This window comes from Phoenix dactylifera, chromosome 4, assembly GCF_051530095.1.
Source record: "Phoenix dactylifera cultivar Ajwa chromosome 4, Ajwa_hap1_PhDact_Kaust_v1.1, whole genome shotgun sequence".
In the NCBI taxonomy this organism is placed as follows: domain Eukaryota; kingdom Viridiplantae; phylum Streptophyta; class Magnoliopsida; order Arecales; family Arecaceae; genus Phoenix; species Phoenix dactylifera.
The window spans coordinates 52690829-52762917 of record NC_143193.1 but is presented as its reverse complement, the minus strand read 5'-3'; the positions used below and the strand labels follow the sequence as shown (position 1 = coordinate 52762917).

Here is a 72089-nt window from a genome sequence, read left to right as displayed (position 1 = left end):
GGGTCTACCAATATAACAATTTAGAATCTTTTATAATAATAAACTTTCTAAGTTACATTTTTTCTAAAAAAAACTATATTCTACCCTATATACACCATCTGACAGTGCACAATGCCAATCATAGGTGCTCATTTTTTGGATCAATCATCAAGACAAGCACTTGATGAATGAATAATAATAATCAAGACAAGTACTTGATCAATCATCAAGACAAGTACCTATGATTGGCGTGATGCGTCCCCATGATGCATAGGATATAGGATATAATTTCTCCTTCGATAATTCTTATAAATAATAATAATAATAATAATAATATTAATAATAATTTAGAATCTCAAATTGTGCTCGGTGGTCAAGCGTTCACACCCTCGCATTATGGTACGCCATGACATTCATTGAACCGATGCTCTTCAATCCACAAAGTCCGTCATGCGAGTCTACCAAAGGTAAAAATCTACAATCTTAGATGGTGATCGGCGGTCACAGTCATTATACCACGCCACGGCATTGAACCAATACTTCGTCGATCGCAAAATAGCAACCACAAAAGAGAAAGCAAGTCAACGGTGATAGGAAAGGTCCATCATAATAGAGACACAAGAATACACTCAAGATGATGGAGAAATAAGAAAGAGGCAAAAATAATTTTGGAGAAAATGTATCGTACCCAAAATGGGTCATCCGAGTCGACTATATGATACGACACATAATTTCTAAAGTAAAGCTCCAGAAATCATGTAAGTCCTAAATTAAATAATATCCAAATAATATCAAAAATTTAAAATAATAATTAATAATCATTTCAATCCAATAAACATCTGGGTGCTATTTCGTCCACCAGAGCTGGCTCTCTATTTCTCCCCATCCTTCTGTACCATCCAGCTCGATACCTGTAAAAAAGGGAACATAAAAGCAGCGAAGGTAGAAATTATACCAACAACAATAGCCACTGGCACGATGAAAATCGTGGCGCTAAACTTTTGCTTTGTAGTAATGACGGGAGCTGCGGCAGGGCTTCTTTCTGCATGGCTAGTATCAGGCCTTCCTCCGGCGCCCAGGTTAACCAGCTATTTCTAGGTGGAGCGAAGACGAAAGCTTGATTTCTAGGCCGTACACTCCACCTTAAGGGACAATAAGGGCTCGTTTGGTTCGCGGGAAGTATTTTCCCTCCTAGGAATATGATTCCTGGGAATCAGATTCCTAGGAAGAGAATACCTAGTAAGTACTTTTGGCATGTTTGGTTAACCATGGAAAAGTGACAAATTTCCAAAGTGTTTATGTTTGGTTGACCATCCACTTTCCTAGGAAAGTTATGTATAATTCCTATTATGCCCTTAATAAAAATTATGTCTTTAATGCCTCTTTAATGCTTCTTTAATGCTGAAGGGTCCTTTTGGGAAAAAAATAAAAAAGGAGTGATTCCCACCTCATGGGAAAGTAACTTTCCCATGTTTGTCATGGGAAAGACTTTCCCATGAAATGTGGGAATCATATTCCCATGGGAATACAACTTTCCCATCTCTCTCCTTTGAAAACTCCAACCAAACAAGAGGCATTTCATTACTTTCCCGTTGACCACACTTTCCCCCCTCCTTTTCCTGCGAACCAAACGAGCCTTTAGGGCTCGTTTGGTTCGCGGGAAGCATTTTTCCTCCTAGGAATATGATTTCTACGAAGAAGATTCCTGAAAAGAGAATGCCTAGAAATGTACTTTTGGCATGTTTGGTTAAACATGGAAAAGTGATAGATTTCCAAAGTGCTTATGTTTGGTTAATCATCCACTTTCCAAGAAAAGTTATGTGTAATTCCTATTATACCCTTAATAAAAATTAGGTCTTTAATGCATCTTTAATGCTGAAGGGCCTTTTTGGGAAAAAATAAAGATGGAGTGATTCCCGCCTCATGGAAAAGTAATTTTTCCATGTTTCTCATGGGAATGACTTTTCCATAAAATGTGGGAATCATATTCCCATGGGAATACAACTTTCTTATCTCTCTCCTTTGAAAATTTCAACCAAATAAGAGGGATCTCATTACTTTCCCGTTGATCATACTTGCCCCCTTCTTTTCCTGCGAACCAAACGAGCCCTAATAAAAAGAACATAGTAAGGAGCAGCTTTCCCGAAACTCACGTCGCCCCCACAAAGACGAGAAACTATACCCTTCGACCGCGTGGCTGTGCACGACACCAATCGATGCGCTCATCTCGCATTGCCGTGAGTCACGGGGTGCCATGGGAGTATCACTCTGGAATAGCATTTATCTTTTATTAAAATCTAATAAGCAAAATATCGATCAGGAATAACTCATATTGTCGCATAGCTCCATTGATTCAAATGAGAGTCCAGCTGAAGCGTGAGAGACGGGAAATGCAGTTGCTTTCTAGATGCAGGAATTCCATGCCATCAAATTAATGCAGCTTCAATTAGCATATAAACATAACATCACGAGCAATTGCCTGCCTGAGACGCAGTCAAGAAGATCAGGCAGATTCCTTCGCTGGTGGGGGCAATGCGATATTAGACCAACATTTCAAGAGATATTAGACCAGCTAATACAGATTATAATACTGCTGAGTGGGGGCACAGCCTCAGACCATCGTTTCTCAAAATAAAGAACGTCTGGGCTCACCAGAGTGAATCACGGGGTCGTTGTGTTTACTTTGTGTCAACCCGAAGACTCTGTCATTATCGATGCCAAGTCATTAGCAGTTCCGCTGCGTTTACTTGGGGTCAACCCATTGGATCTCTCATTTTTGTTGCTGAGACATTACCAGTTCCTGTCTTTCCTCTCCATTACTTGCAATCAGTCCACAAAACAATTTATAGAGCACAGGATCTTCGCAACCCCTTGCTATCCTTTCTTGGTCATTTTCTCTAATGGCTCCAGCAACATCCTACATCCTGTTCCTCTCAATCTTCTCATTAGCGTTTGCACTGGAAGCAGCTCAACCAAGGCAGTCCAACATAAGCTTAGAGACCTCCCTCCATCCCACCATCAACCCTACGTCATGGCTCTCACCAAATGGACGCTTTGCCTTCGGATTCTACCCAGAAGGTACGGGCTTCTCCATTGGAACATGGCTCGTGGCATCTCCTGAAAACAACACTGTTATATGGACAGCAGACCGAGATGAGCCACCGGTGACCAAAGATGCTGCATTAAAGCTAACCAATAACGGGCTCGAGCTGCTCCTACCACAATCTGAAGCCAGAGTAATCTCCCAGATTTCCACAAACACCGATGCTTCCTCTGCTTCCATGCTCGATTCTGGGAACCTTGTCATCTACGACTCCAACTTTAATGTCGTATGGCAAACCTTTGATCATCCAACTGACACAATCATGGCAGATCAGATGCCGCTCGCTGGAAATGAGCTCGTTTCCAGAATATCAGAAAGCAACCACTCGAGGGGGAGGTTTCAGCTCAGCATGCAGGATGATGGGAACCTCGTTCTGTATCCTGTGGCATCATCAGATAGTCAAGTGGATGCTTACTGGGCCTCCGGAACAAATGGAATGGGCTTCCAAAGCTTAACTCTCGATCGTCACGGTCGGCTGTACCTGTTCAACGGCAATGCCACAGACAATCTAACGGACAGTCTTCCGAAGGCGACGGCACTGGTGTATCGTGCAACGCTTGGTGTGGATGGGATCTTCCGGTTAGTTTCTCACGATCTCGAGTCAAACGCAGAACGTGTTTTGGAGGAATTCCCCAAAGTCGCAGATCCGTGCGAGGTCAAGGGAACCTGTGGCGTGAACAGCTACTGCACTTCCGCAAAAGGACGGGTGGTATGCTCGTGTCCGCCTGGTTTTGATTATCTCGATACTAAGAGCACATCGAGCGGATGCAGTAGAAACATCACGACCATTGGTTGCTCCTTGAATGATGATAACACGACATACATGTCCCCTCTGGAGAATGCAACATGGACGAGCGATTCCTATGCTGCATCATGGTCTGTGACAAGCAAGGAAGAATGCAGTGATGCATGTTTGAAAGATTGCAATTGTGCTGCCGCTCTGCTTCAAGACGGTACGTGCAGCAAACAGGCGCTTCCGATGAGATATGGGAGGACAGACAGCACTGCCACAACATTCATCAAGCTGGTTAACCTGAGCGCTGGAGGAAGGCCGGATAGCAGCCATGGAGATAGAGGCCCGGCTGCAGCTCCCGTTACTGCTACAAAGCAAAAGTTTAGCGCCACGATTTTATTCGTGTCCGTGGCTATTGCTGCTGGTATAGTTTCTACCTTGGCTGCTTTTATATTCTTTTTTTACAGGCATCGAGCTGGAAGGTACAGAAGGATGGGGAGAAATAGAGAGCCAGCTCTGGTGGACGAAATAGCACCCAGATGTTTTTCCTACCATGAGCTGAGGGAAGCGACCCAGGGTTCCAAGGAAGAGGTCGGCAAGGGTGCCTTCGGAACTGTCTTTAAGGGGACCTTGCCTAGCGGTGAAAGAGCCATTGCTGTAAAAAAACTTGAGAAGGTGGTGGATGAGGGAGAAAGGGAGTTCCGAAGAGAGATGAGGACAATCGGAAGAACTCACCATAAGAACTTGGTGAGACTGCTCGGCTTCTGTGATGAAGGTGCTAACAGGCTCCTAGTCTATGAATACATGAGCAATGGATCGCTTGCAGACCTTATCTTTAAGGCTGACAGGCACCCAGATTGGGATGAGCGCGTGAGGATTGCGTTGGATATCGCTAAAGGGATCCATTATCTGCATGAGGATTGCGAAACCCGTATCATACATTGCGACATAAAACCTGAAAATATACTGATGGACGATAATTGGACAGCGAAGATATCAGATTTTGGGTTAGCAAAGTTGTTGATGCCGAGTCAGACAAGAACATTCACAGGCATTAGAGGGACAAGGGGGTACCTTGCACCAGAATGGCACAAGAATGCGCCGATATCGGTGAAGGCAGATGTTTACAGCTTTGGCATCGTATTGCTCGAAATCGTATGCTGCAGGAGAAATATGGAATTGGAAGCTGAAGAAGATGCAATTATTCTTCTGGACTGGGTGCATGACTGCTTTATGAATGGAGAGTTGGAGATGCTTGTGCCTGATGAAGTGGATACGACAGAGTTGAATAGGCTTGTGAAAGTGGGGCTCTGGTGCATTCAGTCAGAACCAGGTTCTCGTCCTAGCATGAAGAATGTGGTGATGATGCTGGAAGGGAACGTCGGCATACCCCTTCCCCCACCACCTGGATTTAGTTCCTGACCTGCAAGTGTACCCAAGCCTGTCCAAATTAAGTGTCCCCAAATAGCTATGGTGATTTGTCCATTCAAAAAAGATAGGTATGGTGATTTCTATTTCGAATAAAACAAGTTGCACTCTTTGCATTTTTATGCGAGTATATCTGTCATTTTGTATGTTTTTGAATTTATGGGAACCTAATGATGCAGTATGCAATCTTTGTATTTCCAATAACCATCTTGCTTTATGTAAAAGATGAATAGTCGTTTCCATGTAAATCACCTTTCAAGCACTTTACAATCTTATTCTTTTCATGGAAGATTTTCTAAGACACAGCATGTGTGAAGTGTGATTATGCAAGGCCTCTCTTCATTATGAGACTCTCCGTAGTTTCCTGAAATTTTCATTGTCGTCTCCTGATCAGGATCGTGTCCTGCGAGGCCCCAAAGGTAGATCATAGATAACCACTATCCTTCCTCATCAATTGAAGCCATCCTCAAGTGAGATGGGCTTTAGTGCATCAATTAGTGCTCGATAGAAACTCCTCCATTGGGTTATTTTTGAATGGTTATTCTCTTCCAGAGTTCCTGGTAGAAAAATACCAAGCTGAAAAATATTAGTCTGGGGACCTTGTGGGAGACTGCTTAGATGCTTGACTGCTTTGCTTTTTCTTATCAAGAACACTATCATACCACTAGCTTAGTAGTTTTAGAGACAAGTTTGAGAGGCCTGGAATGAAATGGCACATTTGTGTTGTGAAGCCAGTATAGAATATTCCATCTAGTTAGTGGACATGGTAGGCACGAGGCTGCCGAGACTGGTGTTAGGCACCATTTGGCAGAGCTTTTGGAGGGCCAGAAAGCATTTTTAGATGGAATAAAGGTGTTTGGTAAAAAAAAATAGGAAAGCTGTTTTAGGCTAAAACAAAGCTCCATTTTGGAGCTTTTCCGAAAAACACTTTTAAGCCCCGTCAGGAAGCTGTTTTGAATTATAATTTTTTTCTTTTTGCACCAAAATACGAATGATAAAATATAATAATTATAGAAAATAATAATATTAATATATAATGATAATAAATATAATATTTTGTACCTTTATTATTATATGATATTGTAAATATAATATTATATTACATTATATCATAATATATTGATATATTATGTTATATAATATCAAATTATGTTATATTATTATGCTATAGTATATAATATTATATTACATCATAATAATATTATACTATATTATATATTTATGTATTAATATATATTATATTTTATTGTGCTCTGTTGTATAATACTATGCAATATCTTTTATGGTCATTTTGTCATATTCTCAATTTGTTTACCAAACACATATTAAGATCTCACAATACGTTAGAAATGTAATTACCAAATAGCAAATAGCTTTTTATAAAAGCTCTACTTCAAAAAGCTGTACTTTCGAAAGCTCTATTGCCAATAGCTCTGCCAAATGGGGCCTTAATACGGCTTTAAAGGGCCTATTCATTCAACTTACATGGACCTAATACAAGCCAAATTGTTGGATAAATGGCTTCACAATAATCTTTAGCAGCTCCCGTGCTAACCAAAGTGGCTAATGATCATTTATCAAGGTGTTCAAAGCCTTGTCCTTCCCTAAATGGAGGACACCTTATGCAAAAAGAGCAAAAAAAAAAAAATACAAACCCCTTTGCTGCTGGTTAAATGAGAAAAGACCTTGCAAGGGTAGAATCAATGGGCATATACCGGACATGTCATTGATGCAGATAAACGTAAAAGAGTTGATTCAGGGCATGTATGTCTAAATAAATTATTCGGCAAAACATATAGATGTGGAAAAAGCTAAGTAGCGAGCAAATCTTTCAAAAGATTTTTAAAATTTTTGAGATTCCATGAAACCCATTATTCCTAAAAAAATATCTTCTACATAAAAATATTGTCCAAAAATAATGGGATCGAAACTTTCATTGCCTATTGGTGATCCTCGTAACTTCTTTCATGTAACAACTTAAGACCTCACCTAAAAAGGCTAGCTGGATGGTATTATTTGGGTTTCTTGATCTTGTATAAGTATCCAAAATCTCCTCAGCAAATAACCGATCCCCCGTTCAAGCCCTGCCGTCTACGTTAGACTAAAGGTACAAATCCATTCAAATCTAATCACAAGCACCGCGATCGGCCCTGACCATGAATCTGTGCTGCAGTGTCCCCTAGTCGACATAGGCTATGAGTCAAGTTCGCTCTAATGCCATTTGTAACAACCCACGATCTCATCTAAAAAGACTAACTAGAAGATATTATTTGAGTTCCTTCATCTTGTATAAGTATCCAAAATTTTCACGGCAAATAGCCGATGTAGAGCTAAAAATATGCTCGTACAGTCCTCACATTACATGCAACTATCTTGCTTTCACAAATTTGTCAACACGGATCACAAGAAAAACTTAACATCCAAACAAGTCCTAAAATGATTTTGAGGTCGCGCTGATGTTCACATTGTCATCGGTTTTTTATTTCTCCCATTTAACATAACATAATAAAAGTCAATGGACTTAAAATAAAGTAATAATATTTGTTTTCTTTTAGGCAGTATTGTATCAATGCCATCAGGATCCTGGATCTTTCCGATGTGAGAAGGATCCGACCAATATACCACGCGGTCCATAAAACAGCATCGTCTGGTTCTTTATCCACCATTTTATTTCAAAAAATTAAAAAAAAATTCATGTAACATGAAAATTTAATTTATTTATTCACTGTGTGCAGAAAGTTATTAATTAAGTATTAAATATAAAATAATAAAATTATAAAAAAAATTTATAAGGTTTTAACAGATAGATTATTTCAACACCATATCCAGGAATCTCGTAACCTATCCTTTTCCAGTACTTTTCAAGTTTCTGCAATTTGTTTTTCTAACGATATTTTTTGAAAAAAGAAAAAAGTCAAAGTCAGCTGCTTGAAATGATATGATGCAGGACAAGAGATGGAGGTTAAAGAATGGCTGATAGCCAGGCATGTTCTAGAGACAAACCACCCTCTGCTAACCTGATGGAATGAAGGGCCTGCCCGGACCTACAAGGCATGGCATACCGAACCGGATTAGACTAGTTCGGCATGCCTGCTTTTTGGACCAATTCAAGCACTTCACTGAATCAAAAAAAAAAAAAAGGCTCCATTCTACTATAGGTCGTGAGACTAGAGTTGAACTGCCCTCGCCCCTTTAGCTAGTGTTCAGTAGAGGTTTCAGAGATTATCTATGACACCTATTAGACAATAATACCTGAACTTCCCTTGGGAGAGATTTCCTTTCCTTATTCTTAGGTTCCCTCTCCCTTAAGGTCGAGTTGGTTACAGAGCTATCTCTTATTCTTGCTTGTTTCCTTCCTCCCTTAAGGTCGATCAAGTTGGTTACATGTGTGCTATTAATAGGGTTCTTTCTCCAGAGAAAATCGTGTTAAAAAGCTCTTCTTCTCGATGAAGAATATCCCCTTCTATTTTGGTAACAAAAGTGGATTATATCACATTTTTGTTAACGACTTTTAGCATATAGTGATGATCTAAGTGTGCCAATGAATAGCTTTATAACACTAAACCTCCGAATCAAGAAATGTTACAACCTCCAAATAGTTGATTTGATGTTTCCTAAACTCTAGGTAGTAAACACTCGAACCTACCTACGAACCTCCTGGTTGCCAGGATTGTAAAGTTTGGGTGTCCTCGAACTTCCATAAGTGGGTTGTCACAAGCGGTATAAACTAATGTCGCATTTAGGTATTTTAAGATTCTTAGTACTCCTCTGATAACGGACCGGATTATCGATAATAAATGAACATGCAAACAAGGACAACTACAGGCCTAGCATCAACTGTGATGACTCTGAATAGGGATATCAAACATAATATCGCACCTCATGACTTCTCAGTGCCTTAAAAATACCAACAAAACCTATGTTCCTCGTGGAACAGACATGGAAATTGATCTCTATTTTTCGTTCAATACGTAGGATCCATTTTGGCATCAATTCTAATTTTTTGCAACCTGTGAAATGATGGTTATCATATCTACCTAATAACAAGTCCTTGATTGTGTTCAATGAACTAAAAAACACCCCCTGGATCACACAAGGTTCAGATGGCTTTGTTCATATAAAACGACTGGATCTGTTCCATCCTGAAACAACAAATCATGCTGAGAATACCATTCCTTGAACAAGCACCCCAACTGCTACAAAATTTGATTATGTCTGTATATTTCCCTTCTGTTTGCCTCGCTTCAAATATCCCGAAATCATGTGCCACTTATACTGCTCTACAAGTCAAACAGCAGATAAACTGAAAGCAGTGCAGAGTGAAAGTGGCGAAATTAGGATTTTCCATACTTCATAGATTTGGAAATTGTAGCTGATCTTGGTATCATCCATCAGTTGTCACTTTTGTAGCCTCACAGGTGATTGAGAGGTTGAATCACATTAAAATGTGGTTTTTACTCCATCTGCATGTGCATGCATCTGAAGGTGATAGATAGATGGAGATAGATATAAATAGGGACGCAAAGTTCATTGAGAACTTAATATCTTTATCATCTCATCTTCCTTTCCAAGTTTTAAACCGGGCATGAAACTTAATTGGACTGAGAAGTGTTACAGAACACGTCGTGTTTAGGTTGTCACGGACACTCACCTGAATCTATAGAGCAAATTCTGTAACATCGCAGCTTTGTCAGGTACTTCTGGAAGGTCTTTTGACCTGCTGCGGGATTCATGGCAGTGCTGCTTCCCTCAGATTCCTGTGAAAGCCTTGGGAACGGATTGTACTACCTATTACTTGGTCAGTTTGGATTGAGTAAAACTCCAGAGTCTTGTCTCACAGAAGAAAATCTGTCCAGCAAATGATTCATGTGATAGGTGCTTTATTTCAGTCCTGGGTTATTCTGGTGCTTTGTAATGGAAGGGGAGGTTTGAGTTTGTAAGAGATAAAAGTGAAAGCATCAGTGCTAGGCATGTGATTGTCCTTCTATTTTCTTCCCTTCGGTGGATCCTAGTTTCCATCTGCTCTTGTTTTTCCTTGTCATTCATTCTCTCAATGAATCAGGAGGTTTCCTCTAGCTTCTTCAGGAAAAATAAAAAGATAAAAAATCAACAGAACTCATGAATCCACTTGACATAATTTACGGCTGATACATCATCAATGGTCAATCAGAAGCAAATAGGGAAGAGAAGGAAGAGATCTGCTTCTGGATTTTATCTGCATAATATAAAGAGCTGAATAGCTGATAATCCATTCCCTCGATTTGGATTTTTCTTTTTTTTTATTTTTTTTGAAAGAAAAGCCTAAAGCTCCTTGAGTGTTGCATAATAGTCATAAATCATAATAAAACTAATCTTCCATATGAAATGATTTGTATATATTTTTCCTTCATAGCTATAACCATCAAAAAGAATCAAAACTCTCTCTTTGCATTAATCAGAACTCCTCTTTTGAAGGTTGGCTCGCCACTAAATAAATCAGATGACTAACATGCATTTAGATGCTATGCATAATCTTAGCCCCAAGTAATGAATGAAAACTTATTTAACAGAAAAAAGATTCTTAGATTTGTGTTAGAAGGGTCTAGAAAACGAAGGAAGACCTATGTCGACATGAATGGAAATTGTTATAGAAAATTTGTAAAAGCTCGTGATAACATTTGTGTGACTCTTGTTCATAAAGCCAGACACAAACAGTTTTGATGAGCTTTCATGATTATCGTAAATGATCAGGTGCTCACCCCTAATTGCATTCATAGGACTAACTTATAAGACAACTAAACTATTCAATATCTTGAGGCACTTTGATACCCTGACATGCACTAACTAAATTATTTGATCGAAAAAACACAGTTATGTATGCCTACAAGTCACTTGAACAGAAATCTCAATGCAATCCCACAAATAAAGCTTGTAATCCAACTCAAATCCCAGTCTAATGCCAAATATGTACCTTGTAGCTTGTCATGCATTCTTTTCAGATTATGTGCACACACATTAACTACTTTGATTCCCCAAACTTGTGCCTTGCACTAGGCAGGTAAAACCTTATAGGTTGTAGAAATTAAGAGTAGTTTGCATCACCTTTTATCACTCACCAAGTTACTACAATCCAGGAACACTCAATTTGTTGTCACTAACTTCATCCTTTAAAGGGTGCCAACAGTACAGCTGGTAAAGCCATTGGGGGTCAAGTACCAAGGATCTGGGTTCAAGTCCTGCACTTACCCTAGTTTTAGTTGGGCTTCTCCCATCCTAGTCAGCCCCTCAACCCCCCACCCCACCCTTAAACAAAAGAAAGTAAAAAAAAAAAAAAAAGTTTCCTTCGCATTTCATGAAAAGAAACAAGGTGAATCACCTCTTTTCTTTCAAGAAAAGGTTATGACTATTGTATTCAGACAAGGAATTTCACCATCTCCATCAAAAACATGGTTTCAGAAAAGAGAATACACTCGACAACTTGAATTCATTCATCACTTCAATCAACAGCTTCCTTCTATGGACAGCCTCTTCAATTTTACAAGAACCATGCAATAAAAGAAAAAAAAAACTGTCCCCAGTGAAAATCTAGTCACACTGTCCTCCTCCAGCAGAACCAAAACTAATTTGATCCATACCGAGTGCTTCTACCACCATAAAGAACCTCATAAAACATACAGCCATGATCCATAGTACACAGGAATATATTAGAAGCATCATGTCCAGCATACATTAAACAGTCTTTTTTGCTAATCAATGATCGACATTTATCACTGCAACCTTTCTTTTGCCGGGCAAATCATATGAAGATGTTGCATTGTGGCCACTTTCAGTGCACACATTCTCACTATAGTCATTATATGTTCCCAATCCTACATTGGCAATACTACTACAAACTTTTCATCTTACTGTACACCAAATTTATTAAATATTTTGATGAAACAGATTAAGCATAGTAAATTTTGGTGTCCGCGTGGCCCTTTTAATCAAGGAACAAGCATCTGACAACTCCCTTTCATCGATCAAGAATTTTGGTCTTTGCAAAGTATAATGATCATCCAAAAAAAGAAAAAAAAAGGGTTTCAATTTATTCAAATGAATGACTCGAACACCTATTGATTTTAACAACTGATTGCAGAGTTGATCATTTGGACCTTTCAATTTCTAATTTCTTGGAGCCTTTCTTTTTCAGATATAATTTCTTTGATGGTTGGACAACCCATTATCATGCTTCTGATAGGAACCAATTCCTATCTATGATATTGGAGCAGAAAAAGATAAAAGAGAAGAAAATAGAAGAAAAGAAAGAAGGTTTGACCACTTGAGGGGATCGGGCCCTCCACAAGCCTTTAGGCCAATTTTATTGAACAGGTTTCTTAATGTCTCTAGCCAATAGGGATTACATAGATGCGTTGACTAACAAGCAAGAAAATCTAATATTAAGCATACCAGGAATAAGAAGAAATATATACTAAAAAATAAAATTAACCCAAAAGTTTAAACTTTCCTTCAAAGGCAAATAAAAAGAGGTTTCGGCAATGACGAAGAACTGGGAAGAGAGGCCTCATCATTGTCTCAACCCAATCAATATCTCAATCTCCACGGTGAACCAATCCGAAATCTTTACGTAGCAACATTACTAAAAAGAATAACAACCTAACCAATATTTAAAGACAGTAAGGGAAGATTTCCAAGCCTCTGCACAAATTTTATCAAACAGTGTCCAAGAAATCAAACTCAGAATCTAAAATCCCTATAGCAAAAGCTTCAAGAAAAACATCTTTAGCAAGCCTAGGCTAACTTAAGAAGATCGATAGAACGCATCAAATAAATTCCAAGAAAAGAGAGCATTCCCAGTATTCAATGAATTTTAGTAACGTAGAATCCATCTAAAAATTTCCGAGAAAAAGAATCTATCTGCGAAGAATCCAACCCTAATATTGGAGGGATTGGAGACGCTTACCGAAATCGTGGCGTCGAGGTTTACGGCAGCAATGGCTTCTCCGACCTCGCCGGAACGTCTCTCATTCACTCCGTACGCCCCGAGCCTCGTCATGAGAGGCGATGCCGCCAAGAGGAGGAAGAAAGGAGGCGAGGAGAAGAGGGGATGCATGGCGGAAGCCAGAGCCGGAGGAACGGGGCGGAAGAAGGTGGAGGAGGATGGGGCCTTTTGAATCTGGGACTCTTCTTTATAAAACATTACAAAAATAGAAAAAAATCCAGGGTGGCAATTGCCTCCCAATTCATCAACTTAAAAAAAAAAAGGACGAAACTCTACGCCCTTTCGCACGGTCTTCAACTTTGCACGTGTCGCATTCCGTACGAGGGAGAGCGATCCGCATTAAGATCGATGACGTGGTGGTCATCCGGACTTTATCGTTATATACGTTGCAAAACACTGGATCCTGAATTACAAATATCATTCGACTCCCTGAGCAGCGGACCCGCGGCAGTCCTTCGTTTCAATTGACGAAAATATCCCCTTCTTTTTTTTAACTCCATTCCAGCACTTTTTGAGAACTATACTCTACAGGGTTGCTTTCATCCGTACAATTGAATTGCTTTGAGAACAATACAGATGGAGAGATATTTGGATCATTGAGAGATGGACAAATATCTTGATCATCTGCAGCTTGCTTTGAGATCTGTGCAGGCATCATCTTCTTCGAATCACCTCTTCTTCCTCTTTCTTCACATTGCTAACGGTAGGCAGAGAGCACATGCGACAACACGAGTGAGCCTCTCGCGGCAACACGGGTGAACCTCTTGCGGCAGCACCCGTACACCACTCCGACTCAATTTTGGTGAATAACTCTCTTTTCTCCAAAATCCAGGGTTTCTCAATCTCCCAAACCCTAATTTTCTCTCAGTTTCTCCTAATCTTTCAAACTCCGACTTCAAATCTCACCCTGATACTCTCCAGTGCAGTCTAGTTCAACCTCTCCAAACACTCCGATCCATTCTTACCCCCACGAAATCCCAATCTCTCGGGCTCGAACCATCCACCGCCCCCATCAAGAGAGGAGGCAGCGCCAATGGCAGTTGGAGTGGAGGAAAAACCCTCTCCTGTCTTCCTATTCGCATAAATCTGAGTCATCCACTGTGCTTTGAGGTCTGCGCATATGGATGAATAATCTAAACTTTGATATCTATACAAGTGGACAAATAATCTTAATCATCCATTAATCACTTTGAAATATGTGCAAAAGGACGAATAATCTGGATCATCCATATAATCGCTTTTAGATTTGTGCATCTAGATCGTCCACTAATCGCTTTGAGATCCATACAGGTGGATGAACAAAGAAGTTTGGAGCACTTTGAAATCTATGTGATGGATGATCCAAGGATGGATTTGTACGAAAGAAGATGAGTCCTGGCACCACTGTGCCATGAATAATCTTTTATGATGCAAATAGTAGTTTGGTCCTAAGATAATTTTATATCACATATAATGGTCACATGATACCACTTTGTTAACGAAGATAAACGGCAGGATCAGTTTGGCTCAACTTGCAAATTTGAGGAATCCATTTGAAACTTCTTAAAATCTAAAGATATCTTTGAGATTAGCCCAAAATTAAGAGAATATTTTTATAATTTTTTCTAGATATAATGGAGCGATTGCTCAGATGATATTAACTTTGGCCCCTTGAGAAAGGAAGTGGTGTTTGGCCCTGGATAAAGTCAGCCCACAATGAATAGGGTAGATATAGAGTAGAAAGATGTGTATGAATCTCTTTTAATCTCAAAAAAAAAAAAAGAGTATTGTTTTACATTTAATCACCAACGTCTATTCTAGTGAATCACGGTAATCGACGGTGTGGTTGATTGAGTAGTACAATATGAGAACTGATGTGAGTTATCTCATCTGTTCAATTAATGGCCATGGATAGCCATTGATATGTCAGGAAGTGTGACCTGTTTAGGAACTTTGTTTATGTACCATTTTTGGTTTTCTATTTATGATTTTTATAATGCATTGAAAATTTATTTTTTTTTACTTTAGAAAATGATAAAATTGATACTAACCAGTCAATTTAGATTTAGAAAGTTCCCCCATCTTCCGCAGACGAATTTTATTTTTAAGATATTGTTGGAAGCAACTTCACCCTTGATCTCCTTCCCTCCTCTTTTTTTGTCTTTGTTTTCTATTTATTTTTTGTAAAGATGTAAGAAAATATAAAATATATAAATAAATCTACCTCATCCTATTAACTTAAGTTTTTGGAACAAATGGTGATTTTAACATGGTATCAGAGATATCAAATATATAAATAAATCTATCTCATTCTATCAGCAGCAGCAGATGATAATATTGTGATTTATCTATCCATCCATGTATTTGTCTATCCATCAGTTCATTGGTAGAAGATCAAAAGTACAAGACATCCAAAGAAATAAATCAAACTCATCAAAAGTTCTACCTGAGAGAAATGAACAAAAAGCCCAGAAAAAGACATAACAAAACAAAACTTAGAAGAAAGTGGAAAAATAATACACAAAGAGGTAAAAAAAATATATATAGTATACCCGTGCATATCACCTCGAACTATGCATACCGTATCATATTAGTACCGAACGAAGACTCGATATATCAGTATGTTATGGTACAGAAATCTTGGAGCACTGTATTGAGTATAACAATACTATATCAGTATGTTATGGTACAGAAATCATACCAAAATTGAATCTTGGACCGGATGATATCAACAAGATCTCTGGCCCTCCAACTCTGTACCTACTGCGAGCTTATGCACTTGCACTGAGGAGAGGGAATACGTAATGGGAGCACCACCTAGCTATGCTCGAACCCAGTTCAGACCGGCGGTCTGGTTCGCAATCATGACTGTCCATATATTGCAGGACGGCTCCTAATGCATGGGGCCTCATGTACCTTAGGGGCGCTGTACCATGTACTACATGGGCCACACCATGTGAGAAGAGGTCATAACAAAACAATCACAGTACTGGGATTTAGCATACTTTAACTTTGAGGTAAAGGGAAGCAAAGGAGGCATGGGCCTGCCTCTCTCAAGGTCCAAAATTGGCTAATTGAGTTGATTTAAATGAACTCTCAGGCTTTGTCACTCTGGAAATCTCATCAGATGTGTTAAGCTGTCAGGAAATAGTTTGAGCCCCCAAACAGACATTGTACATTTCTTCTACGAAGAAAAAAAAATATGTATAAAAAAATATTATGATTTTTTTTTTACCTACTTTCCTTAGGCGGTCATCATGTATATTTATAATTAAGATCCATAAGAGATTACAAATAAAGTAATATAAAAATAAAAAGTAATAATAAATAGATTCTCAGAATTAATCTTAAATTCATGCTATTGAAAATTTAGAATTTCTCGTAAGGATATGAGGTTAAGAAGAAGATGTTGTTAATACCTTGGTTACCACGATGTATACATTATTGTCAATATCATCTTTTTCTAATAATAAAGTGGGTGGTTATGCGTCCCTTGGAATCAAACAAACAAAAAGAAAAATCTCCATAGGTTTGAGTTGCAGGCCATTTGCATTTTTGAAAGACCTCGGAGCTCAAAAACGTCTCTGACCTACTTTGTTTTTACTATTGGTACTCTAACGTAGAAGTTGATATAGCTCTACAAGCCTCTCAAATAGTCTCAGAATGATTGCCGCAAATTAGGGTCACCTTGCGTGTATCTTGACCCGAAGATGGCCCGTTTATTCCAAGGATTAGCTCCTATATATTTGTCTAAGCCAAGGGCTACAACTTCTACCTTTTTCTTTTATTAAGCTGTAAGGCTGAGGACTAGAAGAGCAACAAACTGGGTTCTTTATTTTCCAGGAACTTCAGCAAACCCAAGGGGTCTGGATGGAAAAGAAAAATAAAAGAATCCCTGAAGAAAAGAGGATGGAGGAAACTTTGAACAGTATGCAAGTAAAAGTTGGACATTATTTTCCAAAGAAGACGAACGGCTAGTGCATAATTAGACTTTGAGGAGGCACGTTGCAGACTTTTTGAAAAGCTAGTGCCGAGAGATTCGGTTTTCTTGCACCAAATTAAAGCCTTTCAGTCCTTGCCATGAACAAGACAACATCGCCCAGGACTGAAACAAGTTCGTGGAAATGTTTGTGTCCTTACTCCTTACCTCCATTAAATTAATCATCTGCTAATTGCTTCAGCTTAATTTTAGCAAAAGCTACGTGCCTCTCCTAAACTGCTTCCTTGGGTTAGGTAAAACTTAAATGCTCTTTGGATTTTCTCCACGATTACTTAAATAAATTTGTGCCCTCCTCGCATGTGGGCCGGACTTTTCTTTAATGGATAAGCTTAACATATGAAATTTTTAATAATGAAGTAAAAGAGTATAGAGACAGTTCGAATTCAGGACCTCTGCTCTGGTACCATGTTAAAATCATCACTTGTTCCAAAAACTTAAATTGATAGAATAAAATAGATTTATTTATATATTTTATATTTTCTCACAACTACCAATCATGCAGAAGCCTGCACCAAACTCAATCTAGAATTAGTTAAGGTGTGAGTCTGCAATTCTGACCTCGTGCTGCCTATAACAACAACACATGGACGGAAGTTGAATTTGAAATCTAAGCCAAATGGGAAGGGGCAGCAAGTTCGAAAACTAGAGATGGAGTTGGCTCAAGTGTTCAATCCTGCAGGACGAAGGCAAGTTTTCTTTGTTAGATTAAACGAATTGCATGGCTCTCACATGTTCGGATTTCTATCCTATCAACCTTGGATGTAGAAGCATGACCATTTTGTCTATGTTAAAATCTCAATGTTTGACACCACAAGTGCATGCGTGCAAGCTAATATATTCAAAAGCCATGATCATTTTCAGAGTAATGAATGCGGGTTAATGGGGTGGTCCCTCCAAGCCTTTGGAGAACTCTAGATAGCTCCTAACTTAAGAAGCACTCTTTAATTATTTCTCTAATCCTTTAACTTGGATAGTGAGAAAAAGGAATCTTTTGACTCGCAGAAGAAATAATTTCGGTCGTCGGAATGGGATCCAGCTAAATTAGCCCGCATTATAGCTTCCTGACTGCACGGGTCCATTCGGTCCGGACTGCAGACGTAATGATAAATCAACAAACAAAGGGCAGAGAAAAATAAAACAAAAAGGAGTGAATGGATGCTTGTTTTTTTTTTTTTTTTTTTTTTTTTTTTTTTTTGATGAAAAAAAGGAGTAGGGGGAGGAAGGGATAAGCCCACCCCGCGTAGCAGCCCCCACTGGGCCCCCGCCCCGCCAGGAGAATGTTCGATGCGGGCAGAAATGGCCGTGTGTTGGGCACCCCGACCGGTTTTACTCATACCCTCCCCACCCGTAGGCCCGGCTCAGCTACTCCTCTGAGCTCTGGCTCGAGTCCCACGTGTGAGTACGTCACACCCGGCACCACCCCGGCTACTAGCGGTTCAAGAGCGGTCCTACACCATAAGTCCAAGCAGTGGCCAAAGTAGTGAGCTCCGGTCCACAATTTAATCGTCGCCGCAGCGATTCGAACTTGGGACCTTGTGGTTAGAATTGTTGCCCAGTACCACTAGGCTATCGCCTTGGTGGCGATGCTTGTTTTTGAGAGTGGAGAAGGGAAAGAAAAAAAAAAACAAGAAAAGGAGAGAAAGGAGAACTGACGAGTGACAACCCCATCAAATTCCCTGGCAATGCATGGTACATGTTGCTGAAAAAAAAAAATGAAAGAGAAATTTTATTATACTCTTTCTAAGCTTCTTTAATAATAACTTTGCCATTCCCATTGGTCATCTCGATCTCGATTAATGGCAAGCAACCTCCTTCCACACTGAGAAATCCACTTTGCCATTGTCTCCTGCCACTGTGATCAATGAATTCTCAGCTTAAAAAACTAACCCAGTAAACATTTGTTGTGAAACGGCATTCACCTCGATCGAGAGTACGTACGAGACCTAACCTCGGCAATAAGTAGGATTTCTGTCACACGCCATATGGCACAAGGAGATTGGATCGGACATTATAATGCACTATAACTGCACCAGCTCTGTGCATCCCAGTTATAAATAGAAATTAATTCTCCATCGCTCCATGTCACATCATTACTCTTCCAACTTGCAGGATAATTAAGCATGCCAACCCTGAGGCCAGACCCTGTTTATCGTATCATTACTCTTCCAACAGAGATTATTCTGCGCCTCGGCTGCGTAATCAAAGAAGATACGTAGGGACTCTCTCGACGACAACCCGTACCTTCACTCCAGAAGAGCCAGCACGCAAATTAATGGTCTCAGAGCATCACATGATGAGGAGGACCGAGGACTCTCGCCTGTTGCCTGAAATATCCGACCATGAATTACCTTTTGACCTACTGAATGATGAGAGAAACCTCACGACACCGCCGAACTCGGTGGATTCTTCCCCTCACCAACCATAGAAAAGCCGGAGAAGATGGTAAAATCTCTACTATAAAAGGGGGCAGAGGTTGGTGGTATGAGCACTCGTCCCAACTTTCTCTCCTCGCCAACGATGGGTCCAAGGTCTCAAAGGAGTAAGACGAGCATGAGGGCCATCGCCCTCTGCATGGCTCTCATGGTACTACACTCATCTGAATGCGCTGCCACTTCCCACCGCTACTCCCGCTCTCCACCTACCACAGAGCCTCCTCTATCTGCTCCCCCACCCCTCCACCGCCGCCACCATGAACGCCACGTCTTGCCACCGCCGGAGTACCATCACCAGCCAAAGCACGACCATACCCCTCCGCCACCAACCCACTCACCCAAGCCTCCATCCTACCACCTCTCACCACCACTGCCGCCGCCGCCGCCTAGCCGTGTTCATCGCCGCTCGTCGCAACGATCTCCGCGTTTATCTCCGCTACCACTGCCATCTCCACCACCAGCGCCGCCATCGCATGCTTATCCTCCTCCTCCTCCTCCACTGCAGAAACCCCACACTCCACCGACACCATCCTCCAAGCCTCCGCCCCCACCCATCGAACCCATTTTACCTCCACCAACGCCAAAACGTCACCCCAAGCATCCGCCCCCGCCGTCGCCGCCGCCGCCATCCCACATGCCTCCTCCCCCACCCATCCACCCCATTTATCCTCCACCAACACCAAACCGTCACCCCAAATATCCACCCCCGCCGTCGCCGCCATCCCACATTCCTCCTCCCCCACCCGTCCGCCGCTCCCACCCTCCATCACCACCAGCCAACCACTCTAAATATCCACTGCCGCCACCGCCCCCCGTACGCAAATGACCTCCTCCTAGTCAAAAATCTCCACCGCCGCCGCTGCCACCAGTCCGCACATCACCACCACCGGCCATCCACCATAACAAGTCACCTCCACCTCCTCCCAGTTTCAACTCTCCACCGCCTCCACGCCCCGGGCACTCAGTTGGACCAGGCCACTATATATATATATATAGCCCTCCATCACCCCCCTGCCATTAAGGCCTAGTCTCAGTATTTCATGTTCTAGAGCTCAGATCGTCTCGCAAGAGTAATATACTAGCAGCTTTCCAGAACGAAGCCTCGCTTTGCTGCCGATGATGAAGAGTACTGTGGTATATTATTCAGTAGCAGTCGTTATTATAAATATAAGTCGTGTGTGGAAATAAAGTTTAGACTAGATCTTGAAGAGCAGTAGTACTGTTGTCCGTCAAAATGTTCCAACAATGGCTGATTGCTTTCTTTTGCGTGTCTGAGCGGAGACAATGGCTGTTTGCTCTTGTTTACCCTCTTGCGTCATCTATTGACTCCATCTCGTTTCCCGTTTGTGTTTATTATATATATAACACGAATGCTTTGAAAATTTAATCCATCTAACTCACCAGTACTCGTAGGCAAGTTACTGACCTGTAAAAAAACAACGGAGGGATGAGAGCAGATCGAGCAATCTTGCATGCATTTTGCCTAGTATTTTTGGACATAATTAGATCTAAACATCAGGCTTCAGGGTTGGAAGAGGGGAGAAAATTTACCGGCCACCATAAACGCTTGTGATAAGAGGGATCAGAATGCGATCTCCACCCACGGTGCTCTCTGCATCAGCAGCAGCTTTAAACAGAATGTGTGACGATCTTGACTGGTAAAAAATTAATACTAGCGGCATTAGTACATAAATGACAACATATACGTGAACGAGCCACAAAATTATGTGTGCCTTGGGCCACTAAAAATGGAATGAGCGATCCTGAGAGCCTGCTGGTTTTTACCTTGCATGAGCGGCTCAGGTCTACTAAAAATTTTTGAATACGCTCCTATATACGTGCGGTTCTACAGGAGCTAGCTCTGTCTAAAGGCTTCGCGGGTGCACTGTTTTATTTGCCTGCTGAGAAGTTCTGAAGTAAATTTTGGTGAGGTAAAATGCTAATAACTCTCTTCGTTATACACCTTGTGATTCAAATGAGTTATTTGTACATACGCAAATTACTGCAGCAATGCTAGCAGACTAGCTGAGCGATCGACACTCTATAGTCCAAATTGGATGATCCATCATCCCTACCCAAACGGTAAAAGAACCATGAAGTTAAGACACTACTTCAGGATGCCTCCAACCCACGGGCATTCAGGTTCATATCAAAAATCACTGTCAATGTTATTAAATAATTAGTTAAAGACTCAATTGCGCAAATTGCTGGCTATAATTCATTGAAATATCTTCTGATATAACATCAGTCCCAGTGAAATACATGTATTTGTTTCTAAGGTCTAACATAAAGACTCACCAACCACCTTCATGGCATTTAAGTTCTAAAGATGCTCTCTCATCAGATAGCAACGATTCCGTACCATAATAATTGCACCAATTTACTCCTGCCATGCTGTATCGCAGTTAATAAAAGGAGAAATTCTATCATGGCTTGGTCCTGCAGCATACTCTTACAAGATAAGCATGCCAACCCCGGGATGGTGTTTCGTGCCTCGGCTGTGAGATTGGAGAGTCCTCAAAGAGACTCGTCCAGTGTAGATTCCTGCTGTCTGAAATCTCTCGCAGTTACCATTATGACTTCCTGAATGGTGGGGGCCTTTAGAGAAGCTTGACTTCCTGAATGATTGGGAAAACCTATACATCACCACTAAACTCGAGGATTCTTCTCTCCACCAAACGAAAGCCAGGGAAAATGGTAAAGTCGCTCCTATAAAAGGGGCGGAATGTTGGTGGTGCGAGCACCCATCCTCCCACCTCTCCTCACCAACGACGGGTCAAAAGACTAAAATCTACTAAGGCATATTTCGTTCAGAAGAGCTGAACTCTAAATTGAGAATAAGAATGAGTGACTTCGATTGTAATCATTGAGGAAAGAGGGCCTATTTCTATTCTGATTCTGCAGGAAAATAGGAATGCACCAATCCCTATTCTCTTCTAATATTCAAATCATATTTTGATTATAATTTCGGTCACAAAGCAAATGCATCCAAGAATATGATCATTCCGATTTTTATTCCAACCGAAGTATCCGTCCTCGCCATCGCCACCATCCCACATGCCTCCGCCGCTTCCACCCTCCACCACCACCAGCCAACCACTCTAAATATCCCCTACCAAAACGGTAAAAGAACCATGAAGCTAGACACTACTTCAGGATGCCTCCAACCCATGGGCATTCAATTTCATATCAAAAAACACTGTCAATGTTATTACAGAATTAGTGAAAGACTCAATTGCGCAAACTCCTGGCTATACTCCATTGAAATATCTTCTGATATAACATCAGTCCCAGTGAAATACATGTATTTGTTTCTAAGGTCTAACATAAAGACTCACCAACCACCTTCATGGCATTTAAGTTCTAAAGATGCTCTCTCATCAGATAGCAACGATCCCGTACCATAATAATTGCACCTATTTACTCCTGCCATGCTGTATCGCAGTTAATAAAAGGAGAAATTCTATCATGGCTTTGTCCTGCAGCATACTCTTCCAAGATAAGCATGCCAGCCCAGGCCGTGAGATTGCAGAGTCCGTGTGCTGAAGCACTGATGCTACTCGCTCTTTAATCTTTATGAGAGGATTGAGCTAGTATGGGAGATGGGCCCATCGCTCAAGAACCGACGAGCGAGAACCAGCCTCTCTTTCATACGTAATGTGCGGTAGGGCGCGTATTCTCTTATAAATTGGAGTCTACTGCCAAGACTTTGAAGCGTATAAAAAGTGTCTCCCTCCCTCCACCTTCCCTCTGGCTCAAGCCCCGCGTGATTGGGGTGTCCAAAGTAAGATACAAAGCAAAGCTGGGAGCTCTTAAAGGTTCCTACGGAGGCATATCATTAAGTTGATGCGAACTGGAACCAGAACCAGCGCAAAGCTGGGAGGCCGCGCGTCATTGAACCGTGTCCGCTTATGCAATAAATTTTTTAGACTTGGCATTGCAGACAAACCTCAAACCTTATTTGCATGATTATTATAAAATCCATTTGCATGACTCTGCTTTCCCTAGAGGCATGGTTAAAAAATTTTAAGATAATTTCTGTTGCATATCTTTTGAACCATGCTTTCTTTCACACCACTCCCTCGCTCCACCTGTCCCAAAGCCTCCTCAGGCTGCTCCGCATCTACACCACCACCACCACCAAAGCGCTCATATTATCACCATCCAAAGCACCACGGCACTACCTCCACCATCAAGCCAGCACGCCCAATCCTACCACCTCTCGCCATTAGCACTATTGTAGTTCAAATCTGGCCCGAGGGTGACCACGCCGGAGGAGTCGGAAAAACTGCCGGAGTGCAGAAGAAGACGGAAAGAGCCGCCTCCTGCGACCGAAAGTGTACCTGCACAAAGCCTCACCAGTGTTTCCGGTGAAAACCCTCCGACGATCAAGTTAGAGTAGAATTTTGTATATCCAACCAAGAGTCCCTCTAGGTGTTACTAGTTGATCTTAGGGATGCTTAGGTGGCGAAGATATGGCTCGTTCCCATTATGAGTGGAAGTAATGCATAGCTAGAGCTTCGTTGTGGCGCGCGGTAGAATCCGTTCTTGAAAACGGTAAGACGTTGATAGCCATGGCAGAGCATGTCCCGTCCTCATCATGAGTGGGGATAGCGCGCAACCAGGGTTTTGTTGTAGCGCGCAGTGAAGTCCGTTCTTGAAAATGGGAAAGCATTGGCAGAATACGGTCGATATAGTATGTCGTGGTGACGTCGCAATGTACAACCACATAAGAAGGTATGGGCACGCACATGGGTGCGGTTGCCGGTTAGGCCGAGCTTGTTGAGAGGTCACGTCGTGTTTTCGGCGTGGTCGGCTTAATGGGTGCCAAAATGTGCCTAGCGAAGCGCCCCGACTTCATAGTCGGGGCGTGTAATTGGAGGAGGCACCCCGAACTCGGCTGGGGCGCGTCTGCGAATAAAAAAAGCGCCCCAAGCTACGCCGAGGCGAGTCGGCAAATATTCGAGGTCGGGCTAATTCTGGGCCAGACTGAAGACACGTCTGATTGACGTAGGTGTCTGTTGGGCCAAAATTGGGTAGCCCTTTTGTTGTGGGCTGGATGATCCATTTCACCCCCTATCAAGCACCAACACCATGACTACCACCTAGAGGTATTCATCGCTGCTAGCCGCCACAGTCCACACCTCAAACTCGGCCACCATTGCCATCTCCATCACCGCCACACCTATCTCAGGCTGTCCCCTTACCACCCAAAGTTACCACCACAATCAACTCCACCGTCCCATACTTATCATCTCCCTCCGATGCCGAAACACAGTACTCCACTGCAGCTGCCGATGCCGATACCATCCTCCTAGCCTCCTTGGCCACCCATCTACCCTTTTTACCCTACACCATCACCAGCCCTTCACTCCAAGCTCCGACAACCGCTTCCAGCATCCCACGAGCCTCCTCCCCCACCCACTCACCATTTTCAGGCTCCACCAGCACCAGCTTACCACACTAAATATCCACCGCCCCCACCTGTCTACCATAACAAAGTCACCCCCACCTTCTCCTGGTAACGCCTCCATTACTGCTGCTAAAGCCATTTAGTCCATACATTTATACCACAAGCCATCTACCATAACAAGCCTTCACCACCATCAGCAGTCCCCTGTCACCACTGTGGACCAAAGCCTAGATGACCCTCCACCACCGTCCAGCTGATCCTAATAATTCTGTTTTAAAGGTCAGACCATTTCGCAAGAGTAATATGCTTGCACTTTCCAGAAAGGACCTTGGTATGTGGTCAATGATGCTGTCAAAGATTATAAATAGAAGTGATGTATTATAGTTGCAAATAAAATTCAGCGTGGATCTTGAAGAGGTGGACTGTTGCCTGTCAAGATGTTCTACAATGGCTGATTGCTCTTTTACACCTTTGGGGATCTATTACCTCCATTTAGTTTGTTTTGTTTTTGATTTAACTCAAAAGCATTTGATGCTTTTATCGATCTAACACACCAGCACTCCCAGTCATGATACTGATGTAGAACAAATAATGCAGAATGAGAACAGATCAGGCAATCTTGCATGAGTTTATCTCGATATTTTAGCATTGGACTTGAACAATTGATCAGGAGGGGAAAGAAAATTTACCAGCCACCATAAACGTGATGCAAGTAGAGGTACTTTGTGCAGAGATAAGAAGAATCAGAACGCAATCTTCCCCCCAGAGATTTCTAGATCTGTAGCAGCTTTTAAAGAACAGAATCTTTGATGATTTTTACTGGTAAGAAGACGCTCGGTTGAATCATGTCAAATAGCTTGAAGCACAGGCCTGAACAGCCAAAAAAAAGGAAATTGGCAAACTTTAAATAAGAGACGTAAAGCTCATTCAAAAGAGCACGTCTTAGAGCAAGAAGACAAGCTAATACTAGAGGCATAACTACTTCGCTGACAATATGCATGAATGAGCCACAAAATTATGCAACTCAGCAACTGAAGATGTTGATGGACAGACCTGAGAGCCTGATGTTATATTCATTCAGGCTGCATGATCAGTTCAGGTCTATTCAAAATTTTTCAATGCTCTGCGCCAATAGAGGCTTCGCAGATGCATTGTTCATTTGTCCACTGAAAAAATCTGAAGTAAATTTAGGTGTAAAATTAAGGAGATGAATGATAAATCTAGCAATCAAAGTGTAGAATTTCTGACAAATCTCCTCGTTGTACACTATGCAATTCAAATGAGTTATTCATAGATATGCAAATTATAGCAGATATGCCAGCAGACAAGCTGGGCAATCTATATATTATAATGCAAATTGTAAGATCCATCATCTCCAAACAAAGTGTAACAGAATCATGAAACGACACTGTTTTGCAGATGCCTCCCAATCCATGGACATTCAAATTCATATCAAAAATCACTATCAATACTTTTGAAGAATTAGCCAAGGACTCCATTAAGCAAACTGCTGGGCTCAATTCATTGAAATATTTTCTGATACAACATCAGTCCCAATCCAATACATGTCTCTGTTACTAAGGCCCAGGAACTCTCAACAACCTACCACCTCCATGGCATTTAAGTTCTAAAGATTATTATTCATCAGGCAGCATAACCATTAAAAGAAAATAAATTAAAAAAATAACCTCTCAAAACTACTTGAATATCTAACAAATGTTTGTCATCTCTTTTGGTAAGAAATAAAGGATTGTCAATGCACGTGCACTTACATGTCTGTGTGCCTTTCTTTTTTCGGCGAACGCTAGGATGGAAGCGGAGCCAACATTGGTGAAGCCAGGATTTAATCCTGGGTCCCTGGTATCCAGCACCTAATGATTTCACCAATCGAGCAAGTACGCATCCTCTAAATGTAACATTTGCATCAGCAACACCTGATTCACTCTCCATGCAAACAGAAAATATATGATGTCTAATGTATTTTTGCCAGACCTAAACAACAAATTACAATGGTTAACATATCAGATAACCTCACTTAATTATGAACAGGTTATTCATAAATCAAGGAAAGGTTTCTGGATGAGGTTAAAGCCTCTGAGCTCATGTCTCATGACTCAGGCAGAATATACAAAGGACACAAACAATTAGAGTCGAACCACTGGATCTAAAAAAACCTCTATCCTAAATTACTCCAATGCTTCATCAGGAAACTTAGACATGGCTACCAATCCTGTGCAGAGAAGGAAACACAAATCAGAGATCCATCAGATAAGCCAAGTCAAGATAAAAACAAATGATGAGGGGGAAAAAATGTTACAACAAGAAAAGAAAGTTAATGAGACTAAAACGCAAGACAGGGACCTGAAACAAAACAGGGAAAACAGAGCATTTAATTGAATGAGAATGAAAACATAGCAGTGCAAACAGAGAACTTAAGCTTTTCTTGATAACACATGTACTCCACACCAATTAACTGCTTTAGTGCAATATTTTACGATCCAAATTACTTCCTTCACATCTTCCCTAACTCTTGTTCCATCATTAATCTTTGAATGTCCGAAACTTATTCATAGACTAACCACCTCAGCAGTAGGCTACACTTCCCTTCTGTACAAAAGATGATCATATGGATATATTGTTATCTTTGATCGTTTTACCATAGTCATCAACCAATGCCATGATACTTTACACTAAATCATGATTAAAAATAAATGTTCTTCTAAAAGCCTCTTAAACTTCACAGGTTTTTTTTTTTTTGATAGGACGGACGGATCATATATATCTAGAATGAATACATCCCATAGTCAGAATAAAATATTCCAAAGTGGACGCAGGATGGATGGTGAGTCAGTCCACAGAAACTCGGCCTAGTGTTGAACTACATAAGAAGCAACCTAGAAGCTTCACGGTTCATAGTTCATACTGTGTCTTAAAGCCATTTCATTCCAGTCCATCACCTTCCAGATAATTGTTCATTCAAGTTTCCTCACTGTTCAATGACCCCAAGAAGTTCAACATCTACCACTAATCCTTTGCAGATGTTTTCCCCTTACAATGGTTATGAAAGTCTTTGAATCAAACCCTTAATTTCCTCAAGAAGACAGTCATCTATCCTTTCCATGAAACAAATAGCAAACCACAAGATCAGTCAACAGAAATGCATACAATTATACTCTATGCATCTGAGTCTGTGTCACAGAAAGGAGCCAGCAGAAAGTAGCGCTTTTCGTAAGCAAATACACCTACTTAATATTAACATAAAGCAACATATTTCATATAGCAGCAGATACCTTACTAAGCATCAAAAGTATCTCGCAAAACCATTTGATGTTTACTCTCAGTTTTGAGGACCAAATATGATTTCAAACATAACCTTCCAAATGAGGAAAGCTTATGCTCATCCTTGCATACAATATATTATTACTATTTCAGTGCATGTAATGCTTGAGTCATTGGATGGTTTTCGGCATAATCTGCCAACTATCTCTGTTGTAACAACATCAAAAATAAACCAGATATAGATGATAATCCGAATTAATGCATGCCTCCATGATATGTCAAATGAAACACTTCTGCCATAATTGTTGATACTTTTAAAACAAGGTACTTTGTAATTTGTATCCATTCATAATAATGATTTTTGTTCCCTCAAGTCCCTGAAATTTTTATCTTCACACTCGACCACCTGTGTACCTTCGACACTATTCAAGTATAACCCCTATACATGCAACACTAATAATAAAACTTCAATAAAGTCTTAATCCATAAACCAGCACTTCAAACCAAGGATTAAAGTTTTGGCCCAAAACAATATGTTTCAGCCGAGATGGATTGTATTTCGAAACCGACCAAAACTAAAAATTCCAGTCAGTTTCAGCTAGTTTCTACAAGTCAAATTGACACCAACCGAAACTATTGAAACTATCTCAAAATGGGGTTTTATTGGTGCTTGGAGACTACAGAGGGATTTTTCTTGTTTTCATGGGGAACAATAAGGGACTGTTGACATCATCTTAATTGCACCTACTTGTTTCCTTTTGAAAGTTAGCTGGCATGAAATGGGATAGGCACTGCTCATCCCTATCCCAACGCGAGAGAAACATGTCTCACACCCTTCTCTCGCAATTTCTCTCTCCATTGGCAATCTAGAAGACTCAGCCAAAGTTCCACCAAATCAACAAATCGACACTTTTTTTGGTAAATGGTAGGGGACGAACCCCTGTTGAGGATAAATGAAAATAAATATCTACAGCATCAGCATTAACTAAAAAGAGAAGAGGAGAAGGAAACTAAGAAGTAAAAACAGTAATAGAAAGAATAGTAGCATGATTGACGAAGTAATCTACCGGCTAGTTGCCTTATCAAAGGATGTAGGATGCACAGAATCATGTGAAGTTTGTTAACTTCAAGATGCAAAGAAATCTACACTCTTTACCTTTTTGGGCGGAAAATGCAAAATAACTAAATATGGTAAAAGCAAGCACGATCTATCGATCTTTCTTAACTTGAACTATTAAGTAATTATATGAAATTTATAAAAAAAGTGAAAAGCGTTAGAAAATAATAAAAGCTAGAGAAAAATAATATTTTTATAAAATTTATGAAAATTACATAAAATAAGCAAAAGTTTAGGAAAATTGGAAATAAAGAAAAATTTGAAAAGTTTTTAAAATAAAAATAAAAGAAAAATATAAAAAAATAAGAAAATATTAAGAAACTTGTATTTTTTTTAAAAGAAGACATTGATGACCCTCAATTTATTAGCAGATAAAAAATATATATGCAAGCCATGTGGAACCATTCATTTTTAGTGATGGTTCAGGCCACAAATATCAGGAAGTTCCGGTCATGATTATACCCTCATGGGAGGTGCAATTCCAGTACTTTTGTGATATGGAGAATGACAGCCACAATATTTGTAATAGAAGCAGCGCTCACTTATAATGACGACCACATCCATTTTTTAGATACCGTGAGGCTCTCTCATTGCTATCTTCATTCCTATCAGTATTCCCACTTATGCATTAAATGATAATGACGATGATGACCACCATTATTTTGTGGCCCATCTCACCATTCTAAGCGGCATTAAATAGATAGACATGGCTAATTTTATACTCTTGCACGCTTGTCTTGATAATTTATGCTTAATTAGGATATTTAATATCGATTCTCATCGGATTGATATATTCTTGTGATATATCTAATGCATTTAGCTTAAACAAAATTCAATTTCATTCTAAAACTGTCTAAACTTCACAAATTATTGTCAAGATAACTCAAAGTGAAATACTTTTCATGATTTTTTTATTTCTCTTATTTTTATTTTTAGATCTTCTTATAACTTGTCAAAACTAAAAGAGTAGCCAACAGGACCAAAACTTAAAGCAAGTTTCAAAACCTCGCTTCAAACCGTACATCTTAAATAAGAGATTCAAGCACCACAACCACATAACCTACCAACTTTTGTAAAATAAAACACACAAACTGGAAAGGCAAGTTGGCAATTTAAAATGAAAAATGAAGCAACTCAAATCAAGACAAAAGCTTGGAGATCCACATGAGTAAGTTTTGTGGCCAACATAAAATGATCTATAAATGATCTTCCAATTAAGTCACCAAATCTGTCGGTTCCATGAGATGTCAGCACCACCCTTTCGCTGTAGGAAATCCATACAAGGTTGAAAGCCTACCTCCATAAAATAAATGTAGAAATCCTGCAGCCATAAAACTAAAATTCTTGGGGTAAACTGCAACAAATGCATCCTACCTCATGCAGGTTCATGGATCCACCTGCCATACTACAAATAATAGGAAGGTTAAAGTGCCTTAGGAACAAGGAGTACAGTTTACTTGTAAAAGAAAGCTAAAATTTTATACACCAAAGAGAACCTGAGATTAAAAAAAAGAGGTGCAAAGTGGCAAAACCCCACAATGGAACAATTTAAGAATGGATCATTGTAGGCTTTCAACTAAAGAAGCTGAGTTACCCTTCAGATGTATCTTGGATTCTTCCCCAACTGATTAACTTTCTCCATGAGACAGAGGCATTTTACACGAAGTATCTGAGTCAAATGATTGAATGGGCTGCCTCCATAAAAAGTTCTCCTATTACTCAACTAAAACCTAATGATTTTAGGAGATGACTCATTTGTAAAAAAGCAAACTCCTTAAGGTAGGGTGTTACCCAAGTAATTCATATAAAAGTGCATGTACCCTTCATCAACACACTTCTAGATATGATGATCTACTTCCTGTCTTTTGTGACAAACAGTATATGTTAGGCTGATGGAGATCTCTATGGTTAACAAAGTTTATGCAACCGTATTTGGCCTAAATCTTCCAAAATATTGAGGTTGTACAACACATCTAGTCTCTTCTTCATGGTGGACTAAGGTAGTCATAACCATGAACGTCAAGCAAGGTCCGAAATCTCAACACCGGGTACTGTATCAGTATCTTATCGGTTCCATATGCTACGGTATGATACGGTACGATACACTCCTATACCGAAATAGCTCTCTAACCATTTTTCTCAATTTTATCTTGATATGCCTCAATAGAGGTCGGTACGCCTTGGCATGGGTCGGTACGCCTTGGCATGGGTCGGTACGCACCTCAATACGCCTCAATACGAGATGGTATGCCTCGGTACGAGACAGTATGAGCTTGTACTGACTTGAAGTTAAGTTTCGTATCAATTTCTTACCAGTACAGTACGCCCCATACCAGACGGTACGACAGACCATAACGTCAAATCTATCAAAGATTACATCCAATTTCACTGTATGTTCTTTTGGAGATCATGTTTCTAAAGTCCCATACTAGATACATCTAAGCCCTCCCTCAAAAAATACCATTCAATACATAATTATACTCTATCATTCATGCCCTTGGGTCTCTAACCTTTCTGCTCCAATAAGCTCATTCTCCATATTGTCCTTCCAAGTTTTACCAAAAACCAACCTTATCATTCTTGTCTATGCCAAATTACCTCATATATTGAATGCTTATGCCTCCTTAATACCGAACATTGTTTACCATAAAATCTTGCAGGACATATAATCATCTCCAAACTCCCCCTCGAGTCTTTCTTCAATATCCCTCCATTTTATATTACATGATAGATCTAAAATAATAAACAGCAACATTATTATTCACAATTATCATGGGTTTTTTTATGCACTAACCAATGTTGAACGTTAAAAGAGGGTTTTATGTGATTATATGTCAAAATCATCATAAATATTAACAGTCGGGACCTTTAGTAAGAAGATTAGAAAGTAAAGACTGCACCGTAGGGGGGGGGGGGGGCGCAAAAAGATGTGAGCAAACAAGAGTTCTAGTTTTGTAGCTTCATAAATTATCAAAATGCTCATGTGGGCCACAATAATTCTAGAAAAACGTAGTTGAGAAGGTTCGCCTCAAAGAATCACATTGTTTAAGGAAATGCACAAGCAACTAACTTCTAGAACTAGCTGAAAAAAATAATAAAATGGAACTTACAAGTTCAAAAGCCAAACACTTTGTCAAGAAAGCAAGATTATGGAGATAAGCAACAAAGGCCATCCAAGTAGGATCTCCAAGTAAATGTGATGTATAGTGAGTATAATAAGGACCCTGAAAACCTCTTTGCAGTAGGGGTAGGATCTCAACATTGGGCAGAGTCCAAGAAGGTAGGTGGGGAAGTAAAAAGAATTTCATTACAAAATCTCAATTGATAGGGTAAGACAAGCATAGATTTAGAGGAATAACATGGTATTTAAGACCAAATATTGAGGATCTCGGACAATGGACAAGGTAGTTATTAACTTAAACATTGAATCTTAAATAAAAAAAGTTCAATGAGGTTATCCTGAAAATAGATATTCTGCAAGCTCCATTTTTCATAGAAAGTGGTATCCAAGTAGGATCACCCGTTGATGGTTTGCGAACACTAAGTTTTTCAAGTTGCATGAACCAATTTTGTCCAAGTTGATAGTCACCATTTAAGAAGCCACTGACAATTGAATATTTGGCACAAGCTATAGCTTTTCCACCACAAATTTAGTGAAGTGAGACTAAGAGGAAATCCAGATGAAAACTCATTGTGGCTTTGAGAATTGTCCACCTAGCATCTAGACTATAGGCAACTTTAACATGGCTGCTAGAGATGGATTTTCTCCATCTTAGGAGAAAGATCAGCATACTACTAAAATTTTTATTAACCACAATGCTGGAAGACCATCTACATCAAAAAAAAGTTTCTAGTACATAAGTGATCACAAGCCCCTAAAAATATATAAAAAAATAACAGAAAAAGATCATCAAACACCATAACTATCTATTCTTTTTCCAACAATTTATGGTCTGCTTTTAGATCCTCATTCATCAAATATTCGTATTTAGTAGCATCGTTGGTGTTATTCCACAACCTCCAATATATTTTACCTTAGAACGGCCCCACCTTTTCTTGAAAGCTTCACCACAAACCAAAGTATCTCTCCATCCTCGAGACACCTCAGATCTTCGTTATACATGTTAATACTCACTCAATCGTTTTTCCATCACTTAATACTTAATTTGTGCAACTCCTGCAGCTCCTCTAAAATATCCATTTCTTATTTTATTCTTCCTAATTTACCATACATCCATTTCTTAGTTTTACATACATTTTTATTACCCAGCACTCTATGTCATATAGCATCGCAAGCCTTAGTATTGTTCTATAATTTTTTTTCTTAAGTGACCAAGGCATGTACCTATCAAATAACGTTCCAGATATACGTCTCCACTTTATCCAACCAGCTCTAATTCTACTATATATATCTTCATCTATCTCTCCATTATTTTGTATAATAGATCCTCAATAATGAAAACAATCACTTTGTAGTATCTCTTGATCATCAACATTAATTGGCACATCTTTATTTCCATATACTCTACTCTTTGTTCTGCTAATCTTAAGCCTTTATCATCTAAAGTTCCCTTCATAAGTCCATTTTATGATTAAAGATCACATACAGATAATGAACCAAAGACATGCCTATGACTTTGCAACAAGCATAAAAATTGGAGCATTTCAATTAATAAACAGAAAATAGAAGAACTGTTCATAAACTAGATGCTGGTGATTTAGGTAAAGCTTCGAGATTTTCATCTTTCTTACCTCTTCCCATCATGCTTGGCACCCTAACAGGACACTTGCATTTGTCGAAGAATTTACGGGAGCTTTATGGGAGTGATATGGGCAACAGTGAATGTTCTAGATGCCACCTAACCACTTATCTGGCTAAAAGGAACTAGCTGACTGTCATTCCTATTGACCACTCCTTTCAGTCTTGAGTTTCTCTTGCTATATTTCTTCAAGTACCGGTCAGGAGTACTGCCCTTCTTTTGCTGCAATTCTGATAAATTTTCTGTAACATTTTTTCCACACCCTGATGGAAGCACATGGTCGTTCATGTCAGATAATGAACCATTACTGTGCTTATCTCCTACACCATGTTTACGATTTCTATCACCTACCTTCTTCTTCTCCTGTCCATCAGAACCCAAATCAAGCCCAGTTTTCTCTAAACTGTCAAAGAGGGACTTATCCTCAGTACAAAATTCGACTTTTCCACAAATCCTAAGATCCAAATCAATATCCCTACCAACAGAAGGCTTTGAATCACCACCACCACCACCTCGCACCTTCTTGGGGTCAGCCAGACCACGGCCCAAACGCGAAGAACTCCTCGAGATCCTCTGTGAACCATTCATAGCCAAATGCAATTGGAGGGCCAATTCCTCATCAGGGACCACAGAATCTGCACTGGGCTTCTGAGGACCCCCCTTCTTCTCTACCAGGACAGCACCCAGCGCGTCCCGCGCCCGCTCGGTGGCTCGCTTGGCCGCCACGGCCTTCTTCAGAGCATTCTCCTTGGCCACGGCAGCCGCCTCGGCCTTCTTCTCCGCGTTTTTCACTGCATCCTCCAGCGAGACACTAGGGGGATGAGCCGCAGTCGTCGTCGCCGTCCTAAGGGCTGCGATCCGAGATCTGGGGATGGCGCAGCAGTCGATGCAGGTGAAGGAGGCCGGATCGAGGTGCTGAGGGGTGACGAAGCAGCGCTGCTCCCGGTGAATGCAGTGGCGGTGGACGCGGCGGGAGCATCGAAGGCAATCAACGCAGGACGAGGAGGAGGATTCTTGCTCTACTTCTTCGAAGCAGTAGGAGCAAGCGAGGGCTGAACGAAGGAGGGAAAGGCAGGGCTTGCAGAGGAGGACGACGCGCCACTGGGAGCGGAGGGGGAGGAGGCGGTCGCGGGGGCTGTCGGAAGGGAAGCGGAGACCGCAGCGATGGCAGACGGTGAGGTCCGGGTGGTCGCGGGTCTTCTTCTTGTTGGAGGCAGAAGGGGCTGAGAGGACGCGCTTCCCCGAAGGGAGAGACGACGCCTGCCTCTCTTCTCCTCCTTTCTCCGCCTCCCTCTCTTCCACCATTAAGAGAGAGAGAGAGAGAGAGAGAGAGAGAGGAAAGAAACTATCTAGGGCTAGGGCTTGGAGAGAGGAATGCCGACCGCGTGAGGGTTTATTCGCCCCCTTTGTCCTTCGAAAATTCGGCTACGTCTGCCGACTTCAGGAAAGACATGAGCTTCTGACAACGATATGGAACCTTTTTGAGAGTGTCGAGTCCGTAGCTAAGACGCGAATTAAGTGGATAAAATGAATCAGCGCAACAATGCGTAAACAATAACAGGCCTCTCAATTATACGACCGTAAGCGGTTGGTCTGGAAACACCCAAAAAACAAAAAAAAAAAAGGAAAGAAAGGATCGAGAGAGCGAGTAAATGCAGGTCACGGCACCAAATCCGGCAGGTACCTCGGCTATGGACGAGTGCCAATGACCTCGACGAATCGTGCCATTCAGACCCTCCCAGGTCTTGAACGTTGACACTGCAAGTTGAAGGCTTCATGTGCCAAATTAACATCCAAACGCAGTTTCAGGCTGAAAATGTGAAATCCACCAGGCTTGTAGAGCTTTATACTGCCACGCACGGATTTCTCATTTCTGTCATGATTTTTTTATCGTGTGATTTCATTTTATTATTCGTGCAAAATATCGACAGAGAGAATGCAAAATACCTCCTTGCCAAGCTTCCGTTGCAACACACACCTCTCATCCGGTCATCCGCTAAACAGTTACAGGATTAAAACTTCCAAATCCAAACGTAACCAAAACCAATGTTTGCCACCCCAAACCTCAAAGGCATCAATACAAAGCCTGCTAGAATAAAGTCATGCTTCAAAGAAACTTTCTAGCTCCTGTCAGTCCCGCGTCACAAGGAGCAGTGCTAGCCCCTTGAAAATTGACACATGCGGCCTTTCATGCCCTGCACCTCAGGAACATATAAACAATCAACTTTGCCCTTTGCCTTCTTCATTTTGGCTGGTCAAAACAATGCTTATATTAATGTAATTCGTCACGGTGAGTCGAACTTTCTGTCAATACCATTAAAAATCACTCCCAGTCATAAATCCCCTCCAAGCTAAAAACAACTAAAGCGAAAAAGGTCAGATTGGTAGCCGTACACCAAGCAAATTGATTAGCCAAATCAGTCAATTTACAAGTCTATTTTAAAAAAACAATAGACCAAACACCAAAGAAAACAACAATTTTGGTCTTTGCCCCCGGGTATAATTTCCTGTGAAAAGGATCATTATAAATAGGAAATAGGATATTCACAGTAGCCAGCAACATTGTGTTGAGTGTGGTTTTTGACCAATGAACCGTAGGCCGAGAGAGACTATCAACAAGGCTCTATAAAGATTTTTTTTCTTTGGGATAAAGCCAGTGGAAGAAACGTGAATTGATGGAGGTGGAAGTTAACCAAACGCTGCTACACTGGCACTTTGTCTTGGCTAGATTCGTCTCCCTTAAACTTCATTCACAAAGACTGCCACTAATCTACATATGGAACAGTTATTTCTCCAATTTATCTGAAGCATCGGTTTCCTGTTTGCTCGTTTCACCAGTTTCCTGTTATAATGACAAGGAGAAGGAGAAACGGTAAGCCTGTGTGCCACAGCAATGGCCATGTTGCAATCTAGCTTTGAGGAAGCTGGATCATATGAAAATGTTAATTAAGGTGGGCATTCTTCCAAAGAACCTAAATTACTAGCAAGATACCTGAACCTGTTTCAAAAGTTCCTCAAGCTCAACAATGATCTGTGAAAAAGACGGCCGTTTAGGAGGAGCTGTCTCCCAACATCTCTGCATCAAGTCTAGCAGTCCAGGATGTGCATGTTCTGGAGGCTCCGGGCGCATTCCCTGTATGTAACAGAGAAAAGGTGTACAGACTATGGATATCCAAATAGAGTCGAGCTTTGCTAACATAGCCATAAATATTCATATAGCACATACATTTTAACCCCCAGCACTTGCATTAATCCATGCATTACAAGTAATAGTTTACCAAGTTGGCTTCAGCATCAAAATGATGCTAGAGTAACAATTCTACTAGCAAATAATGCTAGTAAAAAGGGGAACAAAAGCCGTCATAATTCCTTACAATTCAATCATCACATTATACCAAAACACAAGCAAAAAAGGCATTTGATTCTTTCACATAATTTGAGTCGCTCTGCTCTTATTTTCCCTTTTTTCTTCTATTATTTTTTATTGTGCATGCTGGCAGAACCCTTTCCACATTTCCAGATAGGAAAATCCTAATATATGTCACAATGATACACAACCGATCACATCCAAAACACACAAACATGCACATATTAAAATTAATAAAACATCATAATTTAGTCAAAAACAAAATTGCAATCAAGGCCTGCTAAACTGTGCCAAACCAGTTAGTTCGGGCCATATCGAACCGGATCGGTCATTTACGAGCACGGTTCATTACCTTGGCTTCGAAATGGAAGGAGAGAGAGGGATGGAGGGGGAGTGAGGGAGAGAGAGAAAGGGAGAGCTCGGAAGCCCTTGTCAACTAGCAAATTAAAAAGGGGGGAAGGGGGGGCGGCGGGGGCACCCCTGTTTTGTTTCAAAATAGGAGAGCCTTGTTCCGACAAGGGCTTGTGAGCCCTCTCTCCCTCTCCTGGCCTCTCCCTCCCCCTCTCTCTCACTTTTCCTCTCTCTCCTTCTCCCTCTCCCTCTCTCTTTTCCTCCCTCCTTCTCCCTCTCCCCCTCCCTCTTTGGCTCTCTCTCTTTGTCAATCCCCCCGGAACGGCACAAGTATGGGTGCATATTGTGCCCAACCGGTCGCTAAGCAGTACGCCCTCCCGTATTAGTTTGGCGAACCTTGATTGCAATCATAATAGCTCCCCATTTCTATATGAGATCTTAATGTGAAAGAAATGGTAGCATCGCAAGATAAAAATACAGACCTGCCTCACCCCTAGGGCGGCTTGCAGGGGTGTCATGGTATCATATGGGATCTGCATGCCAACACCATCACAACTTACAGCAATACGGACATATGATATTTTTTCAACATCTGATCTCACTAATTTAAATATTGGAAAATTTCAGAGTACCTTTGATGTTGCAAGCTCCCAAAGCACAATAGCAAAACTGAAGATATCTGCTTTGTGATCGTAAGGTTGATGGTTTATAACCTGGTGAGAGGAACACAAATATATGAATCAGAAATATTGCATGAGAAAAAGAGAAAAAGGGAAGAACTATGATATCATACTCGAGGGAATAAAAGATAAGAAAGAAATGGATACCCAGTTCATAATTTAAAATTACAATGGACAAAATATTAGTACATAGTCATATTAGACATAACATGAGATTATTTGGGAAGGTATATAAGGTAACAGATATGTATTTCTTAATGCAGCCATTCACTGTCTATGTTGGTCCGTATCGCATGATAACAGCTCTCAACAGCAAGTTAAGAAAACAAAAAAAAATCACAAGAAAAGAGTACATACTTAGGGGTCTTTTTTTCCTTTTACTTTTGTGTGCACTTTTTTTTCAGGCATGAGATTTCCAGTGTATCAAACTTCATGTCTACGGCATCATTATTTTTTTAAAGATTGGTCATGCTAAGTTTTAAAACTAAATGTACCTTAAGCTTCAAAACCAATTCTACATTAAGGAAACAAGGTATCAAGAGCCTAGGATGTCCACGAGGCATTTCACCAAGAAATAAACAAAGACGCATAGTGGCCATAACTTCATGCAAAACACTCAACTAAAACTTTATCCAGAATATCTGATCTCATCTGATATGTCTTCAGGCTTGCTATTCAAATAAGTTTCCTTCGAATCACATGCTTCATTCAGAAGGTTTCATTTTGTCCCAGTATGCTTTCAGGAATGTTTTGCATAATATTTTTGTTCAGAACATGTACTTTTAGGGAAAGAACAGCCGAATTGCAAATGAAGGGGTGAAGAAATCTATGCTGAAATGAAACCAAGCTAAATTGAAGTTTCACAGTCCTTTCATTGCCAATTTTAGTCTGCAAGAGTCTTGGCAGTAACTGATGCAATAAGAGTTGATTGAGAAGACTACAATACAGGGATACACGGATCAATTCTATCATTAGACGTGTCAAGCTTTCTCTTTTCCCTATGGTCCATGTAGTATGATAAAAATTTTGGGTGAAAAAAAAATGGGTCAAAGTAAACAAGTTGATTGTAGAAAAATGAGAATGTTGAAATGCATGTGTAGTAAACTTTGAAAGATTAGACTGGATAATGATTTTATTTGGAGCTATAACAGTTCCATGGAATAAAGATAAAGTGATAGAGAATTGATTGAGATGCTATATGTATAACAAAGATCTGAAGAAGCTCCAGTAAGAAGGGGCATCTTATTTATTAGAAAAACGAGAGAGAGATCTAAATAATATAGGTGGGAGTCGCCAGAGGGATATGCAGAAGCTTAAAGTACAAAGGTGGCCTTAAATAAACATGGCAAATGAGGAACAATAAAGCCAACCCTGAATAGTAAAGACAGTCTTAAAGATAGTTCTCAACATTTCTTTCCAACTGTCTCCCGGTTCATCCTTCATGTCCTATCAATTTGCTAAAAAAAATTTCCTTGCTTCACACAGTAAACTATTTCTTTTTGCATTTTTCTGACAATTTCAATCATCCAGTCCATAAAACTATAAATTTAATTTTGCCAAAATATATAGCTGAATTCACTAGAGACTAGAACACAAAAGGGAACATGAAGAAATTTTTATTTCCAGAAAAGGATGTGAGAATTAAGGTAGATCTAATGTGTGGACTGTGGGGGTTATTGGGAGAAAAAAAGAATCCAATCCTGGCAATAAGACAGAATATATACTATGGAAACCAACTTCTCCTAATAGATTTTCGTTTCAGTGTCAACCACAGATAACTGTAAAATTAAACCTAATGCCAGGGATCATTATGCTTCACAGAAAGCTAAAGAAAAGAATGAAAAAGTAAATGTCCAAAGGTCTGATCTCTTTTATTATCAAGTTTCGAATTTGATATCATATAGCTCAAAATACATAATACCGGTGAAGAAAGATCTAGGAAGTGCTTTATTTATTGAAAGAAGAAAAACCTCAGGAGCCATCCATCTGTATGTTCCAGTTTCTGCTGTCATATCCCCCCCTTGATTTTGAAACCGAGCAACTCCAAAGTCCGCCACCTTCACAACCTGGATGGAGAACATGAACATATTTTTTAGTTGAAAACGCATACTAATATAATTGAAAGAAATGCATTATCATTACCTTTACCAGTGCAACCACATATATAATTTTAGAGGCTGGCATATTATCCTCTAAGCTCCTATATGTTTCGACAATTTTGAGGATTGTTGAGAGCAGTTTCCTTTTTTGCATGTGGGTGGGTGGGTCACTCAGTAGGGGGTTCGGGTGGTTCCGACATATCCTATTGTACCCAAAGTGGCTCATGATTTTTATTTCCTTAGCATGCAGTTTCCTTATGTCTAATTTTATTCCCCATCCAAAAAGGATAACCATGGTTAGATGCTCCATTCCCTAGCTAGAGAAAAAATGAGGATTAGTACCCAATATGAATGTCTATGGTGACCTCCAACTTGTTGGGATACACACATCACCTCAAACATATCCATGATATACTTACCATATACCAAACAGCATTTGCAACAACTATCTGCATTTTCAAGAGTATAAAGAGAAAAAAAAGGTAAATAAATTAAATTCTCAAAAGAGGTCTTGAAAAAACACAGTTGGATACAATATAAGTTAACTGATGAATCGAGCTTTATAGAACACCAAGTTGTGGCCTTGATGAACTTCAAGAATGATGAATTCAAGAAAACAACATTTTCCCAGAACAATCAGCCACACAAGTGTTACAGCACAGTCTAGTGCCACCTGAGGATAAGTAACACAGCGCTCCCTCTTTAAGACACTTTATTTAAGTTTGTGGCACAAGCTACAAATTTGGTACATGTAAACTAATCTAGTTGGTAATATTTTTAAGATTAGGAGGTTAGTAACCTTCAACAATTTGCTTTATAATGTAACTTCTAAAATTGGACTGAGCTTTTCAAATGAAAGAGTCGAAATAGAATGAGCTATGATTAGCACTGTTAGAATGCAGGTTGCATATCAGTATGAAGGCTGCAACAATATCGCATACAAGGAGATAAGACTGATGGGAATGAATAAAGAGATGAAGACGAACAAATAAAATATAGCTCTCATTTCCAATACTAAGTCACCATGACCACAGTCTCTCAACTAAAACAATGGAGAAAAGGTTCAAAAGATTAGCCAACGCAAACATGTTCTCCATGTGATAAAAGGTCAACACTTGATTTATGTGAATATTTTAAGAAAACTCATGTTTGTTAACTCAAAAAAGGTACTTTTGAACTTGAGAGAGTACCACTTCTTAAAGTTCATGACAACAGTAAGTTTATAACTAAAAGACAATTCCTGGCAGCCTTCACAATTCGAGTTAGATCATTTCATGAAATAAGTATTACTATAAAAGGAACATCAGTTATTCAACAATATTTAAAAAAATTGAGATATTATTAAATCAACATTTGTATATCAGACATTCTGGAAATCTCTGATCACAAGTTCTATTCAGAATAATTTATAATGGTTCATATATTTCTCTTCCATCTAAATTTAACTTATTGATGTACAACTAAAATCTAGCACGGAGTCATTAGTCATAATATGAGACACAAAGAACATGCTCAACGGGCAATTTGATTGCAGGCAGATGTTTTTCCAAAGCAGACCTGTTATACCCATATCGGGTTCAGATTTTTTCGAACAAAGATAATTATATAAACAAAATATAGCTAACTGCATTGGTTTGATGCTTCCCAATAAAACTAAAACTTAGATTTAACTCTATTTGTTGTACCGGCCACTGTTTTGATTTTGCAATTCAACCTGAAAACATTAGGAAGCTATTCAGCACCAATGTCTAAACTCTAAACATAAATTAAAGGCCACCACATCGATTTGGAAATGGCTGTGTAAATCCTCACTCTCAAGTGGTTATCATCCAAGGTCATGCCTTTGAATAGGAAGATTCTTCAAGTTGTTTCATTCAGCCCCTATACTCTTCAAATCAGCATTAACAGTAAATCTAACCTTTCTACATGCTTGTGTCATATAGTAATATGAACAGGGAAATGTGATGCCCCCATGCTTCATGTACTTGGAGCTTTCATGCTCAAATTTTTCATCAAAATTTCTTCTACTTCTATGCTTGTATCATGTTTCATATCCTGGCTACTATCAGAGATGCTGAACAAAGAAAAAAAGTCTATTTGCAATGAATGCTAAAATTACTTTACCAGCTGTTTTGTTGAAATAACAAACGCTGACAAATGACTGTTACAATATATGCAGATTATGTATAAATTGCATGGCTGTTGTTACAAACCTATCATTAGTCGTTTGACCTACAGATTCTCTTCAAGTCTCATTTAATTAACTATACAGATGGCATGCATTTGGAAAAATCTCAAATCACTATAATGTTAGAGAGGGAAGAAGTATTCTAGCATTTAGCAAATCAATTACTCTCATATTCATTGGGCGACATACATGATTGTTATCCATCAGCAGGTTAGCTGTCTTCAAATCCCTATGAACAATGTTATTTCGGTGCAAATAATCCATTCCTCTGCAAATATCAAGTGCAAGCTTCAGCAGCACAGGGAGCTCCAGGGTGTTATGATGCTTATGCAGAAAGTCATAGAGGTTTCCTCCAGACAAGTACTCTGTAAAAGAATTTCAGCACGATAAACCAAGCATAACAAGTACTTGATGATAATCAGTAGTGAGAAAGAACAGCACAGAGCATTTCTACTATCAACAACAAAAGCCATAGGAACCAAAGTGCATTATGATAACACGAAAATTTCTAAACAAAAACTTTTTCCCACATATCAACTGGCAAGAAAATAGATTCATGATGCAGGTTATATAACTGCTAAAAGAAACAGTCTTGCACCATAACTAGGAATTGTTTTCAAGAGAAAAATCTCCTGTTAGGAAACCAAATATTTTTGTAAATTTAAAAAGAAAGAGTATAATCAATAAATTATAGAGAAAGAGACACACACACACAACAGAATGAAGCAGAGGAAATAAAATGAGGAAAAGGCGAGAATGATGAAATTGTGAGATACCTCCAAAAAAGTAATATTCTTGGATCACAGAGCACTTTTGAGGTTTATATGCCTAAGGTAAGACACTTATAAGGTCAAGGTAGGCAGAACCAGTATCAAAACCCGCACCAGTTATCCGGTAGTACAGTACGGGATTGTGGTGTGTTGTGCCGACTCGCGACATACTGATAAAGGGGAGCCAAAGAGGGAAGGGGAGAGGGGCAAGGAAAGCGAGCAAGAGAGAAAGAAGGGGGGGAGAGAGGGGAGGAAGAGAGGTCAAGAGAGGGAGAGGGAGAGAGCTGTCGAGCCCCCTATCCTCCAGCAGTGGCGTAACGAAAGAGAGGAAACGGGAGGGAGGGAGGGAGAGACAGAGAAAAGGGGAGGGGGGCCCCCCCCCAATTCTCCTCTGGTGCTACATAACAGGGGCGGAACCCCTGTTTCGAAACAAAACAAAGGCACCGGCCCCCTTTTTTTGATTTTTTTTTTTTTTGTCGACAGTCACTCTCTCCCCCTCCCCCTCCCTCTCTCCTCTCATGTCTTTCCTTCTCCCTCTCCCCCTCGCTCACCGGTGTCTCGCACTGAGGGGCAAAATCGTGTCGGTCCGCCCCAGTACAGCTTGGTACGCCCCAAACCGCTCAGTTGGGGCAATACAGCAAACTTTGTTTAAGGATATGCCTAGTAGGTTTGACACTACAATATGATATTTGTAATTCACCAAGCACAGAGTAATCATACACAATAGTAGAAAATAGAAAACTGACATCAAAATTAATGATTATAAACCTCATATCATATTTATCTCAAAGTTTGTCAGACTTCATCAAGAAAAGGACATGCAACATACATGTAAGGGGAACCCTAGCTGTTCTAATAATCAATTCAACATCTTATATCTACTGCATTTCAATATAATAAATATCAGAAACAGTTACATCATCAGTCATTCCATCAGACAGGACTAGGAATTTGTAATGACAATGGAACAGGGATTATTTCAGTCATTTGCCCCATCTAGGCACATTTCAGAAACAGATAAACCAAATGGTGAGCATCATATACAGAGGTTTGCAACCTTGAACTTATGCTACTCTTAGTGAAATTCAAATTTTAAAAGAATTACCATGAGTCTAATTAAAATGATTATAGATATGAACCAAGAGGAACTGAACTTCGCAAATTAAAAGACATTTCAAAACCTGAAAAGTTCTAAACATATCAATTCACATAGTGGAAAAGAAATGTGTCCTAACGGACATGCATCTATACCAAAAAATAACAAGAGATATCAGATTATGATAATACAATAGCCACCAACAGAAAATGTTCATGGAAAATCTTAGCTAATATCAAGCTCGTGTGGGCCATGATGATACCTAAGGACAAGGCATCCTTAGCTAATAAAGAGCTAATCCAAGTGAATCTAAAGGTGTTGAGATGTATTGGTCATAACATCATTTATATTTAGCCTTCAGAATGAAATGTCAGATGCCAATAAAAGATACCTGTTACTATGCAGAAGTGTGGAGGTTTCATGCAAGCACCAATAAATCGAACAACATTTCTATGTTGGACTTCCCTGAAAGGAAAGAGAAAAAATTGAAAAATGAAAAGCAGGAAGAGAGAGAGAGAGAAAGAGAGAGAGAGAGAGAGAGAGAGGGATGGAGGGAGAGAGAAGAAAAGTTCAGGAAACAACCGGCTATCACAAAACCCACATAGCACTAACAGAATAAACAAGAAATGTGCAAGATTTTTAAATGATGGGAAATATAAAAAAGAACAGGGATTATATTATCCTAATTGCTATCCTAGAAAGCCTGTATAAACTGCTTGAGCTAGTATCCAGTATATTACAAGATCTAACAAACTTTCCATTGGAATGATGTAAAAAAATAATAATTCACCTTAAAATCATTACTTCTTGAGCAAATTCTGCCCCCACAGTTTCATTTAGATGCTCAGATCTTAGAACTTTGATAGCAACATCCTCACCCAGGTAACTTCCACGATACCTGTAACTTAGATTGAGGCCATTAGCAGAAAATATACGTGCAAAATGCCAAGCAATATGTAATGAGGAGAATGAAAGGTTAGAATAAAAAATAGACTCACAAATCCCCACAAGATCCACTTGCAATCTTCTCTTCCATCTTTAATAATCTTTTGTCAATTTCCCACTCACCAACTTTTGGTTGCACAGCTAATATCTTCTCTGCAGCTGAAGAATGAGATGAACCAGACCACGACCCCTACATTCTCCCAAAACGCCAATGCAGAATGCATCACTATCAATTACTAACAGATTCAGCAACCTACCAAACCAGGTAAAGATAAACCTTGAAAAAACTATAAGAAGACCTAAAGTGCAACCTTACTTGTAAAAGCCCAAAAGGCAACAGTGAGATATTGTAAGAGTTCGCTGTGATAAATAACGTTACATATCTTTCTCTACATATATAGTCTTTATGAGAAGAAAAAAAATGAAACAATGAAAAGTTGATTCCATACATTTACAACCTTGCACATTCCGATGATATGAACTTAATTTTAGTGCTAGGCTCAGTATGGACATGGACACTGTTTTGATGGTTAAAGTAACCTAGGCAAGTCAGGACTTTTCTTTTTCTTTTAATATCGGTCTAGGCCAAGTAACGGCTTCAAAATTGTTTTGGCTTAGGACAAGGCTGATGATTACACAGTCCTAGCATGGCCCATTGACAACATTATGAATGAGTCTTAACCAGAATGGCAAAATCAGGATGGATGCAAGATGTATGTCCAGTATATTTTAGTTAAACAAGAATATCATACATAAAGCACTCATCACAACTGAACAACAAAAGAAAAGAACAAGACCAAAATGCAGTAGTGAACAAAGTTAAATAAGCAGGTTTTATCTTGTCATGTTCAATGCTTACATTTCATATGGTGGAAAAGGATACACAATCCAAAATGATCCAGGTTACGAAGACCCGCATATTGCAGATTACGGAATTAACAAACACAATGACAGACATATTATGCCAAATAGGTTTCATCCAGTTATGCCATTAAGCTTATGTATGCTGAATATTAGTGAAACATTAGTCTACATGATTATTGCAATATTAAGCTATAAAATTGCTAGGTACCAAACTATGCTGTGTTACAAGAGTCTACATCAACCTATGTTATGTAGACAAGATTACAGCATTACTGAAAATTAACCTATACTATGCTTACCAAAAACCATATAAAACACCAGAGGTGATATGTTGCTAATTATGCAGAGCAGGAAAACAAGAGACAGTGTACTACATTGCACAAAATATTTTTGGGTCAAGGTGACAAATTAGGAAAGGACCCTTATCTTAAGGCATAATAAAGTCTAACTAAGAAAAATTTTATCCCAGGAGGATCCTTTTAGATATATTTACATATCAATAACAAAGCAAGCAAGCAAATTATAATTTAGCGATTTATGATTAATGTGAACTTGCATCCACATACTAAATGTCATTCCTAAGCTGTTTCAAACATTTAATTCTTGCTATGTTTTAGCATTTGAATGTTAATTTAAACAGACCTGGGCCCTTATCAGAAAGATTGGCGTACTGCCCAAAAAATAAAAATGGCCTACTTCTTGCATTTATCCTCCTATAAATCAACAAAAGAAATGTTTTCCCAACTAAAAGCATAGGATGTGCAAGCATTCATTTCAGACTTAAAAAAGATATACATCTAGAGCTTCCGAAGGAAAACATGGAATAAATCCATGACTTGGATTTTAAAGAAGCTACAGGTCTGTTGTTCTCCCTAGTCTACTCAAACTGAAGCAAAACAATGGTAGAATTATCACAAATATAGAAACAAAGAGATTGATCAATATTTCGTGGAAGTAAAAATGATGGAATTAACCATGCCACAGCAGAAAGAAATATGAAGGTCTATGAGTCCAATCAACTGAGGAGAGTATACCTCATTTCTCGCAATTGCTGCCTCAAGCTCCTTGTGCAAACCATCTGTATCCTGAGCACACCATTGCAAAGTCAGGAACTTTTGCGCTTGACAAAGGTCCCTGTCATAAAAGAGAATAGAATCACAATGCCCCTTAATTATCTAAAAAGATCCACATAGTAATGTTTCTACCCATCAAGGTATGTCATACCATCCCGAACCAGGCGGTACAAGATGTACCATGTCGTACCAGTACCAAACCGATAAGCGATACGGAGGGTGTACCGACACTAGGTACGCCGAAGTACCGAGCATACTAACCCAATAACAGGGTGACATTGGAATGGGGTCCGATACCGAGACTGTATACCTTGCTACCCAGGGTCGGCAGAACCGTCCCGAACCGGACGATTCCGGCCATTCTGAGCCGTACCGACGACTCACCGGTACGGTTCCGGCAACGGAAACGAAAATCGTTGCTGAAGGTGGAGAAGGAGAAGGAAAGAGAGGAAAAGGAAGAGAGAGCAGGGGAGAGAGGGAGAAGGAGAGGGAGAAAAGCCAGCGGAGGTCGGTGCATGGGCGAGAGGCGAGGCCGTGGCCGGGTTCGAAACAAGAGAATCGACTGCGGCCTCGTCTCCCGCCCAGGTGCCGGCCCTCCGCCGGCCTCCTCTCTCTCTCTCCCCCCTTCTCTCTCTTTTTCTCTCTCGCACAGTCTGTGTCGCCCTCTCCTCTGTTGGTACAGGCCCGGCACGGCACAACGCAGGCCCGTACCGACTCATGCCGCCAAAGAACCGATACGCTGCCCGGTACCAGTTCCGCCGACCCTGTTGCTACCCATAGTGGCATTTGATCCATTAGAAAAGAAAAAGGTAAATGAATAAACCTCTAATGGCAACGTATTTTAGCAAGAAGTAGAGGATAAACATGTGAATTCCATGAATGATGAAATATATTCCTAACATGATAGCAAAGACCATAATCTGGAAATAAAACATTGAGCTGACACTTTTTTGAGCTAGAAGAAGAAGCTGGCCACTCCATCCCCATACCCAACCCACCCAGCCTTGGCAAGAGCCTAGGATTAAGAAATAGACAGAATTCGGAAATGTAGGCCGACACCCAGCAGATTCAAACCCACACCATTAGACAGCAAGAATTCCTACCATCAGAACTAACATCCAGAGGTAATCAAAGATCCACTTCATTTGAACTTTCAGCATAACATGAGGACACTGTTAAGGCTATCCTGATAACCTAAGGCTTCTTTTATAATAAACAAATTAGTGGAACTCCGATTCTTATAATACCCAATACAGAAAACAATCAAAACATCTTTAAGAGTCAACTCTACTGCTTTCAAAATTTCCTGACCCAATGTACATCTACAGTATCCTACATTAAATAAAAGTCAGAAACTTAATAAAAATATAGTTTTAAAATTTTTGGTTACAAGTTACAAGAAAAAACAAATGATCTACCAATCTTAACCAATGGGAATGATACAACACATATAAAATTAGAAAATGCAATAAATAATTGAAAATCATGATTCTTGTCTTTCCCAAGATATTAGCCGAAGAATCAGTATCTCAGGAAGTACTCACCAACATAGTATATTTAAAACTATTAGACCTTATTATCTCAGCTGATAAACCAATTCATCTTGAGAATGTTCGAGCTTTTTAGTATTGTGAATGAATTTTCAATTATTAAAAATTAAATAATAATCAAAACATAATTTACTCTCATTTCAAATACACCTGCAGACATTTCAATGACTTGGTCACTATATGTCGATCCAGATCTTGAAATACCTTTGTTTCTTTTAAATTTCTAAAATGTTCCACCTTGGCCAAAATATCAACCTTGGCCAAAATGACTTGGTCCCAAATTTTTGTTCATCTTGATATCAGTCACTCACCAAGATACCAACATCGTAAAGCATGGCAGAAACAAGCATGGTTGCAACTAAGGAGGCAATCATGTCAATAAAGACTTTCATCACTGAGCAAAGCCAGAAGCAATACGACCATGAATCCTAACAATGACAAGATGAACGATCTATAGAAGGATCACACTGAAATTCTTGGTGCCTTCGAGGTTTGTGTGGGCCATGGATAGGAACTGGGATTCACCAAGATAGAAAAGTGGCTTCATAGACACAAGACCTAAGAGAGTAGACCGAGGAAATCACAAAGGAGCTTAAAAAAACAATGTTTCAAACACTAATGGACAACTTCAAGGTTCAAGTGATGAAGCTCAAAGCTATGATTGAGGAATAGAGAGAAGAAGCAAGAAACAACCTGCCTTCTTTTTTCTTTTGCATTACGGTGGAGATTAACCCCATCACAAGGCCCGAGGCCAGCTTAGAAGACCTGCAGGGCCACGGTAAGCACATAGGACCAATAAGGGAGAAACAAAACTAGTACATAAGACTGGGCACATAAGAAAACTGCCAGCTAGAATTAAACCCAGCTTCAAAGAGCATGATACCTACAAGACCAAGGCCACTTGTATGGAGATAGTGGTACAGTGTTGGCCAGGAAGGACGCAATTGCAAGTGAGGCTCCTCAAATTCAGTCCACAACTCGCATGCCTAATGAAACCTGTGATGCAAAACAAATTAATAACGTCCTAAGCCTTGACCTAGCAGTTGGTCACTTGCTCCTCTTCAGAGTAGGTCATGTTTTGTTGGTGCTACAGATATGCAGAATTCATGAAAAGGTTCAACACATGGATGTCAAACTAACTTGATGTGGCTGTTGTGCCAGCATGGTTGTGTCACTGTAGCAGCAAGATGGATGCACAGGATCTGTAGGCTTGAATTGCTAGCAGGTCATTGGGCTTAGTTGGAGGACGGTTATTCTTTGTTCTATAGCCATTTCTTGTCTGCAGGCTCGTTGACACCCCCAACGCGAACCCCTGCCCAGCCCGCCACCCCCCACCCCCTGCCCCCCCTCTCTCATAGCTAATCTCACAAACCCATCAAAAGTGCCTCACAATAAGAGATGAAATTACCACCGATTAGATCAATAGACCTTGTTGAGCTTGCTGCAACAAGCCTATAAAAATTTATCAATTGCACAACACTCTACACTAACAAGTTCAGTTCCTTTACCTTCCCATTACTGTGCAGAATTCTGATTTTAATTAGTTATTTGATTGGAAAACCATAGGCTGTTGAATCCAAGTTTCATATCATTTCTATATCTATCAATGTTACATTAATTTTGCTGATGTCATGTCATAGGTAATTTCAATGCAACTTCTTTGAGTGTTTCCGTTCACGATAAATCATTTTTTTAAACAGAATAAGCCAAAACCTAACTAAACCCATGTGATGATAAAAGATATATTTCCTATTAGATCTAGAAGTACAAAATTTAAGAAACCAACAGATTATGCAAGCATGTCAATACTAAGAAGAAAGCCTACCTCCTCATGCCACCCATCTACAACGAATACATCCAGAGAATAGCCATCCGTTGTTGAAAAAACATGAGCTTCACGGATGTTCAATCCAATATCGGATAGCAAAGCAGACAGCTAGTCAGACATATTACAATTAGTAAGCCCATGTGTGCCATTAATTGAAATATAAGAAATAAAGAAGCAAAAAAAAATCACATCATTAATATAATAAAGAACTAAAGTAATGAATATAGGTGTATCAATACTGAAGGCATAGTAGCCATTGATAAACAAGCTAGATAAGGAAAACACATTAAAAATGTCCTTTTTACTAGAAAGATTCAGAATCTATTGCATGTGCAATTTTAATCCGAGTGCAATAATAGCATCAAACTCAAACTACTTAATAAGATAAATACTTAAACTTGTAAAGAAAACAAATTATTCATTATTCCAGAATGTACAGAATATACATTATGCAACAATGATGACGTTTGCTGATCATAACAGTAGGCATAATTTAGGCAGTCAAGTGACTCCATTAAAACACCAGTCTACATCACATGGATTTGATGACAATGCAATATAATAATAAATAGAATCAGAACATCCGTAGATAAATCCTTCATTTTACTTTCCAATATATATTTGTAAGGAAAAAAAGTATGCTTTCTAATTGGATAGAAAATACTATACAAGAATTGTAATTGACAATGCATGAAGCACAAACAAGTAAATAGGTTTATATAAAGCAGATAATTGAATTCCTGTACCCAAATCTGTGTTTAAAGAGAAAGAGTAAGTTATCTAAATATAGTATGAACTACGAATCAAAAAGGATGAAACATAAAATTTAGCCAATTATGCATAAAAGCATATACCTACCTGGCTAAGGAGCTTCGGTTTGTCAATAGTAGAAAAAGTTATTTCATGAATTGGGACATATGTAACATCATGCCTGCACATTATCAAAATTCAAAGTATTTAGCTTTTATTATTTCAAGCTCTAGAAAATACTTCAAGCATGCTTAAAGCATTATGACCGATGTATTATTTTGAGGTTTCGAGGCCAAATTAAGTCAACTAATGAGAACTTAAACCACAGGCAACTACATGACAACAATTTCAAGGTAAAAATTGGTGGTATAACAATATATTTCAATGGATCATTTCAAGTAATAAAATTATCCATCCCAGACATTCAAAAATTCACATAATGAGAGAATGGCGTTATAACAAAATTTCACATAATGAGAGAATGTTGCCATAACAAAAAAAAAAAAAAAACATACCAATGATAAGTAACTGTAGATTTTCATGCTTCTTTAGTGTTAGATCACTGTAACTCTAGAACTGACCAAGTTTCCATCAGAGTCAACTTTATGGAAATTCCTTCACCATTCTTTCTTAGCAAAAGTCACATCAGTCAAAAACATAGCTTTCTGAAATTCCTTTCCACGGCTTCAATCAAATGTCATTCCGATATATGAGTACTTCACGATTATGTCAGCAAATTGCGATTAAATCCCATATGCATAACTCATCAATCTAAGGGCTGTAGTTCCTACCATTCTCATGTTCAACTACCTAGAAGAAGGGCATGAGCCGTCAAGACATAAGACCTCATATTATTTCTGTAGCATGGAAGTTAAATAAACTGATCTAACATCACTTATTACTGGTACTCACATGAAAAGAAAACCATTCGAAGAGGATTCCTCGGGATTCCTACAATAGGTGAGCAAGGTCAAATAACATGGTTTTGTTTTTCTATTTTATCCATCTCCCAGTTATTAAGTTTGCATGTAACTCACCTCCTATAAAGCTTTTATACTACAACAACACTGGCAGACCACCATTTCCATGGGCTTGAATGATGAAAATCAAATATTATATACGTATAAGCCTAAGGATCAAGAAAAGTACAGATCACAACATTTATATAGCATGAAGCTCGAGTTAAATCATCTCAAATGGTATAATTCTTGTTCTCACAAAGTATGGGGAAAATTCTTTTTTCGAAATTAACAATCATTAGCAGCTAATATCGAGGAAGACTCATATTCAGGCAAGTATTGCTTGAAAACCAGAAACTCAAAATCCCAATTGCAGATCAAACATCATATAGTTACAAAAACTGATCATACAAAAGGCACAGCGGATTTATCTTACGCAATCTATAAATGTAGCAAGTTTGAAGAAAAGTTAGTTCCACTGTCTTGTGACCATCAATATTGGAAAGCTTTCAGATTTAAAATAGTAATGGAAAATGGTTACAAAATAAGAGCAAACTCCCAGTTATCAAATATAAAATAAAATAAAATTCACATTAGATGCTACTTCAGATTGAGAATACTGTAACCTTGTAATTTATACATACCATAAATCATGATTAATAAGAATCATTATAACGCTTGAGCGCAGAAACTAGTTTTGGTCAGGCATATATAAATACCTTGGAGAAAGAGCATCTGCAACATTTGTTCCATCTTCAGTGTCCTCAGTGGTCTTTCTCACGTCAAAATTTGAGTCCTCAAGCTTTGAGCAAGGTTCAAAGTCAATCCCACAATCCCTATTTTTACTCAAATAAGTACTAAATAAATAATCAAGAAGAAAGTGTTTTAATGCATAGGAAGGTTTAGATGAGTAAAAAGCTCCAACAAGAAGGTACAAATTTGGCTAAGAATTATCACTATTTGCAAAACTACATGTTCTATGGTCGCTCTAACAGGATCAAGAAGGGGCGCAACAACAGATGTTTTAGTATAATATTGTCTAAAGTGGGGAACCTGAAACTGGATGTCATTCCCCTTCATGTTCAGTATTATCACATCCCCTTGAAGTAGAAACAGATGTTAAAATTTGATGCAGATCCCTTCCCGTATACTCTGGTATGAACATGCTACTCAGCATACAAAGAGAACAAGAAACTTGATAAGGAATGTTTGGGCACCAGTAAAGGGGGAAAAAAGAATTGGACTGATACTTCCACAGGGTTCATAGAAGTCACATATACATATTTGTTATTATTGAAGTTTGTTATCTTGAGGGGCTACCATCATAGATTTCATTTATATCAAGGCTGTCTTTGCACCAACAGTTTTATTTTCAAATATTACAATGCACAAAGCTCGAATTAAAAAGGGGGCAAGTTTTTCCCAATCAATACATCCTACTATTATTAGGGGCAAAACGATTGAATTAACTCAATCCAGCTCAAAAAAAAAACAAAAAACAAAAAAAAAAAAGATGACCCAATTCAACTTGAACATATGCCCTTTGAATCATGCTCAGAATCCAAAAGTATACAAATTAGCATATTTCCTATGAATTGTGTGCATTATAGTTGACCTAATTTGACATGAAAAGGCTAATAGACCAATAAAGTCATAAAGCCATATATCATTCTTGGATTCAATTATTGTCCTATATAAATCTGGATTCAGCCCGGATCACCCAAAACATAATATGACCGAACCTGCTTGCCAGCGTTGCATGGACACGAATACGAGAATTGGACTCGAACGCCTATCCAAGCATTTGACTTGGCAAGAAGGAAAAAGAAGATATAGGAATACATAGGATAAATTATAATTCTAGTTAAATTATATATACCTTTAACCTTTTTTATTTAAACATCAAAAAGAAATATTAAGAAAATATTATTTGTTAAGGTCTTTCAATATATATGTTTCTCATTTAAAGTTCCTAATTAACTTAAGAATATAAGAAAAAATGACATTTTCTAAAGTTATCTCAATATGTTCATCCATGGCGAATCACTATAAAGAAAAAAAAATACTCATTTCTAACAAAAAATGGAGGGTCAAAGTCATTATTGGATGAGTTCGACTCTCTACCAATATTTAAAAGTGGCAATCATAGAACTTCATAAGTATCCAAATGTATGATGCATATCTGACTTGGATATGTATCCGATACAGGTTTCTGGGGGCGGAAGCAAGTCTCCAGGTAACAAGGCTGCTTGCAGCCCTTTGTTCCATACCAACAAGTTCCAATCCTTGCAAACAACTTGTTAAAGTGCTATATCCCATCATTTTGATTAGAGTCACTACTCCAACTTGAACCTCCATTGCTCTTCTTTCTTATTTCCTTCAAATAAATAGGCCTTACCAAGTCATTAATTGTTTTCTGAAAAAACAGGAGGCCATGCAAACTAAAGCTACAGAAACCATTATGCCATCATGCACCTGGTTGCATACGAAAGGAGGGGAAAAGAGATCTTCTAAAATATAATCTTCTCTCCATTTGTTAAGAACAATGACAGTTCCACTTCTTCAAGAGATTTCAATTACAATAACAAATAGTTCATTAGTCGACATACAAAATGGTTTTTAGACAACAAAGTAGCCAAGAACTACAAAAAAGACTATACTATTAGTCCATCCGTGGATAGGAAGTACTTAGACATTTTATCAATTACTCATATAGTGGTGGATGCTTTTAAAGGGGAAGGGAAAAGGGATACTTTGGGGTAAATTGTCATGATTGTTTGAAACTTTTTAAGCTGTCATTATGATATCATACTATGTTACTAAATCAAGATGTTGTTCAACATGCTAAATATGCTCTTCATACAATGACCTTCTCAAGGCAAAGCATTAACGAACTAGAATACTAACTATGATTGTAGAAATCAGGATTCCATGCACAGATATTGAAAAATCCTAATACCTTTTTAAAGAACAATTTATACCAAATTTGAATGGCCTAGGATAACTTCTAATTGGAAGAGAAAAATTAGAGAGTTTTTGTCATGGTTCCCCGTATCGGTGCATACCAACCCATACCGGGCATGTCGTACTGTACAGGTACTTAACCGAGGCTTGGTATGAGGGCATACCAAGTCTTGGTATGCCGAACTTCCGTGTATCAAACGTACCGACATTGCAGCATAGTACCGGTGCGGGGTCTAGAACCGAGACGGCGAACCTTGGTTTCTGTTATCAGATTGGCAATCGAATTCCAGCACAGCTCCCTAAGATACGGTCAAGGTTAGTGGAAGTGTACCTTCATGAAACGGACATGGAAGGCTGGGCGCTTTTCTGGATCCTCGGCTTCTGCTAGAATTTTCTGGTGTAACACAACATCTTCTGCCCTATCGATGCTCACATCCACTAAATAACTGAGTAAAATACAAAAAAAAATCAGTTTCTAGGTATAAATAATCGAAGGACAACAGGGCAGAAGGGAAACAAAAATCCATGCCATTTATTAGCATCAAGATTCAATCAAGAACAACAGGGCAAGGGCAGCTATTGAAAGGAATACAAGAATGCAAAAAAGAAAGTAATTGTGTAGCACTGCTCGGAGTTTTACAATTTTGGAACGATGAATCTTGCTTTCTCTCAAAAAGTTAAACCAGAAGATTTTCTAAACCAGAATTTAAGTCAACCAGCTATCCTAGTGACATCGCAGAACAAGATTCCACACAAAACTTTAAAGAAGAAACAAGACCAACAAAGGAAAGCGGTCAAGATCGTCGGTCGGATAGAGCGAGAGAGTAATCCGTCGTCCGATCTACATCCGAAGTCCAAGAACCAACAAGAACTGCTACGACCCAAAAAGATCTCAAGAATTCCACTAAAGGACAACTAAATCCATTCAGGAAATGAAATGAAAACAAAAGGCATCGAGTTTCAATACCAAACCCAAGCTCAAATACGATAATACTCAAAAACCAGCACCAAATCCGCATCAAGAACCCTAGCAAACAAACCCAAGAAGCCATCAAGAAGCCGGCGAGTTCGACATCACCTGGGGGGCAAGCGGCTGAAGTGGGCATCGAGCTGGTCCTTGAAGTGGGGATTGGAGACGGCTTCCTCGATTCCGTTCTCCACCAGCCGTGCGAATATTTCGTTCTTGATGTCGGATTGCGCGATCCCTCCTCCGCAGGCGATGCCGATCCCCCTCGGCGGCGACGAGCTCTCCCCAACCTCCTCGATCGCCTCATCCGCCCCTGCCTCCATCCAAGCCGCCACGAGATTCGCCTCCACCCTCACGGCGCACCCATCAGAGAGGAGACCAGAGCTAGCTAGGGTTCCGGCGAGCGAAGCGAGCCAGGTAACGAGAGAGGAAGTTACTTGGCGGTGATATAGGAGTGGGCGAGTGGGGATTAAGGGAACCTAACGGGGGTAGAACGGTCTTTTAGGGCGAGAGAGAGAGAGAGAGAGAGCGAGCGAGCGATCGGAATGTTGAACCTTCGTGGAATTTTCGAGAGGAGAGGGAGATAAGAGGAAGGGAAAAAGTTTCGAGAGTTTTATATAAAGAGGATAAGGATCGGATAAACGATGGAATGGTGGTGGGGGGGTTGGGGGACCGAGTAATGCAGCTGACACGAGGCCGATTTTGCGGATCCCCTCTCCGCCAGCCGGGGTATATTTGAGGTTCACAAAGACCGGACGAACCGGACCGATCCGGTCCGTTCTAAAGTCCAATCTAATCAGACCGGTCAAATTTAGGATAAAATGAACGGCTTAAGGAAATCGTTGGGTCCGGCCGACAAATATTTCATGACTCAGATGCAGTCTCCCGAATAACTAATCTTGCAGTTTGTTTCATGGTTGACACCATTTTTTTTTTTTTTTGTACATCGGCTGCTCACACTACTCTCGCATGAGCACAGCTAGCTACATCACTAGTAAAAAAAGTGTACAGAGCAGAAGGAACAGAAATCTAGTAAGTAACGAGATGCACCTCACCAATAGATAATGCTAGAGCCTGTGTTATTATGGTAGAATAGACCATTTGCCCATTGTGATCTAGGTTACAACTGTTGTCAAAGAAACAAAAGGTGACTTGGGTAGAAAAGCTAATCGAATATAAAAGGATGAAAACTTTATTAGCTTACAGTTTTTGGGACTAGCTAGGGTTATATCCACATCATTCTAGATGCAAACTTTACTAACCTACTTGCTCATTGCATATGACTTAACTGAAATATTGAGCATCCAAGATGATACATCATTGCATAGCTCCAATTGAACCATTTATTAACCATTTATGGACCAATTAGTTAGCCCAACTATCTTGCTGAAATATAACATATATATGTGTGTGTGTGTGTGTGTGGTTTAAGAATAGGTACACATCAACCGGTTTAGACACGTCAACTACTAGTGGAGAAAGGAATTTGAAGAAGATGTGGTCATGTCCATGGTTCCGAAATGGCCTTGATGGTGATTCTTTTTCATTTAACATCCCCACCAAACTCTTGGATTGGGATTGAAGCTGTGGGGTTGGAATCTTATTAAGAAAAGGCACAATTGGGATGATTCCTTTGATATGATTCTCCAATGAGAAGATTGCCTTTGTTCAAGGGGGCACTGACCCTGACCCTGACCCTCTACTCAGGCTTAAGCTAGTCCATATCAGCCTGACTAGTAAAATAATCAGGGTGATATATATGCTATATTTCATAATAAATGCCGTAGCACTAGTGTGGACCGCAAGATAACAACATTTTTGTTCTAACCTTCAAGGTGGAATGCTATCCCTCGAATCTCTTTGGTGGTAAAAGAGATTTTTTTTTTCCCACTTGATTTAAATGAAAAATTAGGTTTACTTTTGACTTGGATGCAATGAGGATGGGGACAGCCATTACAATTTTTCACATGATAGATGACAGTATTGCGAAAAAAAAGGGTTCAAAAAATTAATTGTCTTGCTTATCCCACTTGTGATGCAAGTTTAAATGATGACGATTTTGATGCTATATAAGAATAATAAGAACTTGATAAAAGATCAGTATTTTGTGGCCACATTGATTTATGTCATAGGATAGATGCAATGAATGTCAAACAACATAAATTTGGAGTGGTATATATGAACACAAAATGATTTTGCAAAGAGGCAATCTTCAAAAAGAAAAAAAAAAGGATGATTTTTTGTGATAAATATGTGTTTGATGCATAATGAGAACGATCCAAATTTATAGTAGTGCACGAGATCAGGAAGATCCAACAAAGAGTCAACCTCTTGACCTAAAATTTATGTTCGAGGTCAATAAAGATAACTTCTTAAATAGTAAGCTGATCATAGACTAGAAATAGTAGTTTTTATGAGAGTTGAAAATGAGGGTTTATTTTTTATAAGATAGTTTATTTTAGAGTTTTGAGAGGTGGTGATTTGTTCTCATGCATGATGCATATTAGCATGTGGTTCCCCCAAGATGCTCTCAAATAATGACATGACAATGGAGGAGCAAGTGTAGTGTGAGGCATGTAGAAATTTTTAAGGCTACATACCGCAGATTAACCTAAGTTTTTTTGCAAGAAAAAAGTTGTGCCATAATGACAATCATATCACCATGGATACTTCTCTTTAATTCACTAGTCATACACTCTTACTATACCCTCGTGATTCGCAGGCATATATTTTGATAGAGACATCCAATTATGAATTGAATCTTGGGGCCGAAGTGGGAAAAGAATAGAAAGAAAGGGAAAGAGAAAAGGAAGGTAAGGAAGAGAAAGTAAGGCAAGAAGTCATGTTGCAAGTCCAATCATTTATATTAGTCATTTTTCTCCCATTAATTATTCTCTGCAGGACTAAATCTTGGAGATAATCATTTATAAATCTCCCATTAATTTATATGTGAGCCAATTTAATTCTCTCATATTTGATTCGCTGCTCTCCAATTAACTTTTGCGGCAAAAGAGGAAATTTATTCAACATGGAAAGATAGGCTTGGTTTAGGTTGATCGGGGAACTCTTAGAAATATATTTGGGTTAGGTTGCGATGGATCCAATTATTTCCTCTTTTTACCTAACTTGATCTAATTTGGAAACTAGATAACATTTCATAACCTGATCTCATCGAAATAGAAATTATATTCTGCACCATACGCACCACATAGCTTTGCACTATTCCAATCAAAGCATCGCAATTCCTGTGGGCTCTATTCACCATGTGCTCATGTCGTTGCACCTTTGATATGACGTACGTGTTGTAATATATAATTTTTTCTATAGAAGCCAGATATATATCCGCCTAAACTGATCTCGACATAGGAAGGAAAGAAAAAAAAAACCCTATAGGGAGACACTTTGACTTTATTTTTCCTTCCACAGACCTAAGTTGCTTCACTGGTCAAAGTGCAATGTTTTCTCTTGCAAACTTATTTCCTTTTAAATTAACCCATCATCATGATGTGAAGCCATATAAATATAGAGATTTGGGTGAGGAGGTTCCTAATTTTGAAATCCAATACGTGTACAAACTTCTCACCATGCTTTTGCACCTGCTGCGTCTAAAATAATGCATGGCGGTGGAATAGTGGCGGTGTTGCTTGCACTACGATACCTATTTTATTCCCATACCCTTTTTTTTGAGAGCGACGGAGTCACTTTTATTTTATTCCCATGCCTAAAATAATGAAAGTGCAGTCTCCCAATATTGTAATGACGACACCTTCCGCACTACAAGCTTGAAAGTAACTGTCAACTTGCAGTTAAACCTTATGATTTTGAGAAAAAATTTTAACAAAAGCTTGCAGCTTAAGCTCAACTTGGTACAGGATAACCTATTGCACTGGAACAGTGGCAATAGGTTGCTATAGCACAATGTTACCATACTACTAACAAATTAACAGGGATAGCTACAGCTTGATGTTTGCTTTTCTCTCTTACCACAAAGAGATGTTTTTCTAAAGTGATTAACATGAATAATTATTTTGCTATATAGATTATGGTTATTGTTGTTGTTTTTTTTTGGGGGGGGTTCTGTGCCTTAAATGGGGGGTGGAAATCCTTGCCTCTCGAGGGCCCTTTTGTGGAACAAAACCGTGAGGAGGGCTCCGGGTACGCTCGACCCCCAAAGCGGACAATACCTCGGGAGGAACGCGGTCCTCTTTCTCTGCTAGCTTAATGTGGGCTAGGCTGTTGTGTGAGGCTCCGGCAGAATGCCGTCCCCGCAACAGATGGCGCGCCAAGTAGGGGCGCCTCCTCTCTCCATTGACTACCCTCCACGACTGTGGGGGCCCATTGGGGTAAAACCTGGCCGGAACCTTCCTGCTGGGGGGACTATGTTGTGGGGGGAGAGGGGGGCCTTAAATTTAGTCCCACATCGGCTAGTAGCGGAAAGGTTCCGTGCCTTAAATGGGGGGTGGAAATCCTTTCCTCTCGAGGGCCCTTATGTGGGACAAAACCATGAGGAGGGCTCCGGGTACGCTCGACCCCCAAAGCGGACAATATCTCGGAAGGAACGCGGTCCTCTTTCTCTGCTAGCTTAATGTGGGCTAGGCTGTTGTGTGAGGCTCCGGCAGAATGCCGTCCCTGCAACAGTTATCATAATTATTACGGATGTCCGATTACATATACATGTATATAAACATCTATAAAGATCTTATTGCATTTCATAATATCGTGCATATTGCTTGCATAATGAAACTTTAAGTATGCAGGTTTCGAAAGCTAATCGAGAAAATCATTTTTAACATGTAATTCAAATATGCTGCCCAAGCTAGATGCAAGCTTGCAAATTAAGTCAAGCATGGATGAAGAATTGCAGTGCTGACCAAAACTTCGTATTATTGATCTTTTTCATTTTATTACATGATTTTTACCAAAGCACTACATTCTTGCAGGGTTGTCAAAACTAGTTGTTTCTAAGGAGGTTTGTTGGTCGGTATTATTTTGATTTCTTTAGGTGAAATGACTAATAAGATCTTTGGGTATAAGAAATCATGACACAAAGTCTTGTGACTGTTGGGGGGAATAAAGTTTCCCCCCAAATGACATAAATGCCCCTAAGAAGCCGTACAACCTCCGACCCCGGACAGCCGAAGTCCGCGTCCGACCTCGGAACGCTCGGCCACAAGACGACCGACCCCGAAACCTCCGACCTAAGAGAAACCCCGATGTCCGAGGACCGTACTCTAACACCCCTCCGGCATTTATTGCGCATGGCCGCTGTAATCTTCCGGCACACTCAACAATAAATGCGGATCTCCGGCTTACTCCATAATAAATGCGGATCTCCGACTTACTCCACAATAAATGCGCATGGCTCCTGACATCTACGGACCCCCAGCTCTCCACGGCAAATCGACCCAGCAGGGTCTAGTCGACTATGATAAGTCTCTGATCTCGGCCATACCGCCGACATCAGCGCGATGATTCGCCTGACCGAGCGCCGACCTGAACAACATGCCAAGCCGTACTACGGCCTCGCCCTGTTACATCACAGGTAAACCGACCCCCGCATATAAAAGGGAGCCTTGGCCTCTCAAGGGGGGATTGGAACATTCATACACCCAAAAATCACTGTTTATCTCCTTCTCCCCACTATTTGCCCCCTCCCTGACTTGAGCGTCGGAGGGCCGGCGCCGGAGAACCCGGCCACCGGTTCGTGTGCAGGCACCCGGACGGAGGACGCCGCCCCGCTGCGAGGACCTGCTGTTCCTTCTCTCCGATCGCCCCGGACGCAGGACGCCGCCCGCCGACAGACCGCCGCCCCGCCGCCCCGCCGTGAGGACTAACAGTCGCTCCCTCTCCTCGACCGAAGATTGCCCCCGGGTCCAATTTCCAGCAACAGTTGGCGCTAGAGGAAGGGCCCGAGTAGCAGTCATGAAGTTGAGAAGTAAGGGAGCCTCTAACGTCTCCCAGCGTCCCCCGCAAAGTCCTGGACACTCCGTCCAGAATTCTCCAACTCCGGCTGACCCAGCTCCTCAGGTCCAGCCGGAACAGTTCAATGCCCTGGCACAGCAAGTCCAGGCCCTGGCCGCCGCCGTTCAGGGCCTGCGGCGCGTGGAGGCTTTACCGGCACTTCCCTCGCAGGCCCAGGCCCCGCCGGAGTGTCTCCCCAACGGCCCGGTTCTCCCCAACCAAAATTTGCATGGCTCCTCCAGAGCCAACAATGGAGAACGAGCTTCTCCCCGGAGAGAGTTACCGGGAGAAGGTTTCGACCGGAGACCCCAACTTTCTGAGGCGGAGTCAGCCCCGGATCACCGTGAGCTGGCGCATACCACAGCGACAATCCCACGGGTGGGGGAGCTCGACCGAAAAGTCGAGCATCTGGAGCGCCAGATTGCGGCACTCCACAGCAAGAAGGCAAGACAGGAAGGGGACTTTGAGTTCACTACCAAGTCCCCCTTCTCCCGCCAGATCGAGGACGAGCCAGTTCCCGCAAGGTTCAAAATGCCCCAGGTAGAGCCCTACAGCGGAATCACCGACCCCCTCGACCACTTGGAGAGTTATCGGGCCCTCATGGCCCTACAAGGGTCCTCGGAGGCCATACTCTGCAAGGCCTTCCCAGCAACCCTCCGAGGGACCGCTCGGCTTTGGTTCTCTGGTCTGAAGCCGAACACGGTGTCCTCTTTTGAGCAGCTCGGCAGGCAGTTCGCCACCAACTTTGCTGCCAGCCGGCGCCAGCGACGGACATCAGACTCCCTCCTGGACATCAAGCAGAAGGAGGGGGAGTCCCTCAAAGAGTACCTAGACCGCTTTACCGCCGCCACATGGGAGGTTCGCGAGCTAGACCAGTCGATAGCCATGTCGGCTCTGAAGACTGGGGTCCGCTCCTACCGATTCCTCTTCTCCATCGAGAAGAGCTTCCCGGCCGACTTCACCGAAATGCTGGCCCGAGCCCGGAAGTACGCCAAGGCCGAGGAGGCAGTCGCCTCCAGGCGGGGGGCAATCGAGCCCACCTCGAAGAAGCGGAAGAAGCGCCGCGAGGAGCGCGGTCGACAAAGGAGCCGGTCTCCCCGCCGAGAGAAGAATCTCCCCAGACTGAGGAGCCCGCCCCGTCAGCAGGGGCGACCTCAGCAGAGGACACCTCCTCGTCCGAGGTCTCCACCACGGCCCCGGACGTACCAGGCGAGGTACGAGAACTATACACCCGTCAATGCTCCTCGGGCCGAGATCCTGATGGAAATTGAGGGTCGGGACTTCTTCCGACCCCCGCCTCCTATGCGAGACACGGGATTTCCCCGAAACTCCAGGAAGTACTGCCGCTTCCACCGAGATCGCGGGCACGACACGGAGGACTGCTTCCAACTCCGGGACGAGATAGAAGCGCTCATCAGACGGGGAGTACTGAACCGGTTCGTGAGGAACCGACATGAGGAAAGGAGGCCGGCGGAGAATGTCGCACCAACCGAAAATCCTGGCGGCAACAGGCCTATCGCCGGCACCATCAACATGATTGGGCGGACCTCGGCAGGAACAGCCGCCCAGGGAGCACCCCCGAAGCGCCCACGCACTGATGAAGTCATCTCGTTCTCGGACGAGGACTTAGAAGGGGTCGAGACCCCTCACGATGACGCTGTGGTCATCTCAATGATTGTAAATAGGTTTGATGTAAAGCGTGTCCTAGTTGACAATGGAAGCTCAGCCAACATTTTGTACTACCATGCCTACCAAAAAATGGGGTTGACAGAAGGACACCTCCGGAGAATCAATGCCCCGCTGGTCGGGTTTACCGGAGATGCGGTCCCGGTTGAAGGTGAGGCTAGCTTCCTTGTCACAGTTGGCCTCGCCCCCCGGGAGAGCACTGTGAGGATGGACTTCCTGGTGGTCCGTCTGCCCTCGGTCTACAACGCCATCCTTGGGCGCCCAGGGTTAAACGCCCTTCGAGCCGTGGTTTCAACTCGCCATTTGCTCATGCGGTTCCCCACCGGCCAAGGAGTGGGCGAGGTCCGCGGAGACCAACTGGTCGCCAAGCAATGCTACATGGCGGCCCACACAGTAAAGCAACCAGCCGAGGCACCAGACCGCCCGATGGGCCCTTCACTGCCCATAGAAACCCTCGATGCGAGGGACACTCTCTGGAAGAAGCAAGTAGAGCCCGGTGAGCTCCTTATTCAAATCCCACTACAAGAAAATTTTCCCGAGCTAACCGTACAGGTTGGCTCCGGCCTCGGCGCCCATGAGAGGAATCGCCTCGTCAGCTTCCTGCGGGACAACGCTGACGTCTTCGCCTGGTCGCCCGCGGACGTGCCAGGAATTGACCCCGAGGTCATGGTCCACCGACTCCAGGTGAGGCCAACCAGCAGGCCCGTAAAGCAGAAGAAAAGAGGCTCCGCCCCTGAGCGACAACGAGCTGCGGCCGAGGAGGTGGACAAACTCTTCGGAGCCGGCTTCATCCGGGAGGTCTCCTACCCGGATTGGCTCGCCAACGTAGTCCTCGTAAAGAAGGCCAACGGAAAATGGCGTATGTGCGTGGACTACACCGACCTGAACAAGGCCTGCCCAAAAGACAGCTTCCCTCTCCCGAGCATCGACCAGCTCGTCGACTCCACTTCAGGACACCAACTGCTAACTTTTATGGACGCCTTTTCAGGATACAACCAAATCCGAATGGCGCCAGAAGACGAGGAGAAGACGGCCTTCATCACCGACAAGGGCACCTACTGCTACAAGGTGATGCCCTTTGGCCTGAAAAACGTTGGGGCCACCTATCAGAGACTGGTCAGCCAAATCTTTAAAGACCAGATCGGCCGGAACATGGAAGTCTATGTGGACGATATGCTGGTAAAGAGCCAAGCGGCGGAACACCACATAGCCGATCTCAACGAGACATTCGCCAAGCTCAGAAAATACCAAATGAAACTCAATCCGGCGAAGTGCGCGTTCGGAGTCACCTCGGGCAAGTTCCTGGGTTTCATAGTGACCCAACGCGGAATTGAAGCCAACCCGGACAAAATCCGGGCACTGCAAGAGATGTCGCCTCCAAAGACAGTTAAGGAGGTGTAGCGGCTCGCGGGGCGGGTAGCCGCCCTGGGAAGGTTTGTTTCTCGATCAGCCGAGCGTTGCCTCCCCTTCTTCAAGAGCCTCAAACGGCCGAAAGACTTCCGGTGGACAGAAGAATGCCAGCAAGCCTTTGAAGAGCTTCGGAGCCTTCTGGCCTCTCCCCCGCTGCTCACCAAGCCCCAGAAGGGCGAAATTCTTTACTTATATCTGGCCGTCTCCCCAGCTGCAGTAAGCTCGGTCCTCGTCCGGGAAGAAGACAAGCTCCAAAAGCCGGTCTATTACACCAGCCGGGTCCTCAGGGATGCTGAGACCCGATATTCTAAACTTGAGAAGACCATCTTCGCTCTCATCATCTCGGCTCGGAGACTCAGGCCTTACTTCCAAGCCCACACGATAGCTATATTAACCGACCAGCCTATGAAGCAGATATTGCAGAGGTCGGATCGTGCGGGGAGGATCGCCAAATGGGCGGTCGAGCTCGGGGAATTCGACCTAGAATATCGGCTCAGGCCGGCTGTCAAAGCTCAGATACTCGCCGACTTCATCGTGGAGTGCACCCTTCCGGACGACCCCGAGCCGCCATCTGAGTCCGTGGAGGAGACCCCGAAGCAGCCATGGGTCCTGCACTCGGATGGGTCTTCGACCCCGGGGGGCAGCGGGGCCGGACTTATCCTCACCAGTCCAGATGGAGTGGTGGCCGAGCAAGCTCTGCGCTTCGAGTTCCCGGCCTCGAACAATGAGGCCGAGTATGAGGCTCTCATCGCCGGGCTCAAGCTGGCGAAAGAACTAAAAGTGGGAGACCTGACGGCCTTCAGCGACTCCCAGCTGGTGGTGAACCAGGTCCAAGGAGATTTTGAAGCTAAAGAGCCATCCATGCAAAAGTATCTCCAAAAGGTGCGGGAACTCACATCTGCCCTGAATTCTTTCAATATTCAGTATATTCCCAGAGCGGAAAACCTCAGGGCAGACCAGCTATCCAAACTGGCCACCTCCCGCATGAGCGAGCTTCCCAAGGGAACAGCGCTCGAGTATCTTCGGGTCCCCAGCACGGAGGAACCCGAGCCCACTATGTGCATCGACTCCGAGCCAAGCTGGATCGACGGGCTCGTCTGCTATCTTCAGGACGGAACTCTACCTCATGACGAGACGGAGGCTCGCCGAATCAAGCGCCAAGCTCCCCGATGCCTCCGCCCCTCCGAGGCGGACTACGCCCTCCGAGAGGTCCATGAAGGAATCTGCGGAAATCACCTGGGGGGTCGAGCCTTGGCCCATAAGATCCTGCGGCAGGGATACTACTGGCCCACACTCCAGAAGGACGCAACAGATTTCGTCCGCAAGTGCGATCGGTGCCAACGAAACGCCAATATCCAGCGCCGACCTTCAGCTCTGCTGACCTCCATCATCGCCCCCTGGCCGTTTGCCCAATGGGGGATCGACATCCTGGGGCCCTTTCCCCTGGCCACCGGACAGAGAAAGTTCCTGGTCGTCTCCATCGACTACTTCACCAAATGGGTCGAGGCCGAACCTGTTGCCCGGATCACCGAGCAAAAGATGCGGGACTTCGTGTGGAAGTTTATAATCTGCCGATTCGGACTACCCCGTATCCTTATATCTGACAATGGTCGACAATTTGACAATGTTCATTTCAGGGAGTTTTGCTCTGAGCTCGGCATTGATCATCGCTTCACCTCGGTTGCCCATCCCCAGACAAACGAGGAAACTGAGGTAACTAACCGAACTATTTTGCAGGGACTCAAAGCTAGGCTTGATCGGTCCAAAGGACAGTGGGTCGAGGACTTGTACAATGTCCTTTGGGCGTACCGGACCACGTTCCGACTGCCCACGGGAGAGACCCCTTTCAACCTAGCATACGGCACTGAGGCCGTCATCCCATTGGAGATCGGCTTGCCTTCTCCGAGGGTGGAGCATTACGACCCCGATACCAATTCCTCCCAGCTCAGGAGCAATTTGGACCTCGTCGAAGAGACAAGAGAGGTCGCCCGGGTGCGCATGGCGAGATATCAACAGCGAACGGCCCAATACTACAACTCGAGAGTTAAGCCCAAGCTCTTCAAAGTAGGGGACCTCGTCCTCAGGAAAGCCGAGGCTTCTCAACCAACCGAGCAAGGAAAGCTCGCCCCAAACTGGGAAGGACCGTATCAAATCGCCCGGGTACAACGGCCAGGGGCGTACAAATTGAAGTCCCTGGAAGGGACTCTGATCCCACGAAGCTGGAACTCCGAGAATTTACGGATGTACTACCAGTGAAACCCCAAGGGGTTCAAGATAATCAGGATAATGGACTCAGCTCTTTTTCTGCAAATATTTCTCTCATTTTGATGACTGTAATCCTCTTCTAATATTGGGTCGTCTGTGATCCTCAGATTCTCCGGCCAAAATCGGGATGCCTCGAGGCTCGACCGTAGAGTCCCAAACTCCCTCGACCTCGGGAAGAATCGCAGGACGGTGAAACGTCGACTGGTGCAAGATTCCTCGACTAAGGCCGAGATGCCCCGAGTGTCGACAGTGCGTGCCCAGACCCCTCGACACTTCGGGAAGACGGGGTAGTACCTTCGCAGTCCCCCGTGGCGCTCAACACCAACAACGGGGTAGTACCTTCGCGGCCCCCATAGCGCCTCCTCGACTAAGGTCGGGATGCCCCGAGGGTCGACCGTAGAGAACCAGACTCCCTCGACCTCGGGAAGGCGCCGTGAGGGGTGGAAAGGGTGGCTCCACCCGGGGCGCCACAAAGTGGACCCTCGGGAGCGGTCGACGATCCCCGATCCCCGAAGCGAGCGATCCCTCGACCAAGGTCGGGATGCCCCGAGGGTTGACCGTAGAGAACCAGACTCCCTCGACCTCGGGAAGCGTCGCCGGTCGGTAGAGCGTGCCCAGACCAGCCGACCTGACGAACGATCCCTCGACTAAGGTCGGGATGCCCCGAGGGTCGACCGTAGAGAACCAGACTCCCTCGACCTCGGAAAGGCGCCGTGAGGGGTGGAAAGGGTGGCTCCACCCGAGGCGCCACAAAGTGGACCCCCGGGAGCGGTCGACGATCCCCGATCCCCGAAGCGAGCGATCCCTCGACTAAGGTCAGGATGCCCCGAGGGTCGACCGTAGAGAACCAGACTCCCTCGACCTCGGGAAGCGTCGCCGGTCGGTAGAGCATGCCCAGACCAGCCGACCTGACGAACGATCCCTCGACTAAGGTCGGGATGCCCCGAGGGTCGACCGTAGAGAACCAGACTCCCTCGACCTCGGGAAGGCGCCGTGAGGGGTGGAAAGGGTGGCTCCACCCGGGGCGCCACAAAGTGGACCCCCGGGAGCGGTCGACGATCCCCGATCCCCGAAGCGAGCGATCCCTCGACTAAGGTCGGGATGCCCCGAGGGTCGACCGTAGAGAACCAGACTCCCTCGACCTCGGGAAGCGTCGCCGGTCGGTAGAGCGTGCCCAGACCAGCCGACCTGACGAACGATCCCTCGACTAAGGTTGGGATGCCCCGAGGGTCGACCGTAGAGAACCAGACTCCCTCGACCTCGGGAGGTATCACAGGTCAGCAAAGCGTCCACGAACCCGCCGACCTGACGTGAGATCCCTCGACCAAGGTTGAGGCGCTCCGAGGTCCGACCATAGGGTCTTAAGCCCCCTCGATCTCAAAAAGGGCTACAAATCAACAGAGCCTCCCCAGATCCTCTCAACTCCGGCAGGAGTCGCCGGGTCCATGGGAAGCCCGAGCCCCTTTTACAAGTCAAAAATGACTCCGGAGGTCGACGAGGAAGGAAAGCGACCTACTCCACCATGCGAAGCATGACCCCGGGAATGCAAGAGGTACACCCAACTAGACGCCCTCCTTGTCAAATTTTATCTACATATTGCCGAGCGGGATCTCGTCCAATGTTGGAGTCTTATTTTGCCCCAAAGCCGGGCTTCTTCGCTGGGTCGGCTTAAGACCGACCTCCCAACCTCATTATGCCTGCTCTGTTCGTCAAGTCTCCGCAATCTGTACTAAGGCTTCATAAAGTAGGGCCCAACTCGGCTCTTCTAAGTAAACTCCGACGTCCAGCTGAGAAAGTGGTCCCGGCCACGAATGTACCAGCCAAGCACAGGTACCAAGGCAATCTTTGGGAATCCCAGCCTTGTTCACCGAAATCTCGGCAGGGTCCGAGAACGATAACTATGAAAACCTTCGGCAATAACTTGTTTATTAGCCCGCGCTCCCTATGAGAGGTTCGGAGTTGAGTTCGGAAACCCGACTAAACTCCCCGAATAGCGGCACGAATAGACCTATTCCGGTCCCACTTGAAGGGCTAAGGCCCGACCTCGGTGCCTTAAGATTTTCCTAAAGGCCAAACGTGGCAACTCCCACGACTCTAAGATCCAAGTTATAGGACTTAGAGAAATTTTCTAGAAACCTAAGCTCGGAGCTCCCTTTGGTCGAGACGACTGGAATCCGAGAAGGCTAAGATATAGCCAGGGAAAAGGGCAGCTTCGTTAAGCAGCCCAAAGATTAAAATACGAAGTTAGAGGTCGTCGAGGCGGTTAGCTAAGGTTCCAGCCTCATCCACGACAACAGAGGGAAAGATGAACACAGAATGACAAAAACATTTCTTCGTTAACGAAGGGCCGGAAGGCCAATTACAAAATTGGAAGTCGGCCACTCCAGGGCCGACCCCGGATACAATGAAAAAAAAAAAGAAAAATATGCTAAGTCCTAAGCGGCGGGAGCCACATCCGGGGGGTCATCCGGCACATTGATGACCTTTGGGCGAGAGCCACATCCGGGGGGTCCAAAGGACAGTGGGTCGAGGACTTGTACAATGTCCTTTGGGCGTACCGGACCACGTTCCGACTGCCCACGGGAGAGACCCCCTTCAACCTAGCATACGGCACTGAGGCCGTCATCCCATTGGAGATCGGCTTGCCTTCTCCGAGGGTGGAGCATTACGACCCCGATACCAATTCCTCCCAGCTCAGGAGCAATTTGGACCTCGTCGAAGAGACAAGAGAGGTCGCCCGGGTGCGCATGGCGAGATATCAACAGCGAACGGCCCAATACTACAACTCCAGAGTTAAGCCCAAGCTCTTCAAAGTAGGGGTAGTACCTTTGCGGCCCCCCGTAGCGCCTCCTCGACTAAGGTCGGGATGCCCCGAGGGTCGACCGTAGAGAACCAGACTCCCTCGACCTCGGGAAGGCGCCGTGAGGGGTGGAAAGGGTGGCTCCACCCGGGGCGCCACAAAGTGGACCCCCGGGAGCGGTCGACGATCCCCGATCCCCGAAGCGAGCGATCCCTCGACCAAGGTCGGGATGCCCCGAGGGTCGACCGTAGAGAACCAGACTCCCTCGACCTCGGGAAGCGTCGCCGGTCGGTAGAGCGTGCCCAGACCAGCCGACCTGACGAACGATCCCTCGACTAAGGTCGGGATGCCCCGAGGGTCGACCGTAGAGAACCAGACTCCCTCGACCTCGGGAAGGCGCCGTGAGGGGTGGAAAGGGTGGCTCCACCCGGGGCGCCACAAAGTGGACCCCCGGGAGCGGTCGACGATCCCCGATCCCCGAAGCGAGCGATCCCTCGACTAAGGTTGGGATGCCCCGAGGGTCGACCGTAGAGAACCAGACTCCCTCGACCTCGAGAAGCGTCGCCGGTCGGTAGAGCGTGCCCAGACCAGCCGACCTGACGAACGATCCCTCGACTAAGGTCGGGATGCCCCGAGGGTCGACCGTAGAGAACCAGACTCCCTCGACCTCGGAAAGGCGCCGTGAGGGGTGGAAAGGGTGGCTCCACCCGGGGCGCCACAAAGTGGACCCCCGGGAGCGGTCGACGATCCCCGATCCCCGAAGCGAGCGATCCCTCGACTAAGGTCGGGATGCCCCGAGGGTCGACCGTAGAGAACCAGACTCCCTCGACCTCGGAAAGCGTCGCCGGTCGGTAGAGCGTGCCCAGACCAGCCGACCTGACGAACGATCCCTCGACTAAGGTCGGGATGCCCCGAGGGTCGACCGTAGAGAACCAGACTCCCTCGACCTCGGGAAGGCGCCGTGAGGGGTGGAAAGGGTGGCTCCACCCGGGGCGCCACAAAGTGGACCCCCGAGAGCGGTCGACGATCCCCGATCCCCGAAGCGAGCGATCCCTCGACTAAGGTCGGGATGCCCCGAGGGTCGACCGTAGAGAACCAGACTCCCTCGACCTCGGGAAGCGTCGCCGGTCGGTAGAGCGTGCCCAGACCAGCTGACCTGACGAACGATCCCTCAACTAAGGTCGGGATGCCCCAAGGGTCGACCGTAGAGAACCAGACTCCCTCAACCTCGGGAGGTATCACAGGTCAGCAAAGCGTCCACGAACCCGCCGACCTGACGTGAGATCCCTCGACCAAGGTTGAAGCGCTCCGAGGT

At 42.4% G+C, this 72089-nt stretch overlaps 3 protein-coding genes across 13 annotated transcripts; 1 reads left to right on the top strand and 2 right to left on the bottom strand.

Annotated features, from left to right (window-relative positions):
• The first annotated feature begins 2558 nt into the window (after positions 1-2558).
• LOC149767833 (G-type lectin S-receptor-like serine/threonine-protein kinase LECRK2) lies at positions 2559-5444 on the top strand. The gene has a single exon (XM_089930285.1). The coding sequence runs from the start codon at positions 2880-2882 to the stop codon at positions 5235-5237; it is 2358 nt and encodes a 785-aa protein (XP_089786411.1). The 5' UTR covers positions 2559-2879; the 3' UTR covers positions 5238-5444.
• Positions 5445-25782: 20338 nt separating this feature from the next.
• On the bottom strand, positions 25783-35654 carry LOC103701193 (uncharacterized). Of its 6 annotated transcripts, none has more exons than XR_015977426.2 (3): positions 34194-35581; positions 30739-30846; positions 27081-27275 (listed from the first exon to the last, which is right to left on the bottom strand). XR_015977426.2 is itself a non-coding variant. In XM_088720552.2 (2 exons), the coding sequence occupies exons 1-2, from the start codon at positions 35504-35506 to the stop codon at positions 34390-34392; spliced, it is 1029 nt and encodes a 342-aa protein (XP_088576678.1). In that variant the 5' UTR covers positions 35507-35585; the 3' UTR covers positions 34238-34389. The 6 variants fall into 6 exon arrangements, 1 of the variants encoding a protein (XP_088576678.1); XR_015977425.2 differs by having other exon boundaries at positions 30739-30762; XR_015977428.2 differs by lacking the exons at positions 27081-27275; positions 30739-30846 and adding an exon at positions 25783-25915.
• A 928-nt stretch (positions 35655-36582) lies between these two features.
• On the bottom strand, positions 36583-57210 carry LOC103701194 (serine/threonine-protein kinase STY46-like). Of its 6 annotated transcripts, none has more exons than XM_088720549.2 (16): positions 56764-57210; positions 56017-56131; positions 53441-53523; positions 51871-51943; positions 51010-51120; positions 47596-47646; positions 45751-45887; positions 45543-45650; positions 45144-45217; positions 43076-43251; positions 41118-41147; positions 40570-40665; positions 38552-38632; positions 38402-38452; positions 37194-37334; positions 36583-37043 (listed from the first exon to the last, which is right to left on the bottom strand). In XM_088720549.2, exons 1-16 carry the CDS (start codon positions 56973-56975, stop codon positions 36987-36989), a joined length of 1596 nt encoding a protein of 531 aa, XP_088576675.1. In that variant the 5' UTR covers positions 56976-57210; the 3' UTR covers positions 36583-36986. The 6 variants fall into 6 exon arrangements, with proteins under 6 accessions (XP_088576675.1, XP_088576676.1, XP_088576677.1 ...); XM_088720550.2 differs by having other exon boundaries at positions 37200-37334; XM_088720551.2 differs by lacking the exon at positions 38402-38452.
• Between the last annotated feature and the right edge of the window lie 14879 nt (positions 57211-72089).

What these genes read in the sequence shown, in the direction of transcription:
- LOC149767833 (XM_089930285.1), top strand. Translation starts at nt 2,880, where the DNA reads ATGGCTCCAGCAACATCCTACATCCTGTTCCTCTCAATCTTCTCATTA.
- LOC103701193 (XM_088720552.2), bottom strand. Translation starts at nt 35,506, where the DNA reads ATGGTGGAAGAGAGGGAGGCGGAGAAAGGAGGAGAAGAGAGGCAGGCG. An exon ending in ATGGACAGGAGAAGAAGAAG is followed by an intron (nt 34,465 to 34,552) that starts GTAGGTGATAGA and finishes TGCTTCCATCAG; the next exon opens with GGTGTGGAAAAAATGTTACA.
- LOC103701194 (XM_088720549.2), bottom strand. Translation starts at nt 56,975, where the DNA reads ATGGAGGCAGGGGCGGATGAGGCGATCGAGGAGGTTGGGGAGAGCTCG. An exon ending in AACCGAAGCTCCTTAGCCAG is followed by an intron (nt 51,121 to 51,870) that starts GTAGGTATATGC and finishes ATGTCTGACTAG; the next exon opens with CTGTCTGCTTTGCTATCCGA. An exon ending in CCGCCCTAGGGGTGAGGCAG is followed by an intron (nt 37,335 to 38,401) that starts GTCTGTATTTTT and finishes TGTTACATACAG; the next exon opens with GGAATGCGCCCGGAGCCTCC.